Source organism: Pinus tabuliformis, chromosome 2_1 (genome assembly GCF_031772625.1).
Source record: "Pinus tabuliformis cultivar Carrire ecotype Pingquan chromosome 2_1, CPIR1, whole genome shotgun sequence".
NCBI lineage: Eukaryota > Viridiplantae > Streptophyta > Pinopsida > Pinales > Pinaceae > Pinus > Pinus tabuliformis.
In genome coordinates this window covers 560,676,930-560,749,018 of record NC_142299.1, presented here as the reverse complement: position 1 = coordinate 560,749,018, position 72,089 = coordinate 560,676,930, and the positions used below count along the sequence as shown (strand labels likewise).

Genomic DNA, 72,089 nt, shown 5'->3' with positions numbered 1-72,089 from the left:
CACTCACCCATCACCTTAAAATCCGATTATAGAACATCCTGTAGGAATTACTGAACTTCTTGTAGAAATTCTGAACATCCTGTAGAACCCCCTACAGACTTTCTATAGAAGCTCATAAACACGGTTGCTTGGCATCCAAACTTTGTGAAACTCTCTGAAAGGATGTTAGGGACTCCTTAGACCCTCTCTGAGCCTTCCTGACCTCTTCCAAGCATTTCCCCCCTTGATCTACCCCTGCACAGTAAAGATCCAGTTAGAAGCACATGCATAATAATTCCAACAACTTGAACAAAAATACAAAAATATGTTCTCTTCAGATCAAAGTAGTCTAGACACATGCATCTCACCTTCCTAGAAGTAATGGCATCTCTTTCAGTAGTTTGCATTCCCACCTTTGCATCAGTAGGAGTAGCTGGTAGAATTAGGGTTTGCTAGGGTTTGTGTTTCTTGTTGGCTTTCAGTTCCTTTCTGCAGTAGGTTAATTTCCTTTGAGTTAGCTTTCGTTCATTGGTTAAAAAGCTTCTTCTAAGAGCTCATAGAAGTTGGCTTGAGCCCTAGCGGACTTGTGCCAGCTGACCAAGTGACAGTTGCGGCAAGAGCTAGTACTTGTGCATACAGCACCATCGCTTCCAAGTTTGTTACGAACTACCGGGTTGATAAAATTAGAGAAGGAAGCTCCAGGAGTTGTAGCATTATTGCTACAATACTGGAGCCCACCAGAAATGTCAATAGGAAAAGTATAAAAGGAGGCTTGAGGATCACTTGGAGGGTACACCAGATGATCAGTCATTCTATTCTCTAGAGCAGGGTTTGCTAAGAGAGAGAATTAGTAATCGAAGAGCAGCTGAGGGGCATTGAGTACAGAGAGATAGAGAGGCAGAGATTGTAAAGTTTTGTAGATGTTCTATGCTAAGAGCAATTTCACTTTTCTCACAGCAATCATACAAGTAGATAAGCAAAATGTAGATAGAACATATAAGCAGATCTTACAGAAGACAAATCAGAAACAAGAAAAATGTATGTGTTCGTTTCGGCGGTCAACAGGATGCTTCAACCAGCAAAGTCTCCTTTGGTCAGCCAGCCCAGCATGTGTCACAACAACCTTCCAGCCAGTAGATGAGTCAACCCAAGTCAGTTCTACAAAAGTCAACGTTGTCCTGAAAAGTCAACGCAGGGGCAGCAAGCTAAAAGTCAACGCAGTAGCAAAACGGTCAACCCTTTGACCTCGATTTTTGTGCCAGGTAGTACAGCCTTCAAAAATCGAACCTCCCACAAGTTTTCAGCTTGTTTGGACCAAGCGTTGACCAAAGTCAACGCTGGTCAAACTTCTGCGAAACCCTAGCAGCAGAAAAATCCTCTTCGTCCTTCCCACGTGTGGCTGAAATTCGTCCTCCAGGTAGCTCGTACTTTTTAGGATGAGAGAGGAAGATGTGAGTTGTGTTGTGATCAAATTCTCTCCAACTTTTCCTGTATATATATCCATCAATGAGGGTGTGTGACACATCTGTTGGGCATGTGAGCCTACATTACAAAACTGGCTGACCTTGCACATATAATTTATTAAGAATAATAAATTCAAAATATAAGTTCTGCTCATCGGATTAAGACTATTTTTATATGGATTTTACACCTCTCAGAAAGAGGAATCCAACAAAAATATTAGCCTCTTAATCTGAGCATCAGAACATGGAGTTTGGACCTAGTTGTCCAAATTTAACACTCCCTCTCAACTAGGGAGAACTCCATCTATTAGTGCAATTAACATCGTGAGTCATCCCGCCGAAACTTGCTTTGCTGGCTTCTTTATTTCAGAATAGAAGTGGGTCAATCACAAAGACATCATTCCCTGACTGACATAATCAGTCCAGAGGTCCCAGACCTCACAAATCTTGATCCCAGATCAAGTGGTTGGACCATGCCATCCTAGATAGAGAGTACGGCAATCTCTGATGCGTCCATCAGTCTTTGCTAATAGTCTCTAGCTTTTCCACACCTCATTGGCCAAATGAGAGGTACTTCCCATGAGCCCTGAACTCAATGGGTAGGATGCATACGGGGCACAGATTAAATGAGTGGCGAACCAGCTCAATAATCACAAGGGTGGGGCAGAAGCATTATGAGTGCTTATAGCTCCGAGAAGCTATCCCCAAAGCCCCCCAGAGCTCCCAGAGCTCATCGTCCAACAGGACCCACATCATAGGGTCTTTCCACGACACCAAGACTCTCACGGAAGGTTAGGAACTTGACCTTCCCCAGGGGCTTAGTGAGAATATCCGCGACCTGCTCATCAGTTCCTATATGATCGAGCCTTACGGCGCCTCGCTGTACCATATCCCGGATAAAGTGGTACCTGATATCAATATGCTTGGATCGGTCGTGGAACACAGGATTCTCAGTCATACGAATCCCACTCTGATTATCACAGAGTATTACAGTGGTATCTAGCACATGTTGGAATAGCTCACTAAAGAGCTTCCTCAACCAAACTGCTTCACAACAGGCCATACTAGCAGCAATGTATTCGGCCTCCGCGGTGCTCAAAGCCACCGACTTCTGCTTCCTGCTCATCCATGAGATCGAAGCAGAACCAAGATTGAAACAGCATCCAGATGTGCTCTTACGATCCACCACACTGCCAGCCCAATCGGCATTAGTATATCCCCGGAGTATCACACTCCCGGCAGTGTATCTCAGCCCATGGTTTATCGTGCCCCGAAGATATCTCAAAAGATTCTTGGCACCAACCCAGTGAAAATGATGAGGCTCAACCATCTGTTGACTCAAAGTATTCACCGCAAAACATATGTCCGGACGGGTGTTCACTAAGAACATCAAAGCTCCTATGAGTTGACGATACTCAGTAGGATTGGCCAAGATAGGCCCTGCAGCGCTGCCACTCAACTTCTTAAAGTTGAGTTCCATTGGTGTCGACACGGACTTACAGTCCACCATCCCAAATTTTTCCAGAAGCTTCACAATATACTTTCCTTGAGAAAGGAAAATCTCTCCAGGTCTCTGCCAGACCTCCAGGCCTAGGAAATAGTGCATCAGTCCTAGGTCTTTCATCTCGAACTCAGCAGCAAGCTCCCTCTTACATTGATGAATGAGAGGGTCATCACCTGTCAGGAAGAGGTCGTCCACATACAACACTAGAATGAGAGGCTTTCCTTCCTCAACCTTAAAGTAAAGGTTTGGATCAGCATTGCTTCGAGTGAAGCCCAGCTTCATCAAGTAACTATCCATCCTCTCATACCAAGCTCTGGGTGCTTGCTTTAACCCATAGAGGGCTTTCTTCAACCTGCAGACATAAGTGTCTCGATCTTGAACTTCAAATCCCAGAGGTTGTTCTACATACACCTCTTCCTTTATTGCACCATGCAGAAAAGCGGTCTTGACATCCATCTGATGAAGACTCCATCCTTGCGTAGCAGCAAGGGCTATGATGGATCGGATGGTGGTATATCGAGCCACAGGTGCAAATATATCGTCATAGTCAATTCCTTCCTTTTGAGAGAAGCCACGGGCAACAAATCTTGCCTTAAACTTTTCAGCACTCCCATCAGATCCATGTTTAATCTTGTAGAGCCATTTAGCGGTGACAACAGATTTGTCCTTCGGTCTCGGGACCACATCCCAGACATCATTCTTCATAATAGCCTCATATTCTTCATGCATAGCATCCTTCCAGACTTGATGCTTGATGGCTTCCTCAAAAGATCCAGGTTCAGATTGTATAATAGTACTCATGGCAGCTAGATACCCTTGGTATCTACACGGCTTCTTGCTTTCTCGGAATGTTCCCCTTGGGGCAGCATGACCCTCAGCATCTTCGAGGGTGTCCCTGAGCCATGATGGCCTCTTTCCTAGAGAAGGGGAAGGATCAATAGGGTCCATTGGCCCTTCAACATCAGGCATAGTCTCATCCTGGGGTTCTTCCAGATTTCCAGGTCTTTCTTCATGGTTTTCTTCAGATCTAGGAAGATCTACTACTTTCTTCAGGGAAGCATCTTCGTCAAAAGTGACATCATGGCTTATCTCTACTTCCCTTTGACCAGGTACATAGACTCTATATGCCTTAGAAGTCTCACTGTAGCCCACAAACATTCCTTTTTTTTCCCAGTAGCATCCAGCTTACTTCTCTTTTCTTTCGGCACATGAAAATAGACAGTACATCCAAAAATTCTAAAATGTGAGACATCAGGTTTCTTACCAGAGAAAACCTCTTCGGGAGTTTTGGAGTCCAAAGCGGAATGAGGGCATCGATTTTGAATGTACACAGCAATATTTGCAGCTTCTCCCCACAAAAACTTTGGAAGACCCTGGTCACATAGCATGGCACGGGCAGCTTCCACAATAGTCCTATTCTTGCGTTCAGCAACACCATTCTGCTCAGGAGTATATGCAGTGGTAGTCTCCCTCTTAATGCCAGCTTCTCTGCAAAAGTCTTTGAACTCATTTGACTCATATTCAGTGCCATTGTCAGTCCTCAAAATCTTGATCTTCTTTCCGGTCATATTTTCCACCAAGGCTTTGAAGGTACGGAACCACATGAAAGCCTCATCCTTCTTCTTCAAGAAGTATATCCAGGTTTTGCAAGAGAAGTCATCAGTAAATGTCATATAGTAAGAACATCCCCCCAGGGATGTTACAGGCAACATACCGGAAAGATCAGAATGGACCAGTTGCAATATCTCAGATGTCTTTATGACACAGGGGAAAGGTCCCCTTGTATTTTTTCCTTCAGCACAGCCCTTACATACACCTTTATGATTATTTCCAAAATCAGGCATCCCTGTCACCACCTTCCTTGCTTCGGGAAGAGCCTTGTAATGAAGGTGTCCAAATCTTCGGTGCCATAGTTCGGTTTGACGGATAGTATCACAAGTCATAGCTCCCAACGGACTCCCTCCAACCTGGTAGAGTGTACCAACTCTAAAACCAATTGAGATAGCTTCCTTGAAGCTCTTCTTCCACATGAGTACCTTTCCATCAGAGAAAGTTACATTGAAACCTTTGTCTTCCATGGCAGATACAGACACAAGGTTTTTCTTCAATTTGGGTACATAGAGTACATCTTGTAGATGGAGGACTTGTCCTTGAGACAAGTGGAGGGTCACAGTCCCGGTCCCTTTCACAGGATAAGTGGCATTATCCCCAAGGATAATTTCTAGATTAGTATCCCTTTCAACCATGTCAGAAAGTGCTTCCTTGAATCCGGTGATGTGTCTTGATGCACCACTATCGATTAGCCAGACATCCATAGTGTCGGGCGGAGATGCAGCTGAGAGAGCAGATATTAGAATATACTCATTTCTTTTATTAACAACATTAGACTCCTCATACCTGGTATTTCTGGTCCTTTTAGAAGGTGGATTGTTTCCTTCAAAGTGAGCCTTCCTCTTTCCTTTGGATTTGTCATTTCTTCGATTCCCATTCCTTCGGTTGTTGTTGTTGTCGTCACTATCGGGAGAATTCTTCTGGAAGGGGCATTCTCTAGCATAGTGTCCAGTCCTATGGCAGGTGAAACATTTACCCTTCTTCTTTTGAGTCTTAGTCCTTCCTTTGTCCTTGGAACCACCAGAGTTCTTCTTTCGGGAATGAGCAACATAGGCAGCATTTCTTTCATTATCAAATTCCTTCATCCTTGTTTCTTCTTGCATACATCTAGACAGAAGCTCATCAAAGTTAGGGATGGTATTATTGTTGAGAATGGTAGTTGTGAATACTTGCCATTCATATGGAAGTCCTCCAAGTGCGGTGAGAACCATCTCACGATCAGCGATTGTCTCCCCAATAGCTAGCAGATTATTCCTGGTTTCGGTCAACTTCATAAAGAAAGTTTGAATAGACTCGTCTCAGCCCTTCTTCATATTCTTCAACTTGTTCTTGAGGAATAGCACTTGGTTCACATTGTTTACTCGGAACATAAGTATCAGTTTGTCATACATCTCCTTGGATGTGCCTAGTTCAGATATGTAGGCAACCAGACTCTTATTTATGGATTCCCTGATCAACAGCTTTGCTCTGATTTCTCCCTTCTTATACTTGTGTTTAACAGCAGCAGAGGCATTTGATGGAGGTTCTTGAATCTTCCCTGTCACATGATCTAGGAGATCATGATCTTCTAATTTGAGATCTAATAACATTTTCCAGGCATGGAAGTCATCACTTCCAGTTAGCTTGTCATTCTCCCTGAATTCAAGCTTAGAGGAATCCATTTCCTTCGATGATGATTGCTATAGATAGAGTTTGTCTTCACCTCAGCTCTGATCCCATGTAAAGTTTTGTAGATGTTCTATGCTAAGAGCAATTTCACTTTTCTCACAACAATCATACAAGTAGATAAGCAAAATGCAGATAGAACATATAAGCAGATCTTACAGAAGACAAATCAGAAACAAGAAAAAAGTATGTGTTCGTTTCGGCGGTCAACAGGATGCTTCAACCAGCAAAGTCTCCTTTGGTCAGCCAGCCCAGCATGTGTCACAACAACCTTCCAACCAGTAGATGAGTCAACCCAAGTCAGTTCTACAAAAGTCAACGCTGTCCTGAAAAGTCAACGCAGGGGCAGAAAGCTAAAAGTCAACGCAGTAACAAAACGGTCAACCCTTTGACCTCGATTTTTGTGCCAGGTAGTACGGCCTTCAAAAATCGAACCTCCCACAAGTTTTCAGCTTGTTTGGACCAAGCGTTGACCAAAGTCAACGCTGGTCAAACTTCTGCGAAACCCTAGCAGCAGAAAAATCCTCTTCGTCCTTCCCACGTGTGGCTGAAATTCGTCCTCCAGGTAGCTCGTACTTTTTAGGATGAGAGAGGAAGATGTGAGTTGTGTTGTGATCAATGAGGGTGTGTGACACATCTGTTGGGCATGTGAGCCTACATTACAAAACTGGCTGACCTTGCACATATAATTTATCAAGAATAATAAATTCAAAATATAAGTTCTGCTCATCGGATTAAGACTATTTTTATATGGATTTTACACCTCTCAGAAAGAGGAATCCAACAAAAATATTAGCCTCTTAATCTGAGCATCAGAACATGGAGTTTGGACCTAGCTGTCCAAATTTAACAGAGATAGTGTCGAGAGAGTAGCAAAGTAGCCAAGAGAAAGTGACGCGGGAGCAACAAGTGCTCACGCAGAGGCAACTAAGTGTTGCGCAGAGCACCAGAGAGGCCAGCGTAACTGACACAAAGGATCAGAGAGCTGACACAGGGCCTCCTGACACTGATGCAGGGCCAACGCTGGGCTGAGAGAGGCTGACTCAATCCAGATTGGGCAGACGCTGGGGTTTCTAGGGAAAATTGGTGCCGAGTAGCTGCCGGAAGGATTATTCAGGGTTTCAACCAGTAGGTTTGCCAAAAACTGAGAAGTATTACTGCCAAGGAAATTCTCTGTTGGGTAGGCCAGGTTCGGCACCCAGATTGTACTTTGATATTTCTTAATAAGAAAACCCTCAGATAGTTGCACCGGTTTTCCCACATTGGGTATTTCTGGGGACATTAGTCCAAAAATAATGGTGTCATATGGTGTGTTTGTTTCTGTTTCTTTTAGTTGATGATCTGTAACATGTTGAGCATGCACTAGTGTTTATTTTCAGTGTTTACATTGTAAATAACTTGTTAAGGAAAATAACAAGTAGGTGGGAATAAATCTGATAAAGTGCATGGAGGGTTTCTAACTAAGTAAACTTAGAAACATCAACATGGTATCAGAGCGAGGTTGCAGATCACAGCAAGACTAAAGGACATCAGCCAAGTGGAACAATAACAGCAAAAAACAGTTGTCCCGCGGTGACAGAAGTTGTTTCTAGTAGAGCAGCAACAAGGAAAGGTGACACAGTGTCGGCGTCATCAAGGGTGAGCCAGGAAGAGGCAACGCAGAGGCTAAGGAAGGCAAGAGAAGCCTCACGCAGAGCCACACAGTAGCTGGGAGGGCTGACACGGTTGGCTGAGGAGGTCGGGTTGCTGGTGCTGGGATTGCGCAGAGCCGAAGAGCACTCACCTTCAGGTTGTTGGGGTTTAGAAGGCTACGGGAATATTGCAGAGTGAAGCTGGTGAGGTACTGTAGTCAAAACAGTACCTGATAGAGCAAGGCTAGAGGAGTTGCTACTGAGGGTTTCTAGCCGAGGAACCCGGGTTAGTGGTGTGGTTGCACAAGACGATCAGAGTAGGGGGCATCTCGATAGTGGAAGAAGGATTTTCAAGAGGAAAATTAGGACTTAGAGGGAGTCCAGTAGAGAACTTCCAAACAGGAAGTAGAGACTCTGAGGAGTTGAACAGAGAACTTCCAGGAGGGAAGTAGAGGAGCATCATGGCACTACATGGAGTAAGAGTAAGAGACCAAGATATACTAGACGGAGCGTCGAACTTCGCAGTCTGTAAGGCCAAAATCTTATCCGTACTTGACAGGAATCGTGTTAAGAACTTCGCCTTGAAGGTAATAGCTATCCCAGTCGACCCCAATGATAATGACAAGTACGAGGAGACAATGGAAAGGGCCAAGAGCATGATCCTTGACGAGGTCAAGGATCATGTAGTACCACACATAGCCGAGAAGGAAACGGCATTTGAGATGTGGGAGGCTTTCAAGAAGTTGTACTAGTATACTTATGTGTAGAGAAGAATGCTACTTGAGAATCAGTTGAGGTCGTATTAGATGAAGAAGGGAGAACCGTTTGACACCTTCCTCGGATGACTAAATGAGATTCGAAATCAGCTGACTGCTATAGAGACAACACCAGATCAGGAGCTGATGGTGAGGATAGCCCTGAACGTTGTCTCAAAAGACTGGGAGGTGTTTGTCTAGACTATACTAAGCAGAGGGACTCTCCCACCTTGGGACGAGATGTGGGCAACTTTTCACTAGGAAGAGATCAGACGGCAATCGAAGACGGGTAGCGGCAGCGAGGGGATCAAAGTCAAGCAGGAGGAGGAAGATGTGGCCCTAGCATCTGAGGGAAAGCAGGAGAAGTGGAAGAAGAAAGATCTCTCCAAGATCAAGTGCTTCCATTATGGGGAGTTGGGTCATTATGCGACCCAATGTCCAAGGAAGAAGAGTAAGGGAGAGTCTTCCCAGACTAAGGCAACACCAGCATGGGCAGAGAAGGAAGTTTTGACAGACGATGATTGTGCCATGAGTGCACACGCGCCACTTGAGAAGAAGTGGGGAGACATTGAGCTATAGTCAGGCCGACTATAGGCGATGAGGGGTAGGATCCTCAAGGTACCCAACCTCTTGGATTAAACCTTGCTACGGGAGCCCTGAAGAAGTGTAGCAGCACTGGCTAAGTTGGGTGGAGACGAATGCGGATGCAGCGGCAGAGAGAGTGACAATGCAGGAGTCCCAAGATAGTGCGCGGCTAGCAGGCTACAGCAGTACGAGAGGCACATGAGTGTTGCACCAGTTTAGGATGGCATAGAGAGGTGTGCAATGGTGCGAGATGCAGGAGTTGTTGCAGTAGCGCAGAGGTCAGAGTGGGAGCACTTGTCAATGGCAGAGGGAGCTTCAGCATCAATGGGTGTCTCTAGCCCAACAGGGAAGATAGATTGGGAGATCAGTTACTTACTTCATAGTAACTGAGTTGTAGTGCAGCAGTAGGCAGCACGATGCAACATGATGAGAGGAGGTGCAGTGCTGGGAGAAAGGACCAGCAACAGCACGGATGCAGAGGGAGTTGTCGTACAGATGCAGCAGTGGCAGTGGCAGAACCATGGGCAACAGTACAAGATGCAGAAATGCAGAGGATGTTGGGCAGGAATGCCTAGCATCAACACAGGTACCAATGTCGAATGATCATAGTAATTCTCAGTGAAGAGTATTGCTAGAGCACAATCCTTGCTAAGAGGGAGTGTTGATTTGGGGTAGCATCGAATGTGCTCTAGCCACGAAATTTGGTGGAGAGGTTAGGGCACATGAGATCTCCAATACCCAAAAAGGGTTTGGGCAGATTCTAAATAGAAAAGGAGATATTAAAATAGTTAATATTTTTAATGGAGTCCCTAAGCCTAAACTTAGGGAAAATAAAATATTAATGTGTATTAATATGAATCTGTGTTAGAGTGGTCCAAAAGACATGGATCAATCCAGATCTAATCTTAGTCGTTGATTAGGGACTTAATCTCGATCGTTGAAATGTCAACGGGAAAAGTATAAAATGAGGCTTGAGGATCACTTGGAGGGTACACCAGATGATCAGTCATTCTATTCTCTAGAGCGGGGTTTGCTAAGAGAGATGGAATCAGTGATCGAAGAGCAGCTGAGAGGCATTGAGCACAGAGAGACAGAGAGGCAGAGATAGTGTCGGGAGAGCAGCAGAGCAGCCAAGAGAAAGTGACGCAGGAGCAGCCAGTGCTCACGCAGGGCCACGCAAAGGCAGCTAAGTGCTGCGCGGAGCACCAGAGAGGCCAGCGTAGCTGACGTAGAGAGTCAGAGAGCTGACGCATGGCTCCTGGCACTGACGCAGGGCCAGCACTGGGCTAGGAGAGGCTGACGCAGTCCAGATTGGGCAAACGCTGGGGTTTCTGGGGCAGATTGGTGCTAAGTAGCTACCGGAAGGATTATCCGGTGTTTCAACCAGTAGATTTGTTAGAAACTGAGAGGTATTACTACCAAGGAAATTCTCTGTTGGGTAGGCCAGTTTCGACACCTAGATTGTACTCTAATATTGCTTAATAAAAAAACCCTCAGATAGCTGCACAGGTTTTCCCACATTGGGTTTTTCGGGGACATTAGCCCAAAAATAATGTTGTCATATGGTGTGTTTGTTTCTGTTTCTTTTAGTTGTTGATTTGTAATATATTGAGCATGCACTAGTGTTTATTTTCAGTATTTACATTGTAAATAACTTGTTTAGGAAGATAACAAGTAGGTAGGAATGAATCAGATAAAGTGCATGGAGGGTTTCTAACTAAGTAAACTTAGAAACATAAACAGTTGGATATTTGACCTCAGATCTGACTCAGTGTGTTGGATATTTGACGTGAAGGGGAAACCAACCCCTAGTTGCTGCAGAGAAGTGAAGAAGTTAGCAGGTCTGGCCTCCACCACCCCTGGGAGGAGGGCAGTTTGCAGTTGCCTGAAGAGTGTCTATTCCCCATTCCCCAACGTTAATTCAGCTGTCGTCTTTGGTCTCCCATGCTCCTATGGTGTTAATCTTCGCTTCAAAATTTCTCTCCAGACCAACTCACAACACATACCTTCCTGTACTACTTATAGATCTACAATGAAGGAATGCAGCAAAAGAAATAGAAATATAAAAGACAAGCAATGATAGAAATAACTCCAATACCCAAAAGAAAGCTTTTATTAATAATATCACCTCAGAGTTGGCTCGAGGTTGATGGTCCCCTCACCTCCTCCCTGGGAGGGTTCTTTGTATCCCCAAACTGATGGTGATCTCTCTACCTTGGTGGATGTTTGAAACACTCATAGAATTAAAGAAAGTAGAGGAAAAAAGTGGATATGGTCACTGATCTCCACCTCTAATAGTGTGTACAGATGTGTGCACTCCACTGAGAAATTGTTCCTGCTCTGCTAATGGCTGGGAGTTTCTTTGTGAATCCAAAGAAATTGTGGACGGCTTTGAGCAGATACTAGTGGAATTCCTAAACCAGAGATAAAATTTGTTTACAATTATATATCAATGGAAAAAAAAAGAGAAAGAAGCTGACAAAGTCAAAACTACCTCTATATCTGCTCAAATTCCAATGAAATCCTGCTCAAATTCCAATGAAATCCTGCAACACTGAAGTTACCTGCCTCCATAAGGGTTATGATTATCCCAAAATCAATATAACTCACTTTACATGCAATAAGAGAATTTGGAAAAAAGGTTCTACTTAGAGGAGAAGTTCTATTTGCAGGAAAGAAAAACTACTAAGCTCTTAATAAGCAAAGATCTTATGTTTCCTTCACTGTTGTTATGAGACCCATCATGCGAGGACATTTGCACCATATAAGAAAGTCTGGGAAGAGGATCCCATTGCTGCCATGTAATGCTACTCATTTTTAAGTAACATATAAAGGCAGGCAACTTGTGACAATGAAGGCAGTGGCAAGGTACACCCAAACCCTATCCTTCACTTCAAGTATACATTACACTCCCCTCATGCCAGGTTGTACAGCTATAAATATATCATAAGAACTATCTAGATTCACTGATATCATAGAAAAGCTTATCAAAAATATGCTTTTCTGTGAAGCTTGAGAAAGAAAAATCAGCAAATCATCAAAAAAATCAACACATGAATTGGTTTATCCTGACAGCTCAAGCTCAGTTTACTTAGTAATATTGTTTATTTTTCTAATATGTAAAAACAAAAGGTCTCAATGAAAGACATTAGTCAGTAGATTTCTTCATAAAGGAAAAGTATGGAAGGGAGATTTGAAAATTCAAGACTTTGAAGAGGTGGCCTAGAAAGCCTCATGTTCAAACATGCACATTTGTTCAAAGATGCAACAAATGTGCAAAGGTTTATTTCCATCTGCTGCCACAACCCACATAGATTATGGCTGCTAATGGGCAATTCCTAAGTGAAACCCATGAATGGAGAACAAGTAGTTTAAAATTTAAATAGCGCAACTATGGAGTATAAACAGAGAACTTGAAAAAAATGGAAACAAGGAAGCAGCTATGAGCAAGAACTATATATGCCAGCAAGGTGCATTTGTACACCAAGCAACCCAAAGAAGGCTAGCACTTTATTTATTTTATCTATACCATATTAAGACAAACATTATTAGTTCACATTACAGAGAATGGGTACAAAATATAGACAAGCAGATACCCTTTGGAGGCAAAACTTGCCATAACCATAGGCACCTGGTGTGGGACTGCTCAATAAACCAGAAACTGATCGAGATGGTTTCAAAGAGGTTAAATCTAAATCCAACATATCAAAACAAATCAGAAAGAAATAGGAAGATCAAGAGACAAACCTTAACAAACAAACAAAAAGCATTAAACAACATGAATCAGAAACAAAGAGCTGAAGAAAGTGAGTCCTGAGACTCCAAAAAATAGAGTTTATCAAGTAAATCACCAAAAAAGCTAGGACAAGGAATCTCAAAATCACAATTACCCTTCTCAAACCAAAACCTAACAAAAAATATATTAAACAACATGAATGAGAACAGAGAGTTAAGCAAAGAGCATTGGACAAATGGAGATGTTCAGGTAAATCTCCAAAAAAGGTGTAATGAAGAAATCACAATTCCCCTTCCCAGTGAGACTTGGACAAATGGAGACGTTCAAGTAAATCTCCAACAAAGCTATAATAAAGAAATCACAATTCCCCTTCCCAAACTTCTGAACCAAGCAAGCTAACACGAGACTCTTGCCCTCAACCATCAGTGATAGTGAGATTGAGGGAGGTCAAACTTGTAATTCAGGTACCAGGAGAATTGAGATGTAATGGAGAAACAGCAATAGGGCATTGATGAGGAGACAAAATCAGAATCCTTTATGAGAAAATGGAGGATGTAAACATGGAATTTTTAGCAATATTGTATGATCATAACTTCCTAGAAACTCTATCAAAAGATTGGCTTAATGTTCTGCAACACAAAATACAAAATGGAAACAAGGTCTCACTTAAAATCTAAGTCACCTGACACGGGGATTCGGGATTCGTAGGATTCGGACACGTTGACCCCCCGAAATAGGACACGTAGGATTCGTTATATATTATTTTATTAAAATAGATATATATATATCTATATATATATATATATTAAAAATTAGATATTTCTTACACAAATTTTAATTAATGATACATATTTATTGATTTCAAACATAGATCTTCATCTATAGCTATTAGCATGCATAGTACATACAAAATTCAAATACATGTCAGTGGTACTGGTCACATAAATCATGATTCATAATTCATAACTGAAAGACAACTTACAACTACAAGATAGTAAGATAAACACACTGACAACTGTAGTTTTCTCATTAAGTCATCAAATCAAAATGTGTTACATAGGTAGTGCTAGTGCAATGCCAATGGCAAATAGAAATAGAAAATATAAAACTACAGGTATACAAGCCTCAAGGCATCATCATGGTCCCCACTGCTCTCCTTTGCATCCTCCTCCTCCCCTGTATCCATAGCTGCCTCTGCATCTGCTGGTGTGGAGGATGACCCCTCTAAGTCATCAAATCTAATAGGCTCTAGCGCTGGATAATTGAGATCCATGTTGGCCAATGCCAACTCAACACTGGTGTCCAGACCCATATCATCAAGAACAATGTTACTTGGGAGCAGGAGCGAAAGCGGGGAGCGGGAGTGACATTTTCAGAAGCTCCTGGTTTGGTGCTCTTGATTAAATACGAGTTCCATACCCTAATACATGACAAAATTCAACGGAAACATTGCAATCCCCCAATCCTAAAATCCTGAAAAACTGATAAGTCTGCTGGATTTTGAATGAAATCTAAAATTCTACTTTCTACATATGAAATCCAATGAGGCCAGAACCACTCTCAAACATCCTGAGTCATTTCATGGTAATGTTAAAAATTTAAGTAAAAAAGGAGAATGTCACTTTTACTTTAAGAATTTAACATTACCATGAATAGCATATCAATACTAGGGCCTAGACTTGATCATGAAGCTGCCAAAACGCTTGCCAAATGAAAATATGCGTGGCTGTAATGACCAAATGCGACCTTTTCATACCCGCGCAGGTCACATTTTGAGCTTAGCGAGTCCTGGAAAATAGGACACGATTCCCAAAATCGTGACACGCTGAGAAAATCGTGACACGCAGTTGGATTCGACGTGTCAAAAAAGGACACGACGTGTCATGGGTTTTGGACACGAATCTAGAGAGAATCGCGTCGGACACGATGGATTCGGGATTCGTGGGGCCTATAGGACGAATCCGGTTTCATAGCTTAAAATCAAGTTAAACTTGTAATTCAGGTACCAGGTGAATTGAGATGTAATGGAGACACGGCAGCAGGAGATTGACGAGGAGACAGAATCATAATCCTTTATGAGAAAATGGAGGATGTAAACATGGAATTTTTAGCATTATTGTATGATCATAACTTCCTAGAAACTCTATCTAAAGATAGGCTTAATGTTCTGCAACACAAAATATAAAATGGAAACAAAGCTTCATTTAAAATCAAGTTTAAAACCTCTCAAAGTCAAAGTAATGGGCATCAAAGAAAATCCTTTAAAGTACCAAAACAAAAATCAAGCAAGGCGTCATCTAAAATCAAGTTAAAAACCTCTCAGAGTCAAAGCATTGGGCATCAAGGCAAATCCTTTGAAGTTCCAAAACACAATCCAAATAAATATAAGAACGAACGGAAAACATCTAAGGAAAAACTACGAGAAGAGGGTTAGTTTCTTGTTGATTCAAGTAAAACTCAGATTCTTTGAGAGGTTTAACTTTATCTCTCCAAAACAGTAATAATAGAAGAGGGTTAGTTACTTGTTGATTCAAGTAAAACTCAGATTCTTTGAGAGGTTTAAACTTTATATCTCCAAAACAGTCATAATAGAAGAGGGTTAGTTACTTTTGATTCAAGTAAAACTCAGATTCTTTGAGAGGTTTAAACTTTATCTCTCCAAAACAGTCATTATAACCTAAAATAAAAAACCTATCCTGAAATATTAGCGGACTCAATGCTCCAGGTAAAAGAGGAGGGACTCCTAACAAGGAAACACATGATGGGTAAACCAGGTCTGTAATTTCTCCAAGAAGCAAATTGCAGATTCTCTCAGAAGATTTGGAGGGGGTGTAGATGTATCACCCCCATGATTTTGCAAACTTTCAACCACAAATATCTTCCAACTCTCCTATCTAGTATCTATGATATGTCCTAAAATGAAAAATCTATCGTGAAATATTAGTGGACTCAGTGCTCCAGGTAAAAGAGGAGACTCCTAACAAGGAAACACATGATGGGTAAATCAGGTCTGTGATTTCTCAGAGAGGCAAAGTGCAGATTCTCTCAGAAGATTTGGAGAGGGTCTAGATGTATCACCCCCATGATCTTGCAAACTTTCAACCACAAATATCTTCCAACTCTCCTATCTAGTATCTATGCTACACAGGAACATAGCATCTTTTTTACTTTCTAAAGCTTGACTTATGTTAAGCTTATACTTTGCAGTTTTCTGTCTCTGTCCTTATCCTCTTTTCCAAGTATTCTGCTGAAATTATGCTAGAATTATCACGTCAGACAGTTCTGTATCAGACATATACACTTTGACAGGACTTAATTTGACTTACTTTCTACTGTTATGATATGTTAACAATCTACAAACTCCATGTTCCAAACATTGCAACATTCTTAAATACCAAATGGCAGCATAAACTTACAGGACATGTACTAGAAAAAACAAAACGCATAAACTTTACCAGAATTCATCTGACTGTTATTAAATACTTTTAAATACACATGACAATTTAAAATTTCAAGGAAATTACAGACGTTGACCATCAAGTACAAAGAAAACACAGTATGAAGAAAAGAATAATTTAGGATACCTTGGGTTGGGATTGACTTTTACTACTTTCTGTCCATATACTTGCGCCAGCGATACCCATCATCAAGGATATCGATATCACTGGTTGCTTGTACAACAAGAAGGCTCCTGAATAGTTCTAGTTAACCCTATGATGTCCATCGTATTGGTTTCTTTCTCTCTGTCAATTTTCAGAGAAGCATTTGACACATATTAGAGCAAGTAATTAGTTACATCTGCAAAAATGATCAAATAACAAATAAATATGAATTCTAATAGAAGTAACCTGTGGTTTGAATCAGATTCTTCTTCATCAAGATCTTCATCACCAGAGAACTTGTCCACCTGTGTCCTTCCATCATCGTCTTCACTTGCAGAAATTGATGATTGCTCCAGTGTACCTAGTGACTCCAGGTGATTAGAGTTTTGCCTTCGCGGTGGAGTAGATGATGGATCTGAGAGATCTGTAACAACAAAAGCTGATAAGGACCTTTCAAGACCTTCACTCTTTCCTTGTTGGGAATAACTTGAAGCATCATTAACTTTCATTAGCCCTAATTTAGTGTTTTCCCAAGAGAACCCACTTTCAACTTTGACAAGAGAACCACGGCCTTCGGTACTTTGTCCCTCTTTATTATGGTTATGAACAGCCTTGTACACAATCTCCGTTACATGTCCATCCAGAGAACATTCAATCTTCTTTTTGGTTGGACAACTAGAGTGTGTGCACTTGTAGTAACTCCGAGGATATTCACTACCTTTAACATGCTTTTGCCCATATTTGCGCCCATCATCAGAAGGCCTTTCAATTCCAGTAGGAGGAACTATTGCAGTTTGGTTAAACTCTGAAAGCTGCCTTTGTTGCTGCTCCTCAAAAGAAGCTTCCTGTGAAGGAACAGCCCGAAGCTAGTGGTTCAGATGAAGAATCTACCACAGGCTCTTTTGTCTTGCTAAAGATTGGGGAAGTCCACATCTGAGCATCATCCTGGACCCCTTTAGAGACTGGTGGTGGTTGTAAACAAAAGTTGACTTCAAGATAAGACCCATAAAACTGTTACTTTTCCAACTTCCAATGTTACTAACTTGAAATAAAATCTAGAGAGAGCTAAAATGGAAAAATCAATCAATTATAAAACTATAGAGAGAGGATTCCAGTAAGCTCAAGATCAGCATGCTCATTGTAGCCCCATATAAGTCTATTAGTGTGTGCAGCTGAAACAATCCCCTATAAATTGAAATTGTTTGAATTGGGTGACAAATCCAAATAGAAATACATTTCTAATTCTGTAAGTATAGCTCAAATTGGATTTCCCTTTTCTAGCTTGATCCCTACTTTTCAATCTAGCCCATCATCCATTACATCTTTCTGTTTCTTTTCTATTCTAGTCTAATCAAGACTGAATTTTACAGAGGCATGGAAAGCAAAAAAAAACATCAAATACAATCTTGTTCAAAAACAAAAATCTTACTATGGCGTTAACAAATTGTGTTTCCGAAAAGCCAGAGGCAAAGAGTTGCATGATGATTACCAGGTTTCCCAAAGATTGCATGTCTGAACTAAGGTTGGAACTGGCAAGAGGTTTGAAAGCAAAGCTGGAGCAGCTGCCATCCTCATTCTTTACAATATCTAAAGCAGCAGTAGCAGCAGTGCTTTGAAATGAAAACACTGCCTTGCAGCAGGATCGGAAGGGTAAATCCTAGACCAACTTGACAACTGTTAGCCATATGTTACATAGGGACGGATTCATTGAAATATTAACCAGATAAGTGCCTGGCTGCCAGCATAACTACATAATCATTAAAGCAAACAAGTTTTACCAGAATTACATAAGCTAAATTAATTATGCTCAATAACCTTCTGTCTGCTGCCAGTCTTGCTACCTTAGATCAACTTATCATTGAAGTCCAAGTGGGCACTTAATGGTAAATCAACAACAAAAAGGAGCCATTTTTTTCATAGGGACAGATTCATAGATGGTAATGGAACATAAGTTGACTGCTCCTGAATAAAATTACATGTTTCAAAACTGCTAATTCATATTAAAACACAGTATGCACAATATCTAAACAATGCCCACTAAATAATGAATTTAATATTTTCCTCCAATAATATTGGTGCTAGGTGGCATTCTATTTTACAGCTATGGTTGGTGAAAATGGACACGTGGGGCCCACGTGGTCTCAAGGGGTGTCATATGGCAGAGTGGGGCCATGCATATTTCAAGTTGTATGTTTATCTAAGAGGGCAATTCTGGAACACGTTCATTCATTCCGGCATTCATTCAAACATCCATTATCCATCATTCTGGTGAACTAGGTTTTTGTGCGACCAGCTAGTGAGCCCTATGCTTGGAAACTGACACCAGCTAGAAGCTATTTTGGTTTATGGCTGGAAAGGTGCCTAGAGAGTAGCACGATCTCGTGTAAGCCTAGAGTTGAGACCATCTCTGGCTCACTGTAAGGCACCTTGAAGAGGTGGGCAGCACCAAAGACTGGCAGGGCACAAAGAAGGGGTGTGCCACTTAGGCACAGGTTCACGAGAGTGGAAGCATGTGGTTGGGGCAGTGTCTGCTAAGTTAATAGTTCATCCGAGGATATGTGTTTGTTATTAGGTGTTCACCGTTGCACGTGGAGTTGCAGCCTCGGTGCGAGGGTGACCCGTGGTTGAGATTTATGAACCACACAATCTATGGTTGGCTAGAACATGGAGAGCCCACAACCAATTGGATTTCAATTGTAAATACGTTTCTACTATACAATTTATTATATTTATGTGCCATGCTTATAATTGCATGTTTTCTTGTTGGAAACCCTAGTGAGGGTTTGGTATTTATGTATATGTGTTCCATTGCGCATGAACCTAATATGTTGTATTTAAACCCTAATTTTCTTGTGCATAAACCCTAGTTGGTGGAGTGTGGATTGGTAATTGGTAATGTGCTTATAGGGTTTTACTAAATAGGGTTTTATGAGTTAAATATACTTTGTTGCGTATGACTAAATTATTGCATAAACCCTAATTACTATGTGAATGTTAATGGCTAAAGCATTGTTATAATTACTCGTTAATTATACATGTTTTTAATGGATTGAATGTTATGGTTAATACCCAGGCGCTAAAGCATTGTGTTAATTACTCATTAATTATACATGTTTTTAATGGATTCAATGATATGGTTAATACCCAAGTGACAAAATTACTGTGGGGTTTGCATAGAGTTACAAGGGCTCTAGCAGTGAGCCAGGGTTTAATATCTAAAACCGTTAATTATGTGCTTTTGTAGGAATTTTTGGGGAATTTTAGTTTCTGGGTTAGAAGTGTTGTCTAGTTGGGGGGCAGGGATGATACATAATTGATGTGGCAGTTCAATGTGCTCACCTCAATCTACGTCGTGGCATGCATGAATAGTTCTGGCAAGTAGTATCCATAACCACCTTATCCATGTTGTGGTAACCTCTAGTCCTCCCCCTTTCGTTCCTCTTGTTCTAAAGCCTCCTTCCCCTCTTCACATCTTGCACCTTCCCTCCCTTGTTTGTCGTTAACATGAGTCCTAGTCTGGGGCCTGTGAATCTCTATTAGGAGGTATAACTCTTCTCAGTTTCTTTCGGACAGTCAATGCAATTGCAATTGCAAAGAAGAAAACTTAGCTCGATTGTTTCTTCAACAATAATCACCACATTAAAAATAGCACTCTCATTTTTTTCAGTTGAATCTTCAATTATGCTTCTTCTTGTAGAAGTTGGAGGTTGTTCCCTCACCCTGAGCATATGTAGTCACCAAAGCTATTGTTGTAGATGTGCATGTCTCAGTGCAAGCCAAATCATATACCTAGATTAAACCAAATGTTGGGAAATTAGGGAACTGTAATGGATGCTTCCACCAAGAAAGGTGGAATGAGGAGGAATGTTGACTCTCGTGCCTTTTCCTCTGCTTATGGCTTTGAATATGCCTTAGACACCTGGGATGACACTGGAACTTACTCACAAGTCAATTGATGGTCTACCTATGAGGTGGTGGAGGAATGTCATCCATGTGCTACCAAGTATCACAAATTGTTACAGGATTGACACACCCACCCCATCCATTGCAATGAACTATAAAGCATCAGTTGTAGCAAACTTTGCAATTTGAATAAGACTGCAACGCCTCACCAACAACATGGAATACAAGGAATTGCAAAGCATTAATTGCATGGAGCTCTACAACCTCATAATTATTTAATAAGCCTACATATTGACCAATACAAAAATCAATTTTTTAATGATTAATGATTCCTAACTGTTGAATTTTCTAAGTCTATCCATTAGAAAATTAATCTGTATTCTACTGGTTTATTTCTTCTACTTCTTTAAAATCGAACAAGTTATTTAATACATTAAACACTGAAATAAACACAATACAGTCACAACATCTACAGATCATCAACTGAAAGAAAACAAGCACACAAGTGACACTGTTATTTTTGGACCAATGTCCCCGGAAAAACCCAATGTGGGAAAATCGGTGCAGCTATTCAGAGGGTCATATTATTATGCAGTCTATCTGAGTACAACTGGGTGCCTAACCATCTCACCCGACAGAGAAAAATACACGGCAGCAATACCTCTATATCCAAAAATAGGTATTCAAAAAACTTGTCCCACGAAACCCTCTCCGGCACAACTGAAGCTCAGCGCTGGCCCTTCTGGCTACTATATCAACCTCCTGCTGACCTGCGTCAGCCCTCTAAGGCACTGCGCAGCTTCTGGGAGCCTCTGCGTCACTCCCTCTGCCCTCTGCGTGGATGACACAGTCTCTCTGGGCTCTACGCTGCCTCAACTGGGCTCTGCGTAGCCTGGACTAGTTGTTGTTCTTGCTCTTCCCGCTTCTGTGTTGGTCTCCCAGTACTATCTTTGCCTCTCTGCTTCGTACTCACTGCCCCTTGTTGTTGATCACTGATTCAACTTTGCTTAGCAACCCCGCTCTAGCAAAATGAATGACTGATCACTCAGGTGTGTTCTCCAACTAACCCTCAAGCCTCTTCTTATACTTTTCTCGTTGGTCCTTCAATGACCGAAATTAAATCTCTAATCAATTCTAAGATTAGATTTGGCTTGATCCATGACTTTTGTAACCTTCTAACCCAATTTTATATTAATACCCATTAACTCCATTAAAAATATTAATTATTTTAATATCTCCCAAATTAGGTACAATCTGTCCCAACCATTTCTGGGTCTTGAGATCTCATGTGCTTTAGCCTCTCCACCAATTTTCATGGCTAGAGCACATCCGATGCTACCCCAAATCAACACTCACTCTTAGCGAGGACTGTGCTCTAGTAATACTCCACACTAAGCATCACACTGATTATCCGGCACCAATACCTGTGCTGATGCTAGGTCTCTCTGCCCAACATCCTTTGTATTGCTGCATCCTGTACTGCTACACATGGCTCTGCCACTTCCACTACTGCATCTGTACGACAGCTCCCTCTGAATCCGTTCTGTTGCTGGTCCATCCTCCAAACACTGCATCTGTACGACAACTCCCTCTACATCCATTTTGCTATTGGTCCATCCTCCAAACACTGCATTTGCACTGCATCCCCTTCTCATCATGTTGCACGTGCTACTGCATACTTCTACTGCACAGCAACTCAGTTACTAAGAAGTAAGTAACTGATCCACCCAACTTCTGACATCGTTATCACGCTAAGAACACTCTCGATGTTGAAGCTCCCTCCGCCGCTATCAAGTGCTCCCTCTACTGACCTCTGCGCTGCCGCAAAAACTCCTTGCATCTCGCACCGTTGCACACCTCTCTGTGCTATCCTACATTGGTGCAACACTCTCCATGCCTCTCGCACTGTTACAACATGCTAGCCTGGCACTGCCCGAGTTCTCCTACACTGTAGCACTCTCTGCTGCTTCATCCACATCCATCTTTATTGACATCCGACAGTCCTGCTACACTCTCTTTGAAGCTCCCATAGCAAGGTATAATCCAAGAGGTTGGGTACCTCAAGGATCCTTCTCCTTATCACCTGTAGTCCTCCTAACTACAACTCGATGTCTCCTCACTTCTTCTCAAGTGCCACATGAGCACTCATGGCACAATTGTCATCCTCCTCGACTTCTTTCTCCGTCCTTGTTGGCGCTGCCTTAGACTTAGAAGACTCTCCCTTGTTCTTTTTCCTCAGACACTGGTTCACAAAATGACCCAGTTCCCCACAATGGAAGCACTTGACCTTGGAGAGGTCCTTCTTCTTCCTCTTCTCTTACTTTCCCATAGATGCTAGAGCTGCATCCTCTTCCTCCTCCTTCTTGATCCTGACCCCTTTGCCGCTACTCCCCATCGTGGTCAGCCGTCTAATCTCTTCTTGACAAAGAGCCGCTCACAGTTCTTCCCAATCTAGAAGACTCGTCCTGCCCAGTATGCTCTGAAAAAGTACCTCCCAATCCTCAGAAGTTGCGTTAAGTGCGGTCTTCACCATCAATTCCTCATCCAGGGTGGCCCCTATAGAAGTTAGCTGGTCATGGATCTCCTTCAACCGACCGAGGAAGACATCTATCTGCCCTCCCTTCTACATCTGTTATGCCCTTAGCTGATTCTCTGGGAGCATTTTCCTCTGCACGGAAGTATGCTGGTACAATGTCTTCAAAGTGTCCCACATCTCCTTTGTTGTTTCCCTCTCGGCAATATGTGGTACCACATGATGCTTGAGACACCATCAAGGATGATGCACTTTGCCTTAGCCATTGCCTCCTCGTACCTATCATTTGCTACCAGGTCAACTGGGATAGCCATTGTTCTCAAGGCAAAGCCCTTGATGCGATGTCTATCTAGAATGGACAAGATCTTGGCCTTCCAAACCACAAAGTTTGACGCTCCGTCCAGCCTATCTTGATCTCTCAGCCCATTCACGGGCATCTCGCTGCTCTTCTTTCGACTCTCCTCTGAGTCTCTCTACTTCTCGTCTGGAAGTTCTCTTCTGGACTTCTCTTAATCTTGATTTCCCTCCTCGAAATCCTTCTGCCAACATCAAGTTGCTCCACTCCGATCACCTGTGCAACTGCAACACTGATTTGGATTCAATCCGCCTCAGCAGCAACTCCCTCCACCTTGATCCTGCCCTGTTAGGTACTGTTCTGACAACAGTACCCCACCATCTTCACTCCGCAAACTACCCACGACCTCCTATGCCCCATCAATTGAAGGATTAAGCCTCTTGGCTCTGTGCAATGTTGGCACCGGCGAAACAGCTCCCTCAGCCAACTGCGTCAACCCACTAGCCTGTTCTGCCCTCCTCAGCCTCTACGCTGCCTCTCTCTAGCCCAAATTGATGATGCAATCCCCCTGCGTCAACCCTTCTTCTGTCGCTTTCTGCAAGGAACAACTTCTGTCACTTGAGATAGTTGTTTCTACTGCAATTGCTCTGCTTCAGTTGGTGCCTTCAGCTCTCTTGTGATCTGCAACCACACTCCAATAGCATGTTGAATTTTCTAAGTCTATCTGTTAGAAAATTAATCTGTATTCTGTTGGTTTATTTCTTCTACTTGTTTAAAATCGAACAAGTTATTTAATACATTAAACATTGAAATAAACACAATACAGTCACAACATATACAGATCATCAACTGAAAGAAAACAAGCACACAAGTGACACCATTATTTTTGGAACAATGTCCCTGGAAAAACCAAATGTGGGAAAACCGATGCAGCTATCCAGAGGGTCATATTATTATGCAGTCTATCTGAGTACAACTGGGTGCCTAACCAACTCACCGGACAAAGAAAAATACACAACAACAATACCTCTATATCTGGAAACAGGTATTCAGAAAACTTGTCCCACAAAACCCTCTTTGGCACAACTGAAGCTCAACGTTGGACCTTCTGGCCACTGCATCAGCCTCCCACTAACCTGCATCAGCCCTAGGATCCTCTGTGTCAGCCCTCTGAGGCATTGCGCAACCTCTGGGAGCCTTTGCGTCACTCCCTTTGCCCTCTGCATGGATGACGCAGTCTCTCTGGGCTATATGCTGCCTCTATTGGGCTCTGCGTAGCTTGGACTAGCTGTTATTCTCGCTCTTTCTACTACTGTGCTAGTCTCCTAGTATTTTCTCTGCCTCTCTGCCTCGTACTCACTGCCCTTTGTTGTTGATCACTAATTCAACTTTGCTTAGCAACCCCACTCTAGCAAAATGAATCACTGACCACCCTGGTGTGTTCTCCAACTGACCCTCAAGCTTCTTCTTATACTTTTCTCGTTGGTCCTTCAATGGCCGAGATTAAATCTCTAATCTTATCCGACTAGATTTGGCTTGATCCATGACTTTTGGAACCTTCTAACCCAGTTTTATATTAATACCCATTAATATTTTATTTTTCCTAAGTTTAGACTTAAAAACTCCATTAAAAATATTAATTATTTTAATATCTCCCAAACTGGGTACAATTTGTCCAAACCATTTCTGGGTCTTGGAGATCTCATGTGCTTTAACCTCTCCACCAATTTTCATGGCTAAAGCACATCCGATGCTACACCAAACCAACACTAACAATTAAATATAAATAAATCACAGAGATCTCTTCATGGCTAGAGCATATCCGATGCTACCCCAAAACAACATTAACAATTAAATATAAATAGATCACAAAGTCGAGAGATCCGAGTCAAGTCGGGAGATCTAATTCAAATCATGTAAGAATGAACCCATGGAAAAGGCATATTTCAAATTTCAAAAATATAAAAATAAATTGATTTTTTCTAAATAAATAAAATAAATATTAAAATTTAATGAGACTTGGAATAAATATGATGAAACTGAGCAAATTAATATACATTCAATGGATTTTGACTACTACGCAAAAATTATAGTCCCTGGCTAGAGGGAGGGACTGAAAATGTCACCATACAAAAATGTCTATAATGAAACATCATAAACTAATATTGTGAAATTCTTAATTGGCCTTATTTAATATTTAATTTACTTACAACCAAGTTCATTGTGAATAATTGATTTGTTTGCTTGAAAAATGTCATGGGTGAGAGGAAATAAATGTGGTCACATTGCCTCAAACCCGAACAATCACACAAGGGGGAAGGACCATGCACCCTCATTATATGATGGTTATGGAACTTAACCCCAATAAATGTGGTCACTCTGCCACACAAGGGGGAAGGACCATGCACCCTCATTGCAAGAGTGTTATGGATCTTAACCCTAATAAATGTGGCCCCTCGACCTCAAACCAGCACAATCATGGAGGGGAAGGACATTGCACCCTCACGATATGAGGGTTATGTACCTTAACCCTCAAAGAGAAGGATCAAAAATAGGTTATTTCCTCTCCAACAACACTAATGGTAGAAGTCAAATTACTAAGTGGAGTGGCACAATAGAAGAATCATAACAAGTGCATGTGGATAAGGTTTTAGAATGGATATAAAGTAATGGATTCAATATTCTTATGTATATGAGGTTTATGGACCTTAACCCTCAAAGAGAAGGATCAAAAATAGGTTATTTCCTCTCCACCAACATTAATGGTAGAAGTCAAATTACTAAGTGGAGTGGCACAAGAGAAGAATCATAACAAGTTCATGTGGATAAGGTTTTAGAATGGATATAAAGTAATGGATTCAATATTCTTACGTATTTTTTGTTTTTGTTGCATGCTTTTATGTTAATTTTAGGTATGTTCTATGCTTAGAGCAATTTATTTCAATTTTCATAGTTAGCTCAATATCTTTTCCAGATTAGCAATCACATCAGCGTTAAAGTAAACTGCAAATAGAACATAAACATAAATCGTAAAAGACAAGCCAAGACAAGAGGAGACAAGATGTGGCGCTAGCCAAGTTCAAACCCCAATGTGGGGAAACCCTTGATCAATTCTTCTTCTATGTTCTTCAATAGTTCAACAGAGAGAGAGAAAGAGAGATAGTACATTTACAACAGAAGTCAACACTTTGACTTTCTATATCTACATGAGATCAGTTGAAGACATGCTGCTTCAACTGACTCTCTAAGGTGACTTCTTCACCTATCATAGTGTTGCATCTCGTCCACTTGCTGCACCTCACCGTGCTGCACCATGTTGCACTTATCATCACAGTGCTGGACCTAATGACCATACTATGCATTTCATGTTGTTGCTCCTGTCACTGTGCTGCTCCAATCATTGAGCTGCTCTTATCACGGATCTACACCTAATGTTGTACTCATCGCTGATCTGCACTCAATGCTGCACCATCACTGATCTGTACTCAATGACTGCTATGCTGCACTTCATCATCAGTTGCACTATTGTCTTGTTGTCACCTACATGCTGCATATGGCAATACTGTAGCTCTGTCATGGAACAGCCTTAGCTGCTTGCTATGGCTTGCAGCCTAGCAAAGCAGCTAGTTGTAGCAAGAGATTCTTCCAATAGATCTCATGAACCATTTATACATATCCAGACATAATCTTCTTACAAAGTTGTTTGCTATACTTGACTTTGCTGTCAGCACTTTGATTCACCAACCAAGTAAACAGTCCTAGGAACAAATCATGTCCAAGCATCTTGTTGTAATACAATAACTCTTGCTACAGTTTTAGATCCACTTTCCTTGCTGTGTCTAAGGGTCCTTTCATACATAGATAAGGTCTCCTTCAATTAAGGTTTTCCTCCTATATTTGTTGTAGCCAGGATGTCCTCCATTAGGACTGTGACTAAGGGCAACACTGGCCCTCCTTTGACAGCGGATGAGGGCATACCGGAATGCATCTTAAACTTCTGTTTGGATAGCGATTTAATGGACAATTTGACACCTACTAGGAACTTTGTTAGTGTGGCTTGAACCTCCTTCTTGGACTATTGTTAGGGTAGATAGGAGCCTCATCAAACTGCAGATTAGGGCTCCTCGATTGGGATACGTAATAGTGCCTCTTGACTGCGTTAAAACTGCGGATTAAATCCCTTCCTTGGACAGCATATAACTCTCTTCCTTGACTATGTGTGCATCTCTCCCTTGACTGCGTTTAAGGCACCAAATTGTGACACTTGATTGGACTGCGGTTAGAGCTTGTCAAGCCTTCCTTTTTACAGCGAATACATGCCTCCTTTTGGTGCCAATGAAACCCTCATTGACTACGGCCTAGGAGTCTTCTTTCTCTGCGGATATGACCCCTTCAGGACAGCGTTAGGTTGCTTAGCATATAGGTCTCTCCTTGAAGTGTAATGGGATCATCCTTCACCTTCTTGACAACGTTCTAGAGTATCTCCTTCCATGGCTGTGATTTGATCTTCGTTAGGGCATTAGGGCTTCGTGAGGATTCTTCCTTTTACATTTGATTAGGGCATCATTAGGCCAGCATATATCCTAGGGCACTCTCTCTAAATCTCATCTTCATCAAACCCAAAAATAGGATAAAGAGAGGTCACAAGAGTGATTGTATCAAATGACTTAAAATCCTCTTCTATTTATACTAAAACGTAGAGCACAAGAGGGGGTTATTTGGTTGCTGGCCGACCTTGACGAATTGTCCCATAACACAAATAAATTCATATCTCCATGAATACTTATCGGAATCAAATGATATTTAGATCAATCCTACACCTCTCGATGAGAGGGATCCAAAATATTGGCTTCCATTAATAAGATGATCCACATGGAGTTTGGCCCTAGTTGCCAATTTTAACACTCCCTCTCATCTAGGGAGAACTCCATCCGCTGATCCATATGTCCGACTATAATATCTCTGCCATCAGCACCCTGCATTGCTCTGCTTTGCTAAGCTCTGCTTTACTTTGCTCTGCTCTGCTCTGCTAAACCATGAAGAAGAAGAATTGATCGAGAATGTCTCATACCATTCTCTACCGACCCGAAGTCAGTTTTATCTAAAGAGAGTGAGTCACATCACTCTTACTGACTCGAAGTCAGTTTTATTGATCCCTGATCAATATCACAAGAGAGTGTCTCAAACCGCTCATACTGATCCCAGATCAATGGAGGTCATCCTAGCATAGGGAGTACGGTCGATACAACGATGCGTCCATCGATAGTACTACTATGGTCCCTATCCTCATTTCCGTGCTCATTGATCAGATGAGAGGTACTTCCCATGAGTCCCAGACTACATGGGTAGGATGCCTCGATAAGAGAACTAATCATCCTGTCCACAGGAGAATGAATCATCATGTCCAATGGATGCCATGGAGAACTAATCATCCTGGCCTACAGGAGAACTAATCATCCTGTTACACAGTCGCCACGGGGTATCAATGTATGCAACATGCAGGACCCTTTTACAAGGGTCTCTCAACGACTCCAAGTCGTTTGGGAAAATCACAGATTTGATCTTTCCACGGGGCTTTGACAAAGTGTATGTAACCTATACATCAATCTCAATGTGATGGAGCTTCCTCACTCATCAACTTACCATATCCCAGATAAGGTAGTATCTGATGTCTATCTGCTGGAGCAATCATCGAATACTAGATTTCTCAATAATCAAATCCCCACTGGTTATCACAAAGAATCACAGTGTTATTCATCATATGTACAAAAAGCTCATTGAAGAGCTTCCTCAACCAGGCAGCTTCATACGAGATCATAGTCTTAGCTATGTATTCGGTCTCAGCGGTGCTTATAACAACCGAATTATGCTACCTACTCATCCATGATATCAAAGCAGAATCCAAAGAGAACTAGCATTGAGAAGTGCTCTAGTGTTCCTCCACACTACCTACCCAGTCAACATTCGAATAATCATGCAGTTTCATCTTTCCGGCAGTGTTTCTCAATCCATGAGAGATTGTGCCCTGAAGATATCTCAGAAGATTCTTGGCACCAATCCAATGAGGCTCAACCAAATATGAGCTCACCATGCTAACTGCAAAACATATGTCCAGATGGAAGTTCACCAAGAACATCAACGCGAATGAGTTTATGAAACTCAGAAGCATTTCCCAAATCTGGTCCGACATCACTACCATATAACTTCTGAAGGTTAAGATCCTCGAGGTAGTCACAGGCTTGCAGTTTATCATTCCACATCTGGAATCCAACTCCCTCTTACTTCTGCAAATGAGAGGGTCTGCACCTGTCAGAAATAGGTTGTCCTCATAAGGTGCCGATATGAGAGATCTATCATCCACAACCTTCGGGTAATGATGTGGATCGGTTTCACTCCTAGTGAGTCTCAGCTTCATCAAACAGCTATCAATCCTCTCATACTACGCTCGGGGTGTTTTGCATCAAGCCATAAAGGGCTTTCTTCCACCTGTATACATGAGATTCCTGATCATGAATCTCAAACCCCTCGGGTTGTTCCAAACCTATGGACCTGCTACATCAGGGGAATGGTCCCCTTGTAATATTTTCCTTTGATACATTTCAGACATGTACCTTCATGCTCTTCTAGAATTCAGGCATCCCTGTTACTATCTAACTCACATCGGGTAGGGCCCCATAATAGACCTCAGGTGCTATAGATGAGATGTGTCAACTAACATGGTCCCCAATGGACCATCCTGCAACTTTGTACAAATTGCCAATCCTGAACCCATGAGTAAAAGCATCTTTGAAAATTCTATTTTCAAACACGTACCTTTCCATCGATGAATGCCACCTTGAAACCTTTTACTTTCATTGCCGAAATGGACACCAGGTTCTTCTTGCGATCAGGTACATAAAAGAGATTATGTAGATGAATCGAGTTACCCTCATTCAATTGAGGGGTAACACCCTTTCCGGAATAGGTGGCATCGGCTCCAAGTATTATCTCACGAATGTTTCCATCTCTACCAAATTAGAGAGACATCACCCTTCTATCCGATGAAGTGCCTTGAAGCACTACAATCAATAAGCCAAATTCCCAAAGAATCTGAAGGAGAGGGCCAATACAATATAACGCTTCTTTAACTTATCAAAAACAACATTTGATTCTTCATACCTGGGGTTCATTGCTTTCTTTGAAGAGTCGGCCATTTCCTTAATGACCTGCATTACCTGTCATTCCTTTGATCATTGAAGATGTCCCTGGAATGATTGTTATCTTCATCAAGAGATGTGTCTCTGCCATTCAAACACTCCTTCGCATAATGGCCGAACTTATTGCAACCAAGGCATGCCTTTCCTTCCACCCTTAGATCCAGACTTCTCAATGAAGTGATCTTTAGGTAGGCCATCAGAAACTTCCGTTGTGCCATTATGATAATATTCTCTGCTTCAGCTTCACCCTTGGTGAATTTGAAGAGGGATGAGGAATCCACTGATCCTTTTGTCCTTCCCCAACTGTCTTCGGTGATTGCTCTTTCACTCTTGCTTGGGCATTGTCTTCACCTCAGCTCTAATACCATGTTAATTTTAGGTATGTTCTATGCTTAGAGCAATTTATTTCAATTTTCATAGTTAGCTCAATATCTTTTCCAGATTACCAATCACATCGACATTAAAGTAAACTGCAAATAGAACATAAACACAAAATGCAGAAGACAAGCCAAGACAAGGGGACACAAGATGTGGCGCTAGCCAGGGACAAACCCCAATGTGGGGAAACCCTTGATAATTTCTTCTTCTATGTTCTTCAATAGTTCAGGAGAGAGAGAGAGAGAGATAGTACATTTACAACAGAAGTCAACACTTTGACTTTCTATATCAACATGAGATCAGGGGAAGACATGTTGCTTCAACTAACTCTCTAAGGTGACTTCTTCACCTATCATAGTGCTACATCTCGTCCTCTTGTTGCACCTCACTGTGTTGCACCATGCTGCACTTACCATCACAGTGTTGGACCTAATGACCATACTATGCATTTCAGGTTGCTGCTCCTGTCACTACGCTGCTCCAATCATTGAGCTGCTCTTATCACAGATCTGCACTTAATGTTGTACTCATCGCTGATCTGCACTCAATGCTGCACCATCACTGATCTGTACTCAATGACTGCTATGCTGCACTTCATCATCAGTTGCACCATTGTCTTGCTGTCACCTACATGCTGCATATGGCAATACTATAGCTCTGTCATGGAACAACCTTAGCTGCTTGCTATGGCTTGCAGCCTAGCAAAGCAGCTAGTTGTAGCAAGAGATTCTTCCAACAGATCTCATGAACCCTTTATACATACCCAGACATAATCTTGTTACAACGCTATTTGCTATACTTGACTTTGCTGTCAGCACTTTGATTCACCAACCAAGTAAACAGTCCTAGGACCAAATCATGTCCAAGCATCTTGTTGTAATACAATAACTCTTTCTATAGTTTTAGATCCACTTTCCTTGCTGTGTCTAAGGGTCCTTTCATACATAGATAAGGGCTCCTCCAATTAAGGTTTTCCTCCTATATTTGCTGCAGCCAGGATGTCCTCCATTAGGACTGTGACTAAGGGCAACAACGGCCCTCCTTTGACAGCGGATGAGGGCATACCGGAACGCATCTTAAACTTTTGTTTGGATAGTGGTTTAATGGACAATTTGACACCTACTAGGAACCTTGTTAGCAGTGGCTTGAACCTCCTTCTTGGACTGTTGTTAGGGTAGATAGGAGCCTCATCAAACCACAAATTAGGGCTCCTAGATTGGGCTACGTAATAGTGCCTCTTGACTGCGTTAAAACTGCAGATTAAATCCCTTCCTTGGACAACGTATAACTCTCTTCCTTGACTGTGTGTGCATCTCTCCCTTGACTGCGTTTAGGGCACCAGATTGTGACACTTGATTGGACTGTGGTTAGAGCTTGTCAAGCCTTTCTTTTTACAGCGAATACATGCCTCCTTTTGGTGCCAATGAAACCCTCATTGACTGCGGCCTAGGAGTCTTCTTTCTCTGCGGATATGACCCCTTTAAGATAGCGGTAGGTTGCTTAGCATATAGGTCTCTCCCTGAAGTGTAATGGGATCATCCTTCACCTTCTTGACAATGTTCTAGAGTATCTCCTTCCATGGCTATGATTTGATCTTCCTTAGGGCATTAGGGCATCATGAGGCTTCTTCCTTTTACAGCTGATTAGGGCATCATTAGGCCAGTGTATATCCTAGGGCACTCCCTCTAGATCTCATCTTCATCAAACCCAAAAATAGGATAAAGAGAGATCACAAGAGTGAGTGTATCAAATGACTTAAAGTCCTCTTCTATTTATACTAAAACGTAGAGCACAAGAGGGGGTTATTTGGTTGCTGGACGACCTTGACGAATTGTCCCATAACACAAATAAATTCATATATCCATGAATACTTATCGAAATCAGATGATCTTTAGATCAATCCTACACCTCTCGATGAGAGGGATTTAAGAAAAATATCAGCTTCCATTAATAAGATGACCCACATGGAGTTTGGCCCTAGTTGCCAATTTTAACATTTTATCTCCCTTCTTTTGTCAGATAAAGGATCAGGTTCCTTTTAGTTGTTGTATTCTTAGGTTATTTTGAGGGTAAATCTTAGATACACCAATGTTGATGCCTAGGGTAATGAGATAATTATAAAGTAGCAAAGCTTGGACAAGTGGCCACTAGACAAGTGATCACACCTATCATGAGTATAGGAGAACAAACATGTGTGGGACCTCCACCTCAAACTAGCATGACAAAGTAGGGTGAAAAACCATGCAGCTTCATGATATGACAATGATGGATCTTAACCCCAAGAGAATGGATTCGAAATTGTTTCGCCCTTTGTAGAAGTCACATTATTGTATGAATTGGCAAGATGGAAGAATCCTATGAATTGCCAAGTAAAAAAGGAATTGAGAATGAAGAGAAAGTCATATAACTTCAATCCTATAATGCATTTGTTTCTTTCAAGGCTCGCTTTAATCACCTTATTTGTCTAGTTAGAGACCCTATTTGGTTTTAGCTAGTGTTAAAATTGGCAACTAGGGCCAAATTCCACCTTAGGACAGCTCATATGATGGAGATGATTATTGCATTGGATTCCTCTTTTCGAGAGGTCATCTCATTTGGAGAAGCAAAAGTGGAATTTTGAATTTATTTTCTCTGATGCACAAATTGTAGATCATCTCATTTGGAGAAGCAGAAGTGGAATTTTGAATTTATTTTCTCTGATGCACAAATTGTTAAGGTCGGCCTCAGTTAATGTAGGCTCAAGAAGCCGAATAGATGTGTCCTTTCACCCTCAACGAATTGTCTAAATAGGAGTGACCTTTCTCCTCATTGGGACATCACTCACTCATCATTTCTTCTCTCTCCTTATCTAATTGGTTCATACAGCTTGGTGATCATCTCTCTCTCTCACAGGTGGATGAAGGGCGAATTTTCTGGGTCAAATCTCAGGCCGAATTTCAAAGTTCAGGACAGCGTTGACCAAGGCTTCATTGACCAAGTTTGATTGCGTTATCTAGGGCATAATTTCGCTCTCTTGAGGCTGCATTTTTTGGCACATAAATTGAGGTGTTTGGCACTATTTGACCAATGTTGACTTTAGGTTGACTTCTGTTTTGACCATAGAAAATCACAACAAATTTTCTCTCTCCTTTGACTGGTTTGATCAAATTGTTTTGGACAGAGTTTGACCTCCGCTTCACGCCAAGTTTGACCAAGGAAGATCGAGCTACTTTGGTGATGTTTTGCTGCCATTTGACCAATGTTGACTTTCTGGTTAGGGCTGAAATTGACCGAGTTGGTTGCAGAATTTTACAGAGCCGATTTGACTGTGTATTGGGCAAGTGAATTTGATTATTATACTCTGTCTGCTGAACTATCAAATAATAATAAGAAAATTTGATCAAAGGGTTTTCCCGACATTGGGGTTTTTCCCTGGCATCAGCCAAATCTGGTGTCCTCGTGTTGGCTTGTTTTTTGCATATGTTTTTATGTTCAATCTGCATTTACTATCAATGTGATTAAGTTAATGTACCTTACAACATGAGAAAATGTCTCATCATATTCAATCCCCTCTACCTGTGAAAAGCCACGGGCCACAAACCTGGCCTTATGCTTCTCCACACTACCATATGAAGCTTACTTTATCGTGGAGCCTCCTTCAAATGCATTCGTTGTTGCACAAAGAAAGTACAAGAAAAGTGAGGCTAAAGCTAAGAAAATTTTTGTTGATTCTATTCACAAGCCTTTGGTTGACTATATTTTTGATTTGGAAACGTCTAAAGAGATGTATGGCAAGCTGATTGGGATGTTCAAATAGGAGAATCCATTCAATCCTATCCTACTTAATGAGGATTACCGAAATCAAGAATGATCTCTGTTAAATTGGCAACTAGGGCCAAACTCCATGTGCGTCAACTTATTTAGGGCAGCTGATATTTTTATCGAATCCCTCTCATCGAGAGGTGTAGGATTGATCTAAAGATCATCTGATTCCGATAAGTATTTATGGAGATATGAATTTATTTTGATTATGGATTTATTATCTAGCCGACCAGCAACTTATGTAGGCTCAAGAAGCCCAAACGTCATGTCTATTCAACCTATACATTTTGGTATAAATAGAAGAGGATTTGAAGTCATTTTGACACTCTTCATGTGATCTCTTCTCCACGTCTAGGTTTTTGGAGAAGGAGAAAACGCTAAGAGTATTTGCTATGATGCCAAACTAGGGCCAAACTCCAAGTGGGTCATCTTATTTATGGCAGCTGATATTTTTATTGGATCCCTCTCATTGAGAGGTGTAGGATTGATCTAAAGATCATCCGATTCCGATAAGTATTTATGATGCTATGAATTTATTTATGTTATGGGCAAATTGTTAAGTCGGCCAGCAACTTATGTAGGCTCAGAAGCCCAACAATCATGTCTATTCAACCTCTATGTTTTAGTATAAATAAAAGAGGACTTCAAGTCATTTCTACACACACTTGGATCTCTTCCTCTCTCTACTTGTCTTTGGGTTTTAGTAGGAGGAGAGATCCTAAGAAAAAGCTGGAAAAGTTGGAACTGCCGGAAAAGCCGGAAAACCCAGAAAAGCCGGAAAAGCCGGAAAAGTCGAAACTGCCGGAAAAGCCAGAAATACCGAAAAATCCAAAAAAGCCGGAACTACCAGAACTGCCGGAAAAGTCGAAAAGACCGGCAAAGCCAGAAAAGCCAAAAAAGCCGAAAAAGCTGGAAATGTCGGAAAAGCTGGAAAAGTCGGAACTGTCGAAAAAGTCGGAACTACCGAGAACTGCCGAAACAGCCAGAGCATCTGCCTCCGAAGAAAGGCAGCATGATGTATGAGATCATGGGCAGCATAATAAGCAGCATGATGATATGAGCATGGGCAACATAATGATGCATGATGATATGAGCATGGGCAGCATAATGATGAATGAGATCATGAGCATGGGCAGCTTGATAATGAATAAGACCATGGAAGACACAACATGATGAGCAGCATGAAGATGAGAGCAACTTAGTCATCAAGGTTCAACACGTGTGACAGTACAGCAAGGTGTCACACGGTAATGTGTAGCAAATAGATGAGATGCAACACCATGATAGGTGAACAAGTCACCTTAGAGAATCAGTTGAAGCAATATGTCTTCAACTGATCTCATGCCGACATCAAAAGTCAAAGTGATTGACTTCTATTGTAAATGTACTATCTCTCTCACTTTCTCTGCTGAACTTTGAAGAACATAAAAGAAGAATAATCAAGGGTTTCCCCACATTGGGGTTTGTCCCTGGCTAGCACCACATCTTGTGTCCTCTTGTCTTGGCTTGTCTTCTGCGATTTATATTTATGTTCTATCTGCAGTTTACTTTAATGCTGATATGATTGCTGAATCTAGAAAAGATCATGAGCTAACTGTGAAAATTGAAATAAATTGCTCTAGCATAGAACATACTTAAAATTAACAATCTCCTATCTATTGGAGAATTTATTGGTGACAGGGAGCTCACTTTTATTGCACTTGGAGGCCTTACAAGAGAATGGGATGTGTTTAACACTACCATCCTCAATAATGACAGGATTTTGGGATTTGATGAATTATTGGCTAGATGCACTCAAGAAGAAATAAGGATGATGGAAAGAGACAAGCCTTCAAATGGAAACAATCCTACCGCCTTCTCCGCTCATGCTAAAAGGAAAAACAATGCTGGTCCAAAAAGATGAGATCAAGGGTTCAAACTCGGATTCAAAGATGGAAGAAAAGGAAGATGCTTCAATTGCAACAGATTTGTCCACTTCGCTAGAGAGTGTCTTCACAAGAAGGATACTCCAAGAGATGATGACAACAATAACAAGAACTTCAAAGGCAATGGCAATCAAATGGCCACATCGCTAGAGAGTGTCCTCACAAGAAGGATACTCCAAGAGATGATGACAACAATAACAACAACTTCAAAGGCAATGGCAATCAAAGGAACAACAGGTTCAACAACGAAGGAAAGAGGAATGCTCCCGCTGCTCAATGTGGAAATGGTCATCCTCCCAAGAAGTCGAGAAGCTACAAGTATGAAGAAGTTAATGTCGTAGAAAAGAAGAAAGAATTTTATCTTATTTTCGCACTTACCACTGCCTCTCCTCCGAATACACTGGATCATTAGTTGATTGATAGTGGTGCCTTAAGGCACTTCATTGAGTACAAGGAGGCCCTCTCAAACTTGATTGAAAATAAAACAGATATGGACATTTGTTAATGGGAAGGTTTGTGTTCGGCAAAGGAACCCGAAACATGCATTCACTCTTGGATTTAGAGTTGATGGTCTCTATCAAGTTGGAGGAAGTCCGTTGGGAGCAATGATTTGCGATACTTCTCTTCAATTTGAATTATGGCACTGAAGATTTGCTCACCTTCATTACAAAGCCTTACCTGATGTAAGGAAGATGGTCACAGGTATGCCCGAATTCAACTTAGATAAGGAAGGATTTTGTCACAGTTGTGCCGCTGGAAAACATACAAGGGGACCATTCCCCTCAAGTCAAAGTCAAACTATCGATATTCTTCAAATTGGTCCATTCTGATCTATCAGATATGTTGCCCGTAACATCTTTGGGTGGATATACATACTATGCAACTTTTATGGATGACTTCTCTCGCAAAACATGGCTCTATTTCTTGAAGAATAAGGATGAAGTGTTCAAATGGTTCTGCTCTTTCAAAGTCTTGGTCAAGAATCAAACAGGGAAGAAGATCAAAATAATGAGGGCCAATAATGGAACCGAATATGAGTCAAATGAATTCAATGACTATTGTAGAGAAGTTGTCATTAAGAGGGAGACCACTACTATACATACTCCTAAGAAAATGGAGTTACCGAAAGGAAGAATCGATCTATCATAGAAGTCGCTTGTGCCATGCTTCATGACCAAGACCTGTCGAAGTTCTTATGGGGAGAAGCTACCAACATCGTTGTGTATGTTCAAAATAGATGCCCGCATCTAGGACCCCAAGTAGGTGGCAATCCTAATAGAGCGGTGATCACAAGTTCCTTGTGTGGAACAATTTCATCAATGGCCAAAAGATCATCTCTGATTCTTGCTATTTTCACAAAGAAGGAGGCCACTATGTCTTCTTTAGTCATCTTTGTGGTCCTTAGTTCATTCTTCAAGCTTGCTACTTGACCAATGTTCTTAATAGGGAATAACTTTGACAAGGCCTCATACATTTCTTGAGCATGGTTAATGTTGGTTATGAATGGGACAAGGTTGGGAGAGTCTTGGCCACTAATTCTAATTCTATGAACTTCACTTTATCAGCATCATTGGAGTCTTTTGTAGGCTTCTTTACTTTTCCTTTGACCAAGTCTAGTACCTTGTTCTATCCAAGAATGAGTTCAATCCTCTTCTTCCAAGACCTGTAGTTTGAGGCTCCTTCAAGTTTGTTCTCTCCTTTGATTGTGTTAGGCATTGTCCTTGAAGATAGTAGACTTCTTCCCTTGAATAATCCTTTTGAATGATTCCTTGATCAAGTACTTGAGACTGCCTTTTTCTTCTTTCTTCACCAAAGCACTGATATCATGTTAGAAAACCAAAAAGGCAAAAATATTTCTTATATTTGATAATTACTTGTGATGTTCTTGGTTTCTTATTGTTGATTTGGGGTAGCATCAGATGTGCTCTAGCCACGAAATTTGGTGAAGAGGTTGGAGTGCATGAGATCTCCAATACCCAGAAAGGATTTGGGCAGAGTCTAAACAGATCAGGAGATATTAAAATAATTAATATTTTTAATGGAGTCCCTATGTCTACACTTAGGGAAAATAAAATATTAATGTGTATTAATATGAATTTGTGTTAGAGTGGTCCAAAAGACATGGATCAAGCCAAATCTAATCTTAGTCGTTGATTAGGGACTTAATATTGGTCGTTGAGATGTCAACAGGAAAAGTATAAGAGGAGGCTTGAGGGTCACTTGGAGAATACACCAGAGTGATCAGTCATTCTATTCTCTAGAGCGGGGTTCGCTAAGAGAGATAGAATCAGTGATTGGGAGAGCAGCTGAGGGGCATTGAATACAGAGAAATAGAAAAGGTAGAGATTGTGCCGGAAAAGCAGTGCAATAGCCACATAGAGTGACGCAAAGCCAGCAAGGGCTCACGCAGGGCCACGTAGAGGCAGGCAAGTGCTGCGCAGAGCACCAGAGAGGACAACGTGTCTGACGCAAAGGCCCAGAAAGCTAACGCAGGGCCTCCTGGGGCTGGCGCAGGCCAAGAAAGGTTGATGCAAGGGCCAGCGTGAGACAAAGAGGGGCTGACGCAGTCCAGATTGGGCAAACGTTGGGGTTGCAGAGTAGTTTTGTGCTGAGGAGCTGCCGAAAGAATTTTCCAGGGTTTCAGCCAGGAGATTTCTCTCAAACTGTGAGGTATAGCTGCTAAGGAAATTCTCTGTTGGGTAGGCCAGTTTCGACACCCAGATTGTACTCTGATATTGCTTAATAAGAAAACCCTCAGATAGCTGCACCGGTTTTCCCGCATTGGGTCTTTCTAGGGACACTGGTCCAAAAATAATGGTGTCATGTGGTGTGTTTGTTCTTGTTTCTTTTAGTTGCTAATCTGTAATATGTTGAGCATGCACTGGTGTTTATTTTCAGTATTTATTTTGTAAATAACTTGTTAAACAAAAAGAACAAGTAGGTAGGAATAAATCAGAAAAGGTGTATGAAGGGTTTCTAAACTAAGTAAACTTAGAAACTTCAACATGGTATCAAAGTGTGATTGCAGATCACAAGAGGACTAAGAGACATCACTTGAGCGGAGCAATAGCATCAGAAAACAGTTGTCCCAAGGTGACAAGTTGTTTCTAGCAGCGTAGAAGCCAAGAAGTGTGACGCAAAGCCAACCAGAGCCACGTAGAAGAAGTCGGGAGCTGCGCAGAGCCTCAAAGAGGCCGGCATTGCTGACGCAGACCCATTTGTGATGACGCAGAGCCAGCTTGAGGCAAAGATGGGCTGATGTAGTTCACAGAGAGGTAGTTGCTCGAGTCTAGAAGGCTGCAGAAATATTGCAGAGTGGAGTTGGTGAGGTACTGTAGTCAGAACCGTACTTGACAGAGCAGGGCCAGAGGAGTTGTTACCAAGGATTTCTAGCCGAGGAACCTGGAAGTAAAGACTCAGAGGAGTCGAACAGAGAACTTCCAGGAAGGAAGTAGAGGAGCGTCATGGCACTACACGGGGTAAGAGACCAGGATAGACTGGACAGAGCATCGAACTTCGCAGTCTAGAAGGCCAAAATCTTATCAGTGCTTGATAGGAATCGCGTCAAGAACTTCACCTTGAAGGTTATAGCTATCCCAGTCAACCCCAATGATAACGACAACTACGAAGAGGCCATGGCGAGGGCCAAGCGCACTATCCTTGACGGGGTCAAGGATCATGTCACATATAGCCGAGAAGGAAACGGCAGTTGAGATGTGGGAGGCTCTCAAGAACCTGTACCAGCATACTTCTGTGCAGAGAAGAATGCTGCTCGAGAACCAAATGAGGTCGTATCAGATGAAGAAGGGTCAATAGATTGACACCTTCCTCGGAGCACTGAATGAGATCCGAAACCAGTTCACTGCTATAGGAGCGACACCGTATCAGGAACTTATGGTGAGGGCAGCCCTGAATGCTGTCTCAAAAGATTGGGAAGTGTTTGTCCAAAGTTTCCTGCGCAGAGGGACTCTCTCACCTTAGGACGAGATGTGGGCAGCTCTTCGCTGGGAAAAGATCAGACGACAGTCGAAGACAGGTAGCAGCAGCAAAGGTATCAAGGTCAAGCAAAAGGAGGATATGGCCCTAGCATCTGAGGGAAAGCAAGAGAAGCAAAAGAAGAAAGATCTCTCCAAGATCAAGTGCTTCCACTATGGGGAGATGGGTCATTATGCGACCCAATGCCCAAGGAAGAAGAGTAAGGGAGAGACTTCCATGACTAAGGCAATGCCAGCACGGGCAGAGAAGGAAATTTTGACAGATGATGACAGTGCCATGAGTGCACACGCACCACTTGAGCAAAAGTGGGGAGACATCGAGTTGCAGTCAGATGGACTACAGGCAATGAGGGACAGGATCCTTGAGGTACCCAGCCTCTTGGATTAGACCTTGCTACGGGAGCCCCGACGAGAAGTAGCAGGACTAGCTGAGTGGGTAGAGACGGATGTGGATGAAGCGGCAGAGACAGCTATAGTGCAGGAGTCTCGAGACAGCGGAGAGCTAGCAGGTTGCAGCAGTGCGAGAGGCACAGGAGTGTTGCACCAGTGCAAGAAGGCATAAAGAGGTGTGCAACAGTGCGAGATGCAAGGAGTTGTTGCAGCAGCGCAGAGGTCAGAGAGGGAGCGCTTGTCAGCGGCAGAGGGAGCTTCAACATCAGTGGGTGTTTCTAGCCCAATAGGGAGCTCAGTTGGGAGATCAGTTACTTACTTCTCAGTAACTGAGTTGCAGTGCATCAGTGGACAGCACGATGCAGCATGATGAGAGGTGCAGTGCAGATGCAGCGCTGGGAGAAAGGACCAGCAGCAACACGGATGCAAAGCGAGCTATCGTACAAATGCAACAGTGGCAGTGGCAAAACCATGGGCAACAGTACAAGGGGCAACAGTGCAGAGGATGGTGGGCAAGAAGGCCTAGCATCAGCACAGGTACCGATGTCGAATGATCAGAGTAATACCCAGTGAGGGGTATTGCTAGAGCACAGTCCTCGCTAAGAGGGAGTGTTGATTTGGGGTAGCATCAGATGTGCTCTAGCCACAAAATTTGGTGGAGAGGTTGGGGCACATGAGATCTCCAATACCTAAAAAGGGTTTGGGCAGATTCTAAACAGATCAGGAGATATTAAAATAATTATTATTTTTAATGGAGTCCCTAAGTCTAAACTTAGGGAAAATAAAATATTAATGTGTACTAATACGAATCCATGTTAGAGTGGTCCAAAAGACATGGATCAAGCTATATCTAATCGTAGCCGTTGATTAGGGACTTAATCTCGACCGTTGAGATGTCAACAGGAAACGTATAAGAGGAGGCTTGAGGGTCACTTGGAGAGTACACCAAAGCGATCAGTCATTCTATTCTCTATAGCGGGGTTTGCTAAGAGAGATAAAATCAGTGATCGAGAGAGCAACTGAGGGGCATTGAGTACAGAGAAACAGAGAAGGCAGAGATTGTGCCGGGAGAGCAGTGCAGCAGGCAAGAAGACTGACACAGAGCCAACAAGGGCTCACGCAGGGCCACGTAGAGGCAGCCAAGTGTTGCGCAGAGCACCAGAGAGGCTAGTGTGTCTGACGCAGAGGCCCAGAAAGTTGACGCAGGGCCTCCTGGGGCTGAAGGAGGCTAAGAAAGGCTAACGCAGGGGCCAGTGTGAGACAGAGAGGGTCTGACACAGTCCAGATTGGAAAGACATTGGGGTTGCAGAGCAGTTTTGTGCTGAGGAGCTGCAAGAAGGATTTTCCGAGGTTTCAGCCAAGAGATTTCTCTCAAACTGAGGTATAACTGCTAAGGAAATTCTCTATTGTGTAGGCCAGTTACGGCATCCGGATTGTAGTTTGATATTGCTTAATAAGAAAACCATCAGATAGCTGCACCGACTTTCCCGCATTGGGTTTTTCCGGGGACATTAGTCCAAAAATAATGGTGTCATGTGGTGTGTTTGTTCTTGTTTCTTTTAGTTGTTGATTTGTAATATGTTGAGCATGCACTGGTGCTTATTTTCAGTATTTACTTTGTAAATAATTTGTTAAAGAAAAATAACAAGTAGGTCGGAATAAATCAGAAAAGGTGTATGAAGGGTTTCTAAACTAAGTAAAGGGTTTCTAAACTAAGTAAACTTAGAAACTTCAACACTTATTAGATTTCCTTTATATCTTCTTTCCTTTTAGTTCGTCAAGCAATTACCAAAGCAATAGCACATAAATCAATGGACACCCGACATAGGCACACAAACAGGGCAAAACCCCTCTCTAGTGGAAAACCCAGTTAGTAATTCTTCCTTCAATAGTTTCCTGAGATAAACCAAGACTCTATACTTTGACACAAACTTTCCTTCACACCAAATCAGCCTTTCTCTTCCTTTGCAGATGATCCTATTTGACCTGGCAGCAGTAGTAGCACTTTCTTGGACCCAATAACTTCGACTTTGCTTGGGAGACTTTGATCTTGGCTGAAAGACTTCGATCTTGACTTAGGAACTTCGATCTTGGCCCAATACAACATCTTGAGGCAGCGTCACCCAACAACAACAACCTTAACCTATAATTGTTCTAGCGACAGCAACATGCAACAATTTACAGCGACGACAACAAGAGAACTTTGATCTTCCAATCTAGGGCATGAGAGAGAGAGATGCACCAAAATTTTGATTTTCCTTTCTTCCTTCACCTTTATCAAACTCACACTTCTTTAGCCCTCTTCCTTCACTTCAAACTTTTCCCAGCTTCCAGAGAGATCAAACTTGCTTGAGATCATCTCCTCCAGATGAATTTGAACTGCTTCTTTTATAGCCTTTGGGTGAGGTCGAATAGCCCTCCTTGAGGTCGACTTGGTGTGGAGGCAACATATTTCATTTTTGACTCAATACTAAACCTTTTTCCATGATTCAAAAGCCCAAAGTACAATGACTCTATTAACTCAGAATAAATCCTAGAAGTCCTCAATGGGGACTTTGACCTAAAACATGATGACCCAAGCATGAAACCCATGCTTTAATAAGTCATAATAATAATAATAATTATTATTTTCTTTATTCTTTTGACAAGTAGATTATATGATGACTCAAATACATTAATGAAGACCAACAATTGGCTCATTCATTCAACCCTAAAAATGGAGAACCTAGTGATCAAGCTTAACAATTTCGTCTAAAAAGCTTCCTTACATATGGAACCCTACTAGATGGCCCTAGGCTCATATTGAAAAGGGCGGGGGTGGAAGATAATAATAATGAGATTGTTGAGTGTAAGTTTAATATTGTAAAGGGATCACATGCTTATCATTCTCAATATTTCTCCAATGGGTTATGATGACAGAATGATCCAAGGGTGGCCCAACTACATCATCCTGATCATCATGGAAAGAGAAAGGCGTGGTATCATCATCATACTTTGGGAAGAACCAAAATTTCCTTTCTTCAAGTATAGAGATTAATTATTCATTCAAACTACGCGGTGAGCTTCATTACATGCCTCCTCATGATCATCATCATCAATGGTACACTGAGGGGTATGCTCGTCAAACATGAAAAAAAAACCTTACCATTGATATCATGGGGTTGAGGGTCCTTATCAATCCATGCTATATGAAGGCCATCCATTGATTGCCCAAGATGGTCTCCAAACTCTTCTTCAACAGTTGAGGTGGCCTAGACATCACTTTGAAACGTAAAGAAGAGGTCCTTCCACTCATCAAGGTAAAACTCAGGATTTGGTGCATGTGGAGATGCCTCATGTTGACTAACCTAGTCATCAACTTTTGGTGTTCTTATAGAATACTCTTCTTTTTATGACTATAACCAATTCGCCAACTAGCAACCCAAAACTCTTCCATAGATTCCTCATTTGATTGATCAGCTAAGGGACAATTACCTTCTTCACCTGTGATTTCGTTTGGGTCATCCCAACCCTCCTTTGGCACATCGAGCTCTAGGACTTCTTTAGGGTTGGGGTAACATTGTCAATGGCCCTATTGTGAGCTACAATGTATTTCTTGTACAATATCACATAAGATGTTGACTACACAACGCTTGTAAATGAGGTCTACAAGAAGGGTGTTTGTAGGATTCTTTTCATATTCGTGTCGCATCTCATAGAGCTCCTTTCCATGCTTGCTACATAAATTCAACATAAATTTTTTATCGATGCATCTTTCAACTACTGGGCTGCAAAGCTCCCAATATTTATTCACTTTTTCTTCAAGTATTTGGAGAGTTTTGGGATTTAAAACTTAAACTAGATCTTGGTTATTACAAGGCAAATTAGGGATCATCTCTTCCACGCAAGCATCCCCCTAGGCATCCTTCATATGATCCGTTTTTTTTAAATTTGCATAACCAAATGTAGAGTCGCCAGGGTGAATTTCAAGTGCCTTAAAGAATGTTTGCTTCACCCTACAAGCATTAAACCTTGAATCTCAATCAAGAACAAGGGCTTCAGTCTTCCAATGGACTTGCCAAATAACCATCTATATTGTTGTTACGAAAGAAAGTAAATATTTCATAAAGGTGGACTCGCGTCTTCCTGTCAACTGTGCCAAAAATGCTATAAAAGAATCTAGAATCCCTTTAAGAGGGAAAATATACAAGACAAAAGCTAGAGAAAGTGCTAACAATTGGGTAAAGGCCCAATGTCACCTCAGCCAAAACCCCCTGCTCTTTACATACTTACACTAATGGAAAGGGACCAGGTTGGAAAGATATCACTTAGAATGGATATGCTAGGTACAAGGCACAATGTGATCAAGCTAGAGCTCATTCAAAAGAGAGGCTCAATAATGGTACAAGGCTTCCAAGAAGCAAATCACTCTCCAAGAAAAGCCCTAGAAAAGAAGGCTCAAGACCTAGGGTTTTGAGGTTTTTCGATCGTGATAGGTATTCACAAGGTCAAGGCCCAAGAGAAAGGGTTTCTTACAATGATATTGAACTAATCCAAGGCTCATGAAACCCTCCAGAAAGTCAAGTTTAGGGAGAAGAAACTAGGGTTTCCTTCTTGGAGCAACACCTATGGAAAGAGATTTTAAAAATGAAATTTGAGTGCGTGCCCACCAACTTGATAAATTACATAGCCTAGACCTATCTTTTGATGTTTAGGTTCTCAAACCACCAAAAAGCCCCCTCCTTAAAATTTGGCTCCAAGCCCTAGCTTTTATTTCTAGCCTTAAATGGACTGAATTTGAGAGGAGAAGCTTATGGAGAAAGTTTAAGTTTGATTACAAAGACTTGGACTACTGCCTTGTCCTTTATACTATTCCAGTTGGGAAAACTGCCAGTTTATCTCAAAATTTCTGGGTTTTGATTTGAGTTATTTCAGTAACAAATTCCTTCAACATATGGTCTACACCTCCTATAGGTGCTCTATGTGATTTTTGTTTTATGAATAGTGCATTCAACATTACATGCACCAACCAGAATCCAAGAAATAACATATATACATTCACTATATGCACTCAGAAATTCGTAACATCACTTATATATGATAAGGCAGCCCATAGAATAATTTCTCATTAAAATCATAATATACAGTAAGGGACTAAGAGATATGGAACCTGATTTTTTATGACAGCATTTAGATAAGATACATACAGCAGTTATAGTTCAGCCTGAAATGATAGTCTCGTACTTGGGTTGACAAATACGCTACCAGGAGATAACATGCAGGCCCAACTCTTTATATCAGCTCCCCAATCACTCAGAAAACTTCCCAGCTATCACTGGTTCGAATCTCTTGCCCAGAAATCGGTTTAAACTCAGGAAGAATGCCTCAGGTCCAGTCAGTGAAGAGGAGTCACTTTTTCAAGTATGTCGTTGCCATTCTTCTTCTAAATAGCACCCAACAGTGAGAGATAAGTGTCCACAGCTTCTCCAACACAGATACATAGCCACCCCAGCAAAGAAATGACCTCCAGCAAGAACAAAATCCACAGTCCAGCCAAAGAAAATGAGTGCAGACTTCTCTGGTTAAGGACTCAACCTCTATTCAGCTTCCTCCTTCAATCTCCAGAATGTATTATCTCACAGAACCCGCCGAGGGTATGAAAATGGTATTTCGTCCCTTTTTCCAGTAGAGAGAAACCATTTATTAGAAGCCTAGAATTAACATTTCTACCTCGAGGGATTTGAACCTCTAACTCACTGGTTCGGGTCTTTCTCTTTAAACAAATGTTGGCCAGATTCAAACTTGGTAACTTGGCTCTCCATAACTTCTCCTTCAACCTATAAGATGAAATGGAAATACCCAATAAGCTAATAAAATCAACCAATAATACCTGGGTACCTCAGTATTTCTTGTAAATCTTGTTCTCCATTGAAGCTCGAAGGTGAAATCTGGGTGACTTCACTCTCAAAATCCAAACTGTGTCTAGTTATAACACTGAAGTCTGCTATGGCAGTTAGGGTTGCAGAAACCCTATGTTTCTGCTTCAAACTCTCTCCAAGAGCTCTTTCTCTGAAAACTCAAATGCGTGAATGAATAATGAGAGACCCCCTCAATTCCCTTTTTTATAACTCACTTGCCTTTTCCCTCCAATTTCATATTTAGAAGCACTTTTTCTTTCTTTATTTAATAAAGTGACTTTTATAAACTAATTAAAGTCACTTTTAATGTCAGAAAATGCTTAATTTGCCTTTGTGGTCACACTGGCCACCCAAAGCCTCTTTTTATCATGCTTCCCTGTAGCTTATTTTGCCCCCATTCCAATGAGCTATTACACTAAGTGTTGAAATTTGGTACCGGAGGACAGGTGGTTCCCTTAGGCTTTGATCTTTGGCCTAGGGAAAAGTGTCCAAAAGAATTTAATTTTTCTCCTAAAGTGACTTTATAATTTTATAAAGTTAAATCTAATTTAAAAGTGACTTTGAAAATAAATGACTAAGTGGGTCTTTATTAAAATGGGGTGAATTAAAAAATAGAAAGTGAGATTTAAATGAGCATTTAATCTCAACCATTGATCTAAATCTATTTCAGCCATTGGATTTAGAGATCACCCAAAAGTCACTTGGATCACCCAAAAGTCACTTGGAGTTATATTAAAGGAGGAAAATGAGAAAAAGGTCATTCATTCTTTCATGAGCAGATTGGGAGAAGGAGAGCAAGAGAGCAAGAGAGATTTCTGAGCAGGGAGGAGAAGGAGACAGCAGCTTGGCACACATTCCAAGGCAGCAGTTGAGCAGATTTGTACAGCTGATTCAGCACATAGTGAAAGGCAGATTTTTGCACAAAAATCGAGCAGTTTGCTGATTTTTCTGCACACAAAACGGAGGCCGTACAACATTTATTGCTGTCCTGTTTGCTGTAATTTCCAGATTGCTGTGAGGCACGGGAAATGAGATAAGTTGTAAATTTGTTTGCTGATTTTTTTGTTGAATAATTCTCACTGTAAAAAGGCAATTTTCAGAAATAAAGAAGAGCTCTCAAACTGGTTTTTCCCAAGAGTTGTAGGGGGTTTTTCCAGGGTCAAGTTGACCAAAAATATCAGTGTTTTAATGTGTTTTAATCTCTATTTTTGATTGCTGATTTTTAATTCTGCAATTTCCAGCATTCTGAAAAATTTCCAGAATTTGTGTTTTCAGCGATATTTATTTTTTTCAGTCTGTTAAATGTATGGTTATGGGAATGGGCATTTAACTACATGGGAGAAATAAGGAGAAACTGAAAACCGGGGTGGGAAAACAGAAATTTCTACATGGTATCAGAGCTTGAGTGCTGAAGGGCAGTTTGGGACAGCAAAAAGGAAAAATTACAGTTGCTGATTTTTCACTCAGTAAATTCCAGCAAGTTGATTTTTTCATAAACAACAGTTTTATCTTTACTACAACAGTGCTATTTTTCAGTTTTAGGACAGCATGATGTCATTGGGATTGAGGGTGGAGGATAGGCTGGATGGGCATATAAATTACAGGGTTTGGAAGGAGAGAATGCAGAGTATCTTTGAGGAGGCAGAAGTCTGGGATATCATGGTGCATACCGCACAGAACCCTGTTGTTGTGCCCATTGATGTTACTCAGTTGACTGAGTATAAAAAGAGGAACAATAAGGGTAAGAGGCTGATTCTAGACGGAATCAAAGACCATTGTATTCCTCATGTGAGAGGAAAGAGCAATGCCCATGAGATGTGGACAGCATTGTCCAATCTCTACCAGAGTACCAATGAGAACCGGAAGATGGTCCTGAAGGAGAAGCTGAAGAACATTAAGATGGGTAATGATAGTGCAGCTGGATATCTTACAAAGATTACTAATGTGAGAGATGAGTTGGCAGCGATTGGAGAGGCCATTCCACCCACTGAGTTGGTGCGAATTGCAGTGAATGGCCTCCCCCGTTCATGGTTGAACTTTGCTGATGGGGTTTGTGCACGTGAGACCCTTCCCACATGGGAGAGGTTTTGGGATGATTGCATTCAGACAGAGATCAAGAAAGGTCAGCTTGGGGCAGCCAAGCCAGTTGAGCAGGATGAGGATGTAGCACTGGTGGCAGGAGGCAAGAAAGGCAAAGGGAAGAAGCAGGCTTCCACAAGCAGTGATGGGGGCAAAGGCAAAGGTAAAGGTAAACAGGGGAACACACAAAAGGACTATTCCAAGGTGAAGTGTTGGAATTGTCAAAAGATGGGACACTATGCAGTTGTGTGTCCGGAGAAGAAGAAGAAGAAGAAGGGGAAGAACCAGGACGTGGCAGCTTCAGCAGAGATTGAGGACTTTGCTGGTCGTTTTGACCGAGAGTTTGCGTTCACTACATGTGAGTCCTCTAGTGCAGGTTCACCTGCCACACAGGTTCAGAGGGAGCATGCTTTTCCCTCGATTAGCGGAGCATCTACAGGTATCTGGTATGTGGACAGTGGGGCTTCACGTCACATGACAGGAGTCCGTGAGTACTTCTCAGAGCTTTCAGAGAGTGGTACTGATATTGAGGTAGTACTCGGTGATGACAGAGTTGTTAGAGCAGTCGGGGTGGGGACAGTGACATTTCAGAGGGAGTCCAAACCTCCCTTGAAGGTGTCAGAGGTTCTTTATCTGCCAGGGATGAGGAAGAACCTCATATCCGTCTCAGCTTTGGAGGACAGAGGATATGACGTACTGTTCAGGGGAGGACAGGTGTTGATGTATCCCAGGGGCACTCCAGCTGATTCAGCTAGAGTGATAGGTGTACGCCATGCAAAGGTGTACAAGTTTGCATTCCAACCCCTTTTGGCATTGAGCAGTAGTACCAACAGCAGAGCTAGCAGTTCTGAGCTGTGTGAGATTTGGCACCGCAGGATGGGACATATGTATCATGGAGCCTTGAGGACATTGCGGGAGATCACTACAGGTGTGCCAGATTTCAGTACTGATCACTTTGATACTTGCAGAGGTTGTGCGATGGGCAAGTTTGCCAACTCCCCTTTTCCCAGCAGTGACAGCAGAGCGACTGGGATACTTGATTTGATTCATTCCGATGTGAGCAGTCGGATGTCTCATGTTTCCTTGAGTGGATATGAGTACTATGTTTTATTCATTGATGATCACTCCAGGAGGACCTGGATTTATTTTTTGAAGACTAAGAGTGAGGTCTTCAAGCGGTTTCAGGAGTTCAGAGCTCTTGTGGAGACTCAGACAGGTCGAAAGATCAAGTCCTTGAGGTCGGACAATGGAGGAGAGTACACCCTTGGAGAGTTTGTTGACTATTGTGCGGAGGCAGGCATTAGGAGGGAGTTCACTGTTCCTTACAACCCCCAGCAGAACGGGGTTGCAGAGAGGAAGAACAAATCCATCATAGGGGCTGCCAAAGCCATGTTACATGATCAGGGGTTGCCATTGTTCTTGTGGGCAGAGGCCTGCAACACAGTTGTTTACTTGCAGAACAAGAGTCCGCATCGTGCCTTGGGGCACATGACTCCGGAGGAGGCTTTCTCTGGGAAGAAGCCTGATATTGGTCATCTTCATATCTTTGGATGCATTGCATACTCCTATATACCCAAGGAGAAGAGGACCAAACTAGAGCCCACCGCAGAGAAGAGTATCTTTGTGGGCTACAGTGAGACCTCAAAGGCCTTTCGGATTTACATTCTTGCACAGAGGAGAGTTGTTGTCAGACGGGATGTGAAGTTCGAGGAAGACAGGGCCTTTAGGAGGTCACGGGAGTTAGAGTATCTGGATCAGCCAGACCCTCAGCAGCAGTTGAGTCAGTCGCAGGGATCCAGTGGGCAGGGATCAGAAGGATCAGTAGGTATATCTATGAGGATGTCAAGTCCGTCAGTGAGCAGTGGCTCATCGAGCCAGAGGGGTGGTGCTCCGGGCAGCATGCAGAGCAGTTCACATAGCAGTTCACTAGGGAGTCCACTGATGGACAGTTCACACGGTACCTCAGCTTCTACAGGTTCAGGTGCAGGCAGGAGGACAACAGACAGACAGTCAGGAGTTCAGGCTACTGATGATGATGAGGAGGAGGAGTTTCATTCTCCGGTGGGAGAAGTGCGCTCAGGGAAGAGGAAGCCCAAGTGGCTTCAGGACACCTTGAGAGATGCCACATCTGTTGCTGAGCCGAAGAGGCCGGTCAGAGAGAGTAGACCACCTGAGAGGTTTTATAGCTATATGGCGATGGTTACCAGCATCCTTGACTCTGAGCCTTCTAGATATGAGGAGGCAGCTAGCCAGCAGGTCTGGAGAGAGGCCATGCAGGAGGAGTATTCTTCTATCATGAAGAATGATGTTTGGGAGGTGGTGCCGAGGCCTGAGGGCAAATCCGTGGTTACTTCCAGATGGCTTTACAAGGTAAAGCATGCTGCAGATGGCAGCATTGAGAAATTCAAAGCGAGGTTTGTGGCTAGAGGGTTCTCCCAGGTAGAGGGAGTTGATTATGAGGAGACCTTCGCTCCCGTGGCTCGATATACTTCGATCCGCTCCATTATATCGATAGCAGCAGAGATGGGTTGGAAGATCCACCAGATGGATGTGAAGGCCGCATTTCTCAATGGCTTCATACAGGAGGAGGTGTACATTGAGCAGCCACAGGGCTTTGAGGTGCATGGGAAGGAGTCCCATGTGTGCAGATTGAAGAAGGCCCTTTATGGCTTGAAGCAAGCTCCCAGAGCTTGGTACTCCAGTATAGATGCATACTTGCAGGGGATGGGTTTCACAAAGAGTGAGGCAGATCCGAACCTTTACTTTATTGTGATTGGTGAGGAGCCTCTCATTCTGGTGCTGTATGTGGATGACTTGATCATTACAGGTGCAGAGAGACTCATAGAGCACTGCAAGAGAGATCTTGCGGCGGAGTTTGAGATGAAGGACATCGGCTTGATGCATTACTTTTTGGGTTTGGTGGTGTGGCAGGAGGAGGGGCATTTCTTCCTGGGGTAGGGGAAGTATATTGTGGACATCCTTAGCAGATTCCACATGGAGGATTGTAGACCCATGTCGACACCGATGATCACCAACTGGAAGAAGCTTCATGCTTCGGATTCCGAGTTGGTGGATCCCACATTGTACAGGCAGCTGATTGGTTCCTTGATGTATTTGGTCAACACTAGACCAGATATCTGTTTTGCAGTCAACACGATGAGTCAGTTTATGTGTGAGCCTAAGAAGGTTCACTGGGTGGCTGCAAAACACATTTTGCGGTACTTGCAAGGGACAGTGGATTATGGTCTGGACTACAGGCAGGGAGATGGAGTGAGATTGGCAGGATACACTGATTCTGATTGGGCAGGTTGTGCTTCTGATAGGAAGAGCACTTCAGGGTGTTGTTTTGGGTTGGGTTCAGCAGTAGTGTCATGGTTCAGCCGGAAGCAGCAGTCAGTAGCACTGAGTTCAGCGGAAGCAGAGTATATGGCAGCCAGTCTAGCTAGTTGTGAGGCCATCTAGCTTCGCAAGATGTTGTTTGGCTTATTTGGTCTGCCGTTGAGACCTTCAGTGATTTACTGTGATAATCAGAGTTGCATTAAACTCACGGAGAATCCAGTATTTCATGACAGGTCAAAGCATATCGGGATCAGATATCATTTCATCAGAGACTATGTTCAGAAGGGAGCTGTGAAGCTTGAGTATATTTCCACTGATGAGCAGGTTGCAGATATCCTTACCAAAGCCTTACCACGGGGCAAGCATGTCTACTTCAGAGACAAGATGGGTGTGGTGAGGAACACCTTCCTCGGTAAGAGGGAGTGTTGAAATTTGGTACCGAAGGACAGGTGGTTCCCTTAGGCTTTGATCTTTGGCCTAGGGAAAAGTGTCGAAAAGAATTTAATTTTTCTCCTAAAGTGACTTTATAATTTTATAAAGTTAAATCTAATTTAAAAGTGACTTTAAGTGATAAAGTTACTAAGTCTAATTTTAAAGTAAATGAAAAATTAGAAAGGAAAAGTGACTTTGGAAATAAATGACTATGTGGGTCTTTATTAAAGTGGGGTGAATTAAAAAATAGAAAGTGAGATTTAAATGAGCATTTAATCTCAACCATTGATCTAAATCTATTTCAGCCATTGGATTTAGAGATCACCCAAAAGTCACTTGGATCACCCAAAAGTCACTTGGAGTTATATTAAAGGAGGAAAAAGGAGGAAAAGTTCATTCATTCTTTCATGAGAAGATTGAGAGAAGGAGAGCAAGAGAGATTTTTGAGCAGGGAGGAGAAGGAGATAGCAGCTTGGCACACATTCCAAGGCAGCAGTTGAGCAGATTTGTACAACTCATTCAGCACATAGTGAAAGGCAGATTTTTGCACAAAAATCGAGGAGCAGTTTGCTGATTTTTCTGCACACAAAACGGAGGCCATACAGCATTTATTGATGTCTTGTTTGCTGTAATTTCCAGATTGCTGTGAGGCACGGGAAAGAAGATAAGTTGTAAATTTGCTTGCTGATTTTTTTGCTGAATAATTCTCACTCTAAAAAGGCAATTTTCAGAAATAAAGAAGAGCTCTCAAACTGGTTTTCCCCAAGAGTTGTAGGGGGTTTTTCCAGGGTCAAGTTGACCAAAAATATCAGTGTTTTAATGTGTTTTAATCTCTGTTTTTTATTGCTGATTTTTAATTCTGCAATTTCCAGCATTCTGAAAAATTTCCAGAATTTGTGTTTTCAGCAATATTTATTTTTTTCAGTCTATTAAATGTATGGTTATGGGAATGGGCATTTAACTACATGGGAGAAATAAGGAGAAACTGAAAACTGGGGTGGGAAAACAGAAATTTCTACACTAAGGTGTTTCTCCAAGTAATCAACCCAAAACAACACCTTAAACGTAATTAATTAAAATATGTCTGTTAATAACATCGTTTTACGGAAATCATCAGAATGCAACGGAACCAAGAACAAACCATGTGGAATTGATCGCGATAATGAAATAAGGTAAGCAATCCCAGCTGAACCCATAATACTCCTCTAAAACCCTTCAGGCCCACCAATGAAGTAATCCTGCTCCTATGACCAGGTTGACACAAGCTCTAGAAAACTTGGTAATCCAAAATTTGGGTACATTACAGTCTCCCCTCCCCAAAATTGCTTGTCCTCAAGCTATGTCATCGCATGTTGCTTCCCCACAATCTGATCGAAAATAATACCACGATCCCAAACCATCCTGATCATCATGAACCATTCCTCGCCCCACGCACTCCCCAACAAGGCATAGATACCAGACGCCCTCTGCACACTGCCAATAAGTAGAGCATCTTGAAAATGAAAAATCTTGGCCATCTCCTCAAGAAGTTGCTCTATCGGAAAACCAACCTCATGCACCTCAAGGGTGAACTCCTAGAAGTACAATCCAACTCCTGCTGAAAAGCGTCCTTGCCCACATAAACCAAACACTGTCACCTCTAATGCAATAGCGAATCACTGAGAAGTGAAACGCCCTCCTCCAAACTAAAATCCAATGGAAGATCTGAGTGGTCCTCCCCTGTAAAGACCAACTCACCCATAATGGTAGTTGAGTTGTCATGCCCTATAATGTCAAGGTCACATGATAACTTCAAGAAGAAATTACCGTGATGTCGCTGTGCCACTCTGGTCATAATTGACTATTATGGTGAGGTACTACTAAATGCTAGAGCCCATCCATGCCTCATCTCTGATCCTTGTATGCAACCAATAAACAAACGTCATGTATCATGAGTCAATGTGGAGCATTCTAAGTTATCCCATCTCTTGATGACAAACCCAAATACTACCTAGAGCCTACAAGCCCTCCTGTAAAAGAGGTCTACCATCCATTGTGCTCCATCCTCATACAAAGCCTCGAAATGTCCTACTAAAGGTGGGTCATGCAGCTCCCTCATGATGATCTCCCCAAGTGCGTGCTCAGGGGCAGAACATATGGTGCCTCTACAATAGGTCATGTCGTTCCTAATCTTGTATTTGCCAACTCATATGTTGAACATACGCCTCAACTGGAAAGTCACTCTCCTATCCACGATGTACGATGTCTCACCCAACTGTCTCAAGTGACCCCCATGTGTCTTGCTATATGTGTTGAGAGCATCAACGAACGACAATAAAAGCCTCTGCAACAATATGTAGGGTTGCAAAGTGATAGAAGCATGGGTTAATCCCAAGGGCGTGATCAAGAACCCATATGGATCCGCAAGGGTAGTCCTGCGAGTATCCTGCCCTTCGACTCTCTGTTCAGGTGATGTTCCAATCGAAGATCAATATTTGAGGAATGCAATGCTACCTGATGCTCATCCATCCTCTCATTGAACCTAGATAAGCTAGGCCCACTAGTATACCTGATGTCCCACTCAGTCTCACCAGAAGCAGTGCTCCAAGATCTTGTTGCGCAACACCATACACCACTGCATAAAACCATGCATCCTCGTACTCCTCTACATGCCTCTACACACCATGGCATATCCCTGTACCACATTAGGTATCACCGCCTACAACAGACATACCCCATACTGTCTCGTATCCCACATGCACAATGTATTTGCCACATTTCTATTGGGCCCACTATGATGTGAGTCATATCTCCTTCTCCGTCCTAGTAGACCTAAGTGGCATGAATCCTCACATGCTAATGGGGATGTCACTGCTATGCTGATCCTTGGTGGCTCTTTTACCCAATACATCAGTGGAAGGACATCATCCCCATATATTGCTCTATCGTGTGGCATACAAATGTCATCCCATCTAAATTTTTCCTATCAGGGCATGCGGGGGAACGTCCCTCCCCCTCAAACTACTCCTGAAGTGCGATTTGCTCGAGAGCAGCTCAGGAGTGACCTCGAGAGCGCGCTCCCTAAAAGAATTTATGCTCCTTGGTTTTTAAGGAGAGAACGAGGGAGCATTCAGGAGCATTCGCTCCCTGACCACTCTCAGAGCGATCTTTTTAAGGCAGGAGCGATCGGGGAGCAAATACTCCCGACCACTCCCACCTTAAAAAAAATCGCTCTCGTGGCCGAAAAAGGCGCGCAACAAACAAGCAAGGAAGGGGAAGGAAAAGATGAGATAAAATACCCTCATCCCCTCCCATTATTCACCATTTTCACAATGAGAGAGCAAGAAAGGCCTTTTGGAATTGGAGCTTGAGGAGGTTGCAAGGGAGATTGGAGCTTGGGAGTGAAGGCCAAAGAGGTAGGATCCAAACTCTAATCTAGCATTTGTGTTTTTTATATGTTCATTGCTAAATGAAAAAGTTCTCTTCTCACTTTCCCATTCCCATTCCTCCATTTTATTGCAGGCAAGAAACTATAACTCCACCAAAGAACATCATGGCCATATGGATTGGCATTCTCTTGATGTTGGTTCCTTTTTTTGTTATTATGGTGTTCGAGAGTAGAAGGAGGGTTGATCATGATGAAGAGGGTGAGGACTTGGGTTTTGGTGGATTTGAAAACCTGGAGAGGAGGAGGAGTACCTTGGGGAGGAGGAAGAGGAGAGTGGACTTGATGAAGGCACAAAGACGAAAGCAGACCAAACTGTTATTTTTTGGTAGCATCGGAAGTGCTCTAGCCTTGAAAATTGGTGGAGAAGCTAAGGCACATGAGTTCTAACAAGCCAAGAAACCGTTTGGTGAAATTCCACCCAGATTGTATTTTATTAAAATAATTAATATTCTTAATGGAGTTCCTAAGTCTAAACTTAGGGAAATTAAAATATTAATGGCTATTAATCAAAATATGGGTGAAAATGATCTAGAAGGCGGATCCAGTCATGTTTTAATCTTAGCCATTGATTAGAGACTTAATCTCAGTCGTTGAAGACTCGAAAGGAAAAGCATAAAATGAAGGCTTGGGGTTCATTTGTAAACACACACGGATAGAATGAATTGATCAAGAATTCGATTACTAGGACAGGGTTTGCTAAGGATTTCGAATTAAGTGATCATTCTGTAGCAAAGGGGCAGTGAGGATCCGAGAGAAGGAATTTCTGGAGAATACAGATAGAGAGGCGGCAAGAGCCAGTAGAGCACAAAAGTTGCCTGTCACGCAGAAGTCGGAACTGCCGGAACAACTGGGAAAGCTAACGCAAAGGGCAGAAGCCAAAACTGTCGAGAACAGCCAGAACTGCCGAAACAGTTGGGAAAACTGACGCAGAGGGTAGAAGTCGGAACTATTGTGTCTAGAAATAAGTGTGTCCTATGTATATTGTTCTTTGCTCTGTTTTTAGTTTCATGAGATCAAATATTTAATTAGTGTAGGCTGCAAAGTAATTTTCTTAAGTATTCAAAAGAATAACTTGGTTAATGTATGTTAAAAATCAAATAGGTGAAGTAGATTCAGATTTGCTGCAATAGGGTTTCCTAGAGTCTAGGATTTTTCACATGGTATCAGAGACATTGATTTTGACACAAGAAGAGCAGATCTAGTGTTGAGCAGTGAGGCCGAAAGTTGTACTTGGCAGCAATTCGAATCCGCTTGAAGGGATTGCGCAGTCCTTGCTAGGAAGCAAATCCGAAGAAATCTCTCTAAGTGGGACAACAAAGAGGTACGATTTCCAGTTCGTGAGTTTACAAAAGCAGAGGGAGTGAAGCAGAGCCTCAGCACAGTGCTTGAAGGGCGCAATGCTTGAAGGGCACAGTTTTTGCTGGGGCAAAAGTCCGCTGGAAAAGAACGATGACACGTAGAAGGGGAATTTTCTCCTCAAAGAACTTTCCACCAGAAAGTTCAAATTTCTCACTTGTTGAGTAGCTTAGCAGTGCTAAGCAGTGACTAGAGGATTCAGTTCGACAGTTGGATAAGATGGCATCGCATGGGCTCAGAGATCAGGACAGGTTGGACGGAGCCTCCAACTATGTCATATGGAAGACCAAAATCTTAGCTGTTCTGGAGGAATATGATCTTGAGGCGTACGTCAATAGTGTTGTAGTTTTTCCTGCTGACAACGATCAAAAGAAGTACAAGGTTGAACAAGGGAAGGCAAAGAGGCTCATTATCGATGGAGTTTGAGATCATGTGGTCTCACACTTGCAGGGCAAGGATACAGACCGAGAGATGTGGGAAGCCTTGTCTTCTCTGTATGAAGGCTCTTTCGAACAACGGAAGATGTATTTGGTGCAAAAATTACAATAGACTTTGATGTAGAAAGGAGAAGGGTTGAACCTCTATCTTCAACGTCTTCAGGACACCAAAGACCAGTTTGTTGCAGTAGGTTCCACTCCTCAACCAACCGCGATGGTGAGGATAGCCCTGAATGGAGTCTCAGATGAATGGCAAGTTTTCATCCAAAGCATATTGGGTAGAGAAAAACTACCTTCATGGGAGGAGATGTGGGTAGCTCTTCAACAGGAGGAGTTATGGAGGGACCTAGTGAAGGTCAATCTCAATGGCAGCAGTGGGAGTGGCATAAAGACGAAGGAGGAGGAGGAGAACGCAACTTTGGCATCGAAGGTACAGTAGAAGCTGAAGCAAAGAAAGAAATTTCGAACGTGAAATGTTTCAGTTGTGGGGAGTTGGGCTACTATGCATCCAAGTGTCCCTTGAAGAAAAAGGACAAGGATGAGAAACATGATCCTAAGGCTCCTTCAGCAAAGATTGACGAGGATGAGTTTTCCATGAGTGCCCACACATCTCTAGGAGGGAGATGGGGCAATATTGAGCTGTAGTCGGGAGGACTACATGTGGGCAGGATCCTTGAGGAGTCCACCTCTTGGATCAATTCCTTGCTACGGGAGCCCAAGATTCAGCAGTAGCGAGATGGACTTAGTGTCAGATGATGCAGTGGAGTGTTTGGAGGACAGACGTAGTAGCTGGGGACCAGAGACTGGTCAGCGCAAAGCAAGGTTGGCAACAGTGTAGTTGGCACAGTACAAGAGTCAGCAGCAACGCAGAAGATTCAGAGGGTCAGAATCAGCAGCAGTCAGATTCCAACATTCATTGTATTATGTTGAACACAATTAAGTTCAACTAATTTTGGATGTTTTTTAGTTTCTTCTCTCAGCAACTGAGTTGCAGTACGGATGCAGTGTTAATAGTGGCAGTGCTAGCAGGATAACAAATGCAGCGTTTGAGAGGGCGTTGTAGTACAGATGCAACAATGGCAGTGGCAGTGTCATGGGAAACAGTGCAATACAGTGGTAGTAGCAACACAGTGTTGGTGGCAATAGCAGTGCAGAAAGGAGGTGCTTCAGAAACAGAGCAGCATGCAAGTGGACATTGTTGCTAAAGCACTTTCCTCGCTAAGAGGGAGTGTTAGATTTTGGTAGCATCGGAAGTGCTCTAGCCTTGAAAATTGGGGGAGAGGCTAAGGCGCATGAGTTCTAAAGAACCCAGAAACCGTTTGGTGAAATTCCACCCGGATTGTATTTTATTAAAATAATTAATATTTTTAATGGAGTTCCTAAGTCTAAACTTGGGAAATTAAAATATTAATGGGTATTAATCAAAATATGGGTGAGAATGATCTAGAAGGCAGATCAAGTCATGTTTTAATCTTAGCCATTGATTAGAGACTTAATCTCGGTCGTTGAAGACTCAACAGGAAAAGTATAAAATGGAGGCTTGGGGTTCATCTGGAAACACACACGGAGAGAATGCGTTGATCAAGAATTCGATTCCTAAGGCAAGGTTTGCTAAGGATTTCGAATTAAGTGATCATTCTGCAGCAAAGGGGCAGTGAGAATCTGGGAGAAGGGCTTTCCGAAAAATACAGACAAAGAGGCAGAGAGAGCCAGCAGAGCCAAAAAGTTGCCTGTCACGCAGAAGCCGGAATTGCCGAGAACAGCTGAAATTGTTGGGAACTTCCAAAACAGTCGGGAAAGCTAACGCAAAGGGCAGAAGCCGAAACTACTGGGAATAGTCGAAACTGTCAGGAACTGCCAGAACAACCGGGAAAGCTGACGCAGAGGGCAGAAGTCAGAACTATCGAGAATAGTCGGAACTGCCTGGAACAGTCGGAACTGCTGGGAACAATCGGAACCGCCAGAACAACCGGGAGAGCTGACGCAAAGGGAAGAGAAGGTGACGTGGGGCTGATGTAGGGCCAGCACATAAATAGTCGAGTTTAGCCAGTCTTGTCCCGGATTGGCCAGAATTCTGCCAGTTGAAGTGAGGTAAAACTCACTCAGATTTTCCGCCATTATTTTCTCTGTAAAGGGTTGCTAGATGAGAATCCTAGATTTGTATTCAGATATTTCTCCTGCATAATTATAAACCCTCAGAACTGTTGCACCGGTTTTCCCAAATTGGGTTTTTTCCGGGACTATTCTTTCCAAAAATAAGTGTGTCCTATGTATCCTGTTCTTTGCTCTGTTTTCTGTTTCATGAGATCAAATATTTAATTAGTGTAGGCTGCACCGGTTTTCCCGCATTGGGTTTTTCCGAGGACTATCGTGTCCAAAAACAAGTGTGTCCTATGTATCTTGTTCTTTGCTCTGTTTTCAGTTTCATGAGATCAAATATTTAATTAGTGTAGGCTGCAGAAGTAATTTTCTTCAGTATTCAGAAGAATAACTTGGTTAATGTATGTTAAAAATCAAGTAGGTGAAGTAAATTCAGATTTGCTACAGTAGGGGTTCCTAGAGTCTAGGAATTTTCACACAAACCCCATTGTGGAAATATGTTTCTAGGTCTAAAGTAGGGAAAGTGGGTGGAACCAAAAAATTTACATGCTTGGAGGCATGTCAACAACTCCACATAGATACAACTCCACTTACACAGGGTCTCTAGTATCCACACTCAACTCATGTCAACTGAACCTGGATCCCAAAAGGATGTTAGTTTTTGTAGCATCGGTTGTGTTCTAGTCATGAAACTTGGTCGAGAACCTAGAATACATGAGAACTCCAAAACCCAGAAATCGTTTCTGAAAAATTCACCTAGAGATGACTTAATTAGGTTATTAACCTATTTTTTAATGTATCCTAAGTCTAAACTTAGGAAAATTGGTTAGTTAATCAGAATTAATTAAGTCAAGGTGAGAATTCTCTAGAAACTCACACAGATCGAGAGGGAATTAATCTAGGCCCTTGAATAAGTTCTAATCTTGGTCGTTGGTGCTCCAATAGAGGATTATAAAAAGTCGATGGGTAGATGGAGAACACACCAGAGACACTTGGAGATTCAATTTTCCAGAGTAGTAGCAGTGAGTTGCCAGAGAGTTCGAGCTTCAGTGAGGAATCAGGGACAGTGAGACTGGAGGAATTTTTCCATATACAGCAAGTGCATTTCTAGAGGCCGAGATTTCTCCAAGAGGTTGCCCAGAGGCAACGCAGAGCCTCAAGAAGGCAATTCAATTTGCTGGGAAGGAAGACGTTTTCAATTACAAAGGTCGTGCAAAGGTTCCAAATTGTCGAACAAACCTTTTTCCGGTCAGTAGCAGGCAGGACGACGAGACTAGTAGTCAGTTCGGGCAACATTTGTAGTAGGCAACATCATGTTGACGCAGAGCCTGCACAAGCCCAGTTGGACGACTTTCTTTTCAGAGGCAGTCCAGTGTCAGATTTGCCCGGAGTGAGGGTAATTTCCCTTTAGTTATTTTTGCTAGTATTTTCTTTGTAAGATTTCCAGATTTCGACATCCAGATTATTGTACTCAGAATTTCTCACTACTGCATAATAATAAAACCCTCAACTGTTGCACCGATTTTCCCAAGTTGAGTTTTTCCAAGGACAATTGTCCAAAAATAACAGTGTCATATTTATGTGTGTGTGCTAGATTTTCTCAGTTTCCAACGCTGTTGTTTTCCACGGTTTATTTGTGAAATTCAAAGTGAGAGTTATTTGATATTTTTCATAGCAAACAATAGATAAATTGTTAAATAAATTAACAACTAAAAAAATAATTTCCAGTTGTGTTAGATGAAATTTTCTCAAAGGATGTATCCCAATGTGAAATATGTGTCTCCGCATCCCATGAGTGTATAATCATAAACCTCTGGAACATACCTCTCTGCAAGTGCCAGTTCATCCAGGTGCTCCTCGTGCTCCACTATCACTAGAGGCTCCTCTATCAAATCATGAGTGCCTCTAACATCCTTTTGTGTGATGGTTTCCATAGTTAACTGATTGTCTGCTATGGAGGATGAAAAACGCACATAACTTAACTCCATACAAAGCTGCTCAACCTACAACTCTGATTCTTAAAGGGCCATCTGAGTGCTCTTCAAGGACTCTTGGGTAGTCTCAAGCTCATGTGTAAGCTTGTCAACTTGCCAACAATTGTTCAGAAAAATGCTCTTTTTTTCAACAACCCATAGCTGAGCCAAGATTAAGGCAATGATACCACTGTAATATGCCAGATACGAGTTTGGTAACTTGGCCCTCCATAACTTCTTCAGCCTATAAGATGAAATGGAAATACCCAATAAGTTAATAAAATCCAAGTAAAGAATATATCCTCATAATCATCCAAACAACCTCATCAATTGCAAAATAGAAGGAAATAAAGGGCACCTAATGTGGCAAAGTTCATGAAATGGCTATGAAACTACGAGATGGCTATGCCCACGTGTAGCTACCTAGGGTGCAAGAGATACGAAGACTAGATAAGAACCAATCAAATCAAGATTTCTAAATATGATCAGCATGGTAGCTCTAGCATGAGAAGAAATGACTTATGAGGGGCAAAAGCAAAGGCTACATGAGACAATGCTAGCACAAAACAAGCAAAGGTGTGAGTTGCAATGATCTAGTGGCATACTAGTGAAGACAAAAAAATTTTACATGAGTATGTAGATGTTGAGAGAATGTGAAAATAAGAATGAAAACAATAGAAAAAGGAAGATATAGAAAGAGAGAAAATTGGTTATGACACTAGGGTGGTACTCGCTGAGTCAAGGAGAAAAATATTAGACAAAGGATGCGTTGGATAAATGATTAAGCAATCCCATAGCTGCAATCTACAAGATGCAACAACCAAAACCAACGTTCCAAAGAAGTAACAAGGAGGAAGGAGCATGTTGACTAGAACCATCTAGGAAGAAGTATCTCAAGTCGGGCCCTACTCGTGACAATGACTTAGAGGGAATCAAACACTCGTGAGGTGACCAAAAATAGAGTTGACAAAATGAGAAAATATAGAGAGAGGCAAAAAGAAAATAATGGAAAAGACTAATTTCCGCCATTTCCATGAATGATTCACAAGTGGGAGACTACTATTGCATTCTAAAAATTCAAACATGGTAATCTCATTGTCCAAGCAAGCTATGTACCTGCACTGATAATATTTTTGGGTTAGCTCAAGTAGAGGCAAAGGCAACATCAACTCCTTAGCCTAAAAAAATTACAAGAAAGTCACTGCTCATCCACAAGGTGAAGCAAACTAAGAGAGTAACCATGGTATGCCAAATGTAAACAAAACCATCGAATATAGAGGGTGTTGATAAATCTAGGGGTAGCTAGATTAGGTGATTTCTCTTACTTTGATAACTGCTTGTGAAGTTCTTTTACTTGATTAGCTTCTTCTTTCACTTGATTATTATTATTTTCTTATCATCAAACAACTACCAAACTTTGAAGATCAAAGAGAGAAGAAAACACAAAATATAGGCTCCTAGCCAGGGCCAAAATCTCTCCTTTTGGGAGGAAAACCCACAAGAATTCTTCCGTTCTTATAGAATGTTCAGATGACGAATTCTAATACCTGTGACCTTTGACAAGACCCCTCCAAGACCAAGTCAAACCTTCCTTTGATGAGCTTCTCTTCTACAAAGTCAACGCCAGTGAAGCTTGCTCCAATACTTCAGATTTCGACCCTTCCTCGGAATTTCGGCTTCTTGTTTCAATACTGCAATTTCAGCTTCTACTGCAGATACCCTAGGGCCTAGACTAGAACGTGTGAGAAAATAATGGTGAGACTTGCCTTCTTTCTCCTTCGCTTGATTAGCCTCTTCCCCTCTTTGATAATTTGGACTGCAAACTTAACTCCTTTTGACACTAGATTTAGCTCTTTTGTGGTGACTGCAATTCGGTCCTACTGCAATAGAATTTTTCCCTAGTTCCTTCGCACGTGTGAGAGATTATGCACAAAAACACTCCTTAAAATTCGTTTTCTTCTTCCTTTTTTTCTCTCTTTTTTTGTTGGTTCTAGATGTTCTTCTCTTGGTAATCGAACTTGGATTGATAGTCTTAAATGAGTTCGAGTGCTTCCTTATATATAGTCTTCTTTTGGTGGACGAATAGCCCTATCTTGAGGCCGACTTGTCACTTCTTGTAGGTCAACATCTCTTCTTGAAGGCTGACTTGTATTGGAGGGTATCTTTTGACATTTTGACTTTATAATAAATTTCTTTGACTTGATACATGATGCCCAAATGGGTCTTATACATATTAGAATGACTCAATTGACTTCTTTGACTCAATGACAAATCCTAGAAGCACTCAATGGGTGCTTAAACTACAAATAAAATAATCTTGAGCATGAAACCCATGCTACAATAATAAGAATAAAATTCCATTTTCTCTTTTCATCAAATACATAAAATCATGATTACATTAGACATTATGAAGACCAAACCTAGCTACACTTTTCAACACTCCCTCTTAACTATGGAGGTATTAATAATCCATAAAATGTACTTACATTCTCATACTGAAGAATTCTCATAAGACGAGTCGGATTCGTAAGCCATCTCATAGGTTATCATATCAGCTTATATCAGTGCATCTCATCATATCAAGTAGCATTGCAATATAGCAAGGCCTTTTTGACTATCTATCTCTCCACAAGAATAGAGCACTATGAGGGGGAGACAACGACTAATAGACACCTTCATCATTGTCTCTCAAGGCACATACCCCATCCGGATGTCACAAGGTATGTCCTTCTAACACCATTCCCATCTTGGATTAATACATCCTCATGGAATTTCCTCTTTGACTACTCTTACGGTTTACCTATTGGATGTCCTACCTCATCCTCAAAGAGTATCAGAATCAATCTCAGATGCTTACCCAATCCTCCATTCTTTCTTCATCTCATGAAAATAAGAATGATGTGACTGTCTCTCCCTCTCAACTAGGGAAACTACTCATTCCTATAAAAGGAATATACCCAAGCTCCCTCTTAACAAGGTAGTTGTCATCAACAACATCACTATTCGGTTGAGATAATATCAGCGGCTTGTAGGGCTCCTCCTTTCGGAATTATGAACAACTTCTTCATCATGAAGCCGCCTTCTTCTCTGTAGGGCATCGGCCATCTTCTTCATCACTTCCCTTCAATGAAAAATCGTGTTGAACCAATATTCATGTCATCCTTCTCTTCATCAGAAATTGATCTTCTAGTCAACATTTGGCTATCTTCATACAACTACCTCTTCAAAGTCATGTTTCTTTCAGGATCTTCCATCTAATCTCATGAATGCTAGTTGTAGGTAACTTCTACAACCCTCTTCTGGTAACTGTGTTTCAACCCAACCAGATCTTTTCAAAAATCAAAATGAACATCAAATCGAAGTTGCCCTTTTATGATGGCATTTCATCATGATATCTTCTTCCTGCATCAACATCCTTTCGCATATTGTATGAATCCATGTCCAAGACAAACATTACCAAGTTTTTCTTTTTCCAACATATCAGGGTCTTCATATATTTCTCCATGAGATGTCATAGTTAATCATTCTAGTTATCAAATATTGGTCATTTATCTTAGATGCATCTTCTCACGAACTCTTCCTTCACATATTTCTTCCTCGGGATCGTTTATACATAGTTCCTTCATTATGGGAACCATAGTTGTTGACCACTCCATATTCTTCATGAGGTCATGTTATGTTGATTTCATCTTGTCAATACATCGAAAAGTTCAAGGCATATTATCTACGTGTCGTCATCCATTATTCTAAAAGAAGAGTATCTTCTTCTTTCATCATGCTCATTAGATAGAACATTCAACCATCCAGTCTACAATTATATGATGACATAACTTTATTTATCTATTATAAATATATACATACCTCTTCCTTCATGTAGTCATCTAGACTTCATTCCCGTAGCTTCCTTTCCTTACTTGAAGATGAAATATACTTCAACTAAATTCACATGCTGCACTCCTTTGTCATCATATCTTTATCCTTCTAACCAGTGGATCCCACACAAGGTGGAATGTAGAGTTTCTACAAGACGCTTCTTCTAAGTAGAGGTGAACCTTCTAATGAAGATTCCAATGGAGGACCTAGATGATCCTTATTCTGCAAATGCTTCTTCCTAATGATCATGATGTATGATGATCTATTTATCTTCTATCTTGCTAGATGACTTTCTCCACCCATATAGATTGTTACTTAGGTTTTCCCTTATATGATTCCAATGAAGATGCCATGAGCTACTTCCTCTTTATGATGACAGTTTCAACTATATTAACTGCTACTTCAGCTAACCTTCCATGCCTCTATGATGATGTCATCTTTATCTCAGCGATAATGCATCCTATCATTTTGGGGAGGGCTCCTCACTATGACTTGCTAACTTCTATGCACTTTGAAGTCTTTTAGAATCAAGAGGCTCAATATCCCTCCTAAAGGCATGGTATAAGCCTCAAAACATGGTGAGGTTTTCCGAGTCCCCTCAAAATGTCTAGCCTCAAAATTTGGGTGTCATGCCCCAGGGAGCACCTCTTAGCTCTGAGCTTCCCAAGTCCCCCATGGTGTGCAGCACCAGCATGCTTTCTCCTCAATGGTGAAACCATCTTGAGTTTACTAGTGCTCGTACTCTAGCCCATGTACCCAATACTAAGACCAATATCTTATACTTGCAAAATTACTGTTCAATAAAATCTCACTACAATAGCCACTTCAAAACTTAACATCAATTACAATTTACTTCAATTAAATTACGTTCAGCAATAATCAAATTCATTCATAAACAACAATAACACTTCAATAAACGAGAGGGGGAACTCCCAAAATGATTTCCCAACTATTCTTTGACTATAAAACTTCAATACACAAAACTTCGGTTTACAATGAACTTTGATTTGGTTGGGTTGAAATCCAAACAATTCGCTGCCACAGCCCTTCACTAATACAAATATACAATAACCGAATTACAACCCTTCAACTAGCAACCCACAATCAAACCCAATATATAACCAAGTTGTAGCCATTCAACTTGCACACAACCTCAACAAACAAATACCCCACAGTGTACCACCCTCAGCAATACTTCGTTCCACAAGCTTGCTCAACTTCCTTCCACAGCTTGCTTTAGAGAGTGAGCTCCTTCGTGAGACACAACTCTCTTCTTCCTTCTTTTCTTGTGATGACAGGTTGTTGATCTTCATTTGATTGATGTTTTAACTCCTCTCCTCTCATCTTATATATAAGAGTCACCCTCCATGAATAGTCATGTCTCTTCCAAGGGACATGTCGGTTGGGCATTCGAGCCAACCTTCCTTCATTTAAGCCGACCATAAACTCCAAATTATGTCACATCATTTGTCGCATACAAAATTTCCCTCAGTTCACCTTCGGTCGTACGCCTTCACGTCTCATCCTTGGTTGTGTACCTTTCCAACTCAAGAGGTTGTGTCTCAGTTGGGCATGCCTTGTCTTCAGTCGAGCACATTTCGGCTAGGGGAACCTTGTCTTTTGTCAAGTGTGGCTCGACTAGGCACCATCGTCGTGCTAACTCTCCAGTTTGTTCCAATCATTCCATCGAACTCATCTAAGGTGTGTTCTTCACGCGCTCGTCTCACCAAAGTCTTTCCATTGAATTCGTCTCAATCACGCTCTTCATCCCAACCAAGTTGTTCTACCAAACTCGACTCAACCTAACATAGGCATGCTCAAGTGCCTAGGCTAAGGGCTTGGTATCCCCCCCCCCCAACTTGAAAAAGGTTGTTGTCCTCGACAACACACCTCTCGACAAAGTTCTTAACCAAATCCTGACGACTTCCCTCATCATGAATAACCTTCACTTCAAATTTCTTCATCAATATAGAAGAATCTCGTCATTGAAATACATCCCATGTCATTGCATGTATCGCAACTTGTAAGAATGACATGTGTTGGATCCCCTCGCGCAATCAGCTAGTCAAGTAGCTAATCTGACTGTAGCATCAACTCCACAAGAACACAAGCACCCAAACATGTGCAACCATTGTCATCGCTTCCATGTCACACGTATTTGTCTCAATTCACGTATTATGTTGCGACCTGGAAGTGCGGTAAGAAGTTCTGGAAATCTAACGTAAAAATTTGGAAGGGTTTTGATTTCTTTTATTTGCTTGCTCAAGGGTCTTGCTGAAATTTGAGTGCAGGTGGTTACCATCTTCCGCGGCATATCAGAATCAGTGACAAATTAAGCTCTGAAATGATGAACAATTTCTGAACTTGGTTACCACATTTATTTTGGGCACATTAGTTATCAAATATATATTGGGCACATCTACATCATCGTGGAGGACGTAGCCTGAAATTTGCATTCACCTTTTGTGGCAAACATTGAGTTAAGGCCAGCGAGTGATTAGGCATCATTTGGACCCTGTTTCACGTCTAGGGCAGAGGCCCAATAGTTGCTTCCTTTTTCTTGAATCTTCTAGTATAATAATATGGGATCTGGAATGAACTCTATTTATTTATGTCACAGAAGACACGGTCATAGTCTAATATCCATTACATAAATACTTGCAGAGCTCTAGATATTTGTATCACAGATGAATAACCAGAGGTCCAGGGATCGATTTTCAAAAGGAATAACTTTCGTTGTTTTTTTTGTGCTTCCATTTTGATCTTATGAATTCACGTTGTGGACAATGAACATGTTACCTTGAGTTGGAACATAAGATGTAAAAGTTTGTTTATGTGACATTGCATCTAGAGCATTTACTCATACTTTATGTGGTCACCATGAAACTAAAGGATTGAGTGAGGCTAATAGAATGATCAGGCTAGGAGATGCCAAGTGAAAATTGTTGTATAATGAGAGCAAAAACAGGGTTGGATTAGTTGTAGCAATTAAGGCATTGATGACTATAGTCTATACCTGTTGAAATGCAGTAGTAGAGGAGGAATTAATTGACAGTCAATGACCTAGTGACCTTGTTGTGAAGTAAAAACACAACTGCGGTATCACTATGACAGAAGTGTTGTGGCAACCATGTTTTCTTGAAAGCGATGATTGTGAAACCTTGGTGACAGTGAACCTTACCTCCTATGGCACTGATGAACTTCATAGAACAAAATTGTGACATAGCTCTTACTTATATTACTCTATAAGCTTCTAGCTTGATGGATTTAATATGGCAGTGTCTGTGGCTGTGACAATAACATGGATACAGTGATCTCTGATGCATAACCTTATATGACAATACATGACATGATTGTGACCTTGTGAACCTTACCTATATGAAAGTGACCCTTGATGACTGTGACTTATATATGACAGATATGTGATACATGATAGAGTGAGAGTAACCTTGTTTCCTGTGATAGTAATAATATTTGATTTCACTGTGCCACTATTACAGTGTCCCTAACTCATAACAACAATTTGGAAGAAAGTGACTTAGTGTATGACAATAACCTTATATCAAAGACAGTGACCTGTCCATGAAACTTGATGACTTAATGACAGTGATGATTTTGCATAAGATGATGAACCCGTGACATTTGCTTGAAAATGGAGCGGAGATTGGCAGCTGAGAAAGTATAGAAGAAATAATACAGTCTGCTTTTGCTGATACAACTAGGGCATCCATAGAGCGGAGATTTGGTGTGACAACTTGGAAGTAACCCTTGACTTAATGTATGCCATAGACGTATGACAGTACAATATGATGTATGGCAGTCATTGAAGTGCAACAGCAATGAATAACAGTGAACTGTGGGAGCAGTAGATGACTATACTACAGTGTGGAAAAAGTCTGGAAAAAATCCCAATTTAATCCTAAAAACGCGATTTTTTGAACTAAACGATTTAATCCCCCGACTTTTTGGTGACTTTTTCACAAAGGAAAAAATCCCGATTTTTTCCTTATACTTCCGATTTAATCGGGAGTTGACCCAAAAAGTTTGCCTCCCTTCCCAGGGCGCGGATAAAGAGGCCACAAAGGTGAACCTTCCCAGGCCGCGGATAAAGAGGCCACAAAGCTTCCATCCATGCATTTTCAAGTTATTGCATTGTATTGTTTGTCATACTTCTTGCGAGCATAGCAGTCTCATTTGTAATCTATTAGTTTTGAGGTTAAGATATGTTTTTGTTTTCCAAGGAAAAACAAATCTTTATACTTCATATTTCTAGTTAGAAAGCAAAGTATACATTGGCTAAGCCTCCAGGCTTTTAGTGATCCAGACTCTAACAGCCACTGCCCCTTCAAAAGATTACAAAAGTACCAAAAGGACAGGCATACAACAGTCTTCCGTAGAAAGAACCCCACACCATCAAAAACATTGTTACAGTTGTTGAATGCTTCTAGAAGAAACAACAAAGAGGAGGTCATGAAGATCAAATAGCAACAACCTGTCCAAAAAAAACAAAACCAGTGCCTCAAAAAAGAACCCATTTTTCTGACAGGAACAAAGTATCTGTGAAATCTTGTGACAACAAAGATCCTTCCTGCAATGAGAGCACATTTTGAAAGGGAATCTTCTTTAGTGGTGAACTCCCTGTAAATGTGGGCAAAGGTTATGTATCAGAAGTGGATTTTACCTCCAAGAGTTTTTGAATAATAGATGCCAAGGCTAGGTTAGTAATCTGACATCTACTGTTTTCTCAAAAAATAAGAAGCTTGGAGTCACCAAGTGTTAATTTTCACATCTACTGTGATACTCACTGTTAATTTTCATTGGACCTACCACCTGACACCTTATTACCCAAGCAAATTACAATCTACTGAATAAATGCATGACTTATTTCTTAATACAATTAGCGGAAACAAAAATTAAAAGGGGAAGAGGATCTCAGTGACTGATTACTTGATGACTTTTAGATGACTCATGATATACATTTATTATATTTTTTGTTGATATTTTGACTCTTGAGAGTTGAGACTTAGACAGGACTCAAAATTCAGGAGTTGATTCACTATTTTGATGTGTGATGTAGCATTAAACTTCATATACATATTATATATTAGCTTTCTTTACATGTTTATGTGGAAATGCATTTATTTGATGTTGTGGATACTCTAGATGTTAAAAAAAATAAAATAAAAATGAATAATTTTGTGTTTTTTTAATTTTGCCGACTTTTTGCCGACTTTTTCAAAAAACTCCCGACTTTGACGAGTTTTTCAACTTTTGGACCCTTGCCGAATTAATCCCGACTTCGACTTTTTCCACATTGGACTATAGTGTAGCAACATTGGAAATGGAAGACAATTAAGTAGTACTGGGAACTAATGTCGCAAGTATGACAGAGCAGTGTGATAGAGACAAGTTTGACAGTGAGAGTTGGGGTTCTCCAACTTAACATTGTGCAGCAGTGGCAATCATAACAGTTGCAGAGTAAGAGGACATCAGTACAGTGAGGTTGGGCACCAGCAACAAAGACACTAAGAGAAGCAACAACAACAACAGAGTATGTGGACAACAGTATAGTGAGTGTGGACACAGAGGCAGTGAGAACAACAACAATAGCAGCAGAATATTTGGACAAGAGTGGGACAGTGTAGAGCAAATGTGTCAGTATAAAGAAGCAATGAACAGTGGCAGCGTGGCAGAAGCAGAAGCAGTGGAAGTTGCAGTGGCAACAATTGACTAATTAATTATACTTGGGCCATTATCCCTAGTACGAGAGCCCAACCCCTTTGGGAGCAATTTTGCTTCCTTCTAGCTTGCTGGAAAACTCTTGGGAGTGTTTCACTTCCTTCCAGGTCTTCCTAGTAAAGTATTGTATCTACATTGTACACTACATAATACAACACTTTGTTAAAGCCAAATCCCTTGTGTACTTCTCTTCATGTGATACGTTTTATGGTTTTATGATGATGCTCTAAATTGTCTTTAAGAATTAACCAATCTTGAAAAATAATATATATTGATTCAAACCCCTCTCAGTGTTTCCAACATTACTAATACTCGAACTACGTCTCTAGCCTATGCACGCAGTGACGAGACCAATATCTTGCAAAATTAGTATTCAATCAAATATCAGAACAATAACAACTTCGAAACTTAACTCCGATTACAGTTTACTTCCATTAACTTAACGTCAACAATAATCACATTTTTCATAAACAACACAAATCATGTACAG

At 41.6% G+C, this 72,089-nt stretch overlaps 1 pseudogene; it reads right to left on the bottom strand.

Annotated features, from left to right (window-relative positions):
- Positions 1–16,385: 16,385 nt before the first annotated feature.
- Positions 16,386–61,948, bottom strand: LOC149201609 (WRKY transcription factor WRKY24-like; annotated as a pseudogene).
- Positions 61,949–72,089: the final 10,141 nt, after the last annotated feature.